The sequence below is a fragment of the Cheilinus undulatus genome, linkage group 16, assembly GCF_018320785.1.
Source record: "Cheilinus undulatus linkage group 16, ASM1832078v1, whole genome shotgun sequence".
NCBI classification, from domain to species: domain Eukaryota; kingdom Metazoa; phylum Chordata; class Actinopteri; order Labriformes; family Labridae; genus Cheilinus; species Cheilinus undulatus.
Window position 1 is genome coordinate 4,353,427 of NC_054880.1, and position 72,089 is coordinate 4,425,515.

The 72,089-nt window shown below is 39.2% G+C and overlaps 5 protein-coding genes across 5 annotated transcripts in view; 3 read left to right on the forward strand and 2 right to left on the reverse strand.

Moving 5' to 3' along the window:
- The window catches only part of LOC121523485 (fibrinogen-like protein 1), an 11,407-nt gene extending 5,141 nt beyond the window's left edge, over positions 1 to 6,266 (reverse strand). Inside the window, exon 1 of the mRNA XM_041808395.1 lies at positions 5,667 to 6,266. Coding sequence (XP_041664329.1) covers positions 5,667 to 6,266 — 600 coding nt within the window. The remainder of the gene's footprint in view (positions 1 to 5,666) is intronic.
- A 3,238-nt stretch (positions 6,267 to 9,504) lies between these two features.
- On the forward strand, positions 9,505 to 18,980 carry LOC121523839 (zinc finger and SCAN domain-containing protein 2-like). The gene is made up of 2 exons (XM_041808895.1): positions 9,505 to 9,963; positions 17,137 to 18,980. The coding sequence occupies exons 1-2, from the start codon at positions 9,771 to 9,773 to the stop codon at positions 18,243 to 18,245; spliced, it is 1,302 nt and encodes a 433-aa protein (XP_041664829.1). The 5' UTR covers positions 9,505 to 9,770; the 3' UTR covers positions 18,246 to 18,980.
- Positions 18,981 to 20,957: 1,977 nt separating this feature from the next.
- Positions 20,958 to 32,068, forward strand: LOC121523803 (zinc finger protein 502-like). Its single transcript, XM_041808855.1, has 2 exons — positions 20,958 to 21,420; positions 30,452 to 32,068. The coding sequence occupies exons 1-2, from the start codon at positions 21,228 to 21,230 to the stop codon at positions 31,777 to 31,779; spliced, it is 1,521 nt and encodes a 506-aa protein (XP_041664789.1). The 5' UTR covers positions 20,958 to 21,227; the 3' UTR covers positions 31,780 to 32,068.
- Positions 32,069 to 53,603: 21,535 nt separating this feature from the next.
- On the forward strand, positions 53,604 to 59,866 carry LOC121523815 (gastrula zinc finger protein XlCGF57.1-like). Its single transcript, XM_041808868.1, has 2 exons — positions 53,604 to 53,883; positions 57,920 to 59,866. The coding sequence occupies exons 1-2, from the start codon at positions 53,856 to 53,858 to the stop codon at positions 59,344 to 59,346; spliced, it is 1,455 nt and encodes a 484-aa protein (XP_041664802.1). The 5' UTR covers positions 53,604 to 53,855; the 3' UTR covers positions 59,347 to 59,866.
- Positions 59,867 to 64,859: 4,993 nt separating this feature from the next.
- LOC121523883 overlaps positions 64,860 to 72,089 on the reverse strand; it is a 9,788-nt gene continuing 2,558 nt past the window's right edge. The window contains exons 2-6 of the mRNA XM_041808944.1: positions 70,137 to 70,260; positions 69,805 to 69,997; positions 69,455 to 69,725; positions 67,607 to 67,693; positions 64,860 to 67,373 (exon numbers count right to left, since the gene is read on the reverse strand). Coding sequence (XP_041664878.1) covers positions 69,515 to 69,725; positions 69,805 to 69,997; positions 70,137 to 70,260 — 528 coding nt within the window. The 3' untranslated portion in view covers positions 64,860 to 67,373; positions 67,607 to 67,693; positions 69,455 to 69,514. The remainder of the gene's footprint in view (positions 67,374 to 67,606; positions 67,694 to 69,454; positions 69,726 to 69,804; positions 69,998 to 70,136; positions 70,261 to 72,089) is intronic.

Below are 72,089 nucleotides of genomic sequence, written 5' to 3' on the forward strand. Positions count from 1 at the left end.
GTGTGGTTGACCAGATCTTACTTAAATACAGTGTTTAACAAATGTATTAGACCAGCTGTCATCTCTGTCTCAGAGACCATCCAGCATCATGAAGTGCTTTAATGCGGACTCTTTCATTTTCAGTCAGCTCTCCACGTTTTACCATTTTGAACAGGAATGAGGAATTTCAAACTGAATTCACCCAAATTTGAGCCGGCTCACTGGGCTTCTCTGAAAAGTCAGAAATGAATCAAGCATAACATTCAACCACTAAAACTCATTTTTCTCTTCAGGAATGCCAGTAACTATAATTTGACATATTAATCAGAAATATTAATGTGCTTTACTATTTTTTCAGGTTTTTTGTAAATGAGTAAACTTTAAATTCATGGATAACAATAATAATTCTATTTTAGCATTAAAAATATCATTTGGGTTAAAGAGCTTCTACATATTGGTGTATTAACCATTGCAGAAACATCAGAATGATTTTGGTAATTACCAATGCTGTTAATTTAGGGCAGCTGTGGCATAAACCTGACTTTGGTTAGGGTTAGGGTGGGCTAATACATTTGTTAATGCTCAGAAGCACCCAAAAACCTGCACCTTGATCCCCTTTTCATCCAGTGATCCAGCCATGTCAATTTTTCATTTGCCATGAAACAGGAAGTAGTCTTATCATGTCTGTATTACATGGATGTACAGCCATGAATGTTTGCAGAAAAATATTTTATTGGGTAAACAACATCATAACAATCATTTTTCTGCTGCTGTACTTTGAAAATAAGCCCTCACACCACATTCAGCCTAGGAGTTTGACAATTGGACCACGCATTCAGCATGCCAGGACCTACAAAAAAGCCTCTTGGACCCATATTGCAAAATTAACAGTAAGTCGCAATCTTGAATATAAAAAAAAAAAAATACTTGTCAAAGTAGCCATTTCCAGGTTACTTCTGGGATCAACTCCTCCAAAGGTAATCGTCTGATTGACGTGAAAATTAATCGTCTGCTAAAAGAAGCTCTTGTGAAAAAAGGTTGTTAGCTTAGCCATCGTGGACTGCCAAACTCTGATGTCTTAAAATGGCACAGAAAATGACTTTCCCTGCAGGGACACTTCATAAGTGGACCTCCTCTATCTCAGAATTGGTGTGAAATATCCAAATTGTCCCATTGCTACTTTTGCAAGTTCACAGCTCTGACTCCAATTTGGAGCTATGTAGACCCATAATTCGCCATGAATCGAGAAGTAGGTTTTTTTTTTCTTCAGGAGCCACATGTCAACACAAAAACTGGTGGAAATAAGCCCAGTGGAAAACATACTGTATGTTTTATATGGATTTTGTCAGTGTGTGCAACTTTACGGCTCAGTGGCGCCCCCTACAATATATAAAAATATAATAAAATATAAAAAAATTCTGCCTGTTTGACACAGGAGTCTGAAGTCTGCCATTTTATATTTTCTGTAAAAAAATGTTAGAGTAGTTGTTTCTAATATATTTCTATGGTTGAGTCTAAAACTGTAAAATTTCATGTGAAGCCAAAAAAGACATGATTAAAAAAACAGCTCATCTATAAAACTTAGGAGGCGTGGCTCTGGTACCCCATCAAAGATTTATGTCTCGCCATGTAACAGGAAGTTACTGCTAATCAAACAAAAACAGCCTAAAACTTTACTTGTGTGACAGCGGATCATTTCAACACATATCTGTGTGCAAATATGAAATATCAGTCATAACGCCACCTATTGGTCAGACCCATGATGACCCGAATGACATGATTCAGCTGTTTTTTTCAGACATGTACGCTATGTTCAGAAAACATGACAGTTCAGAGTTGTTTCTATGACTGATGAATGTCACTGCTGGAGCTCAGTTTGGAGCTTTTACTAAACTGATTACTGAATAAAAACTTCAGATCACTCGACCTGCTCTGAGGTTTCCTTCACTGTCAGAATTTTTCCTGTCAGCAGATTTTTGGACCAGAACATTCTCTTAGGACTGTCTCACTTTAATCGTCTCACCCCCTAGGGGTGTCCTTAAATACGTCTGATCTACAAACTGAAACTAAGAATTTACAGGAAACTCTGCTCTGACGTACAAACTGACCCGATGTGATGTTTTGATAAACAGGAAGCGTCCCCTTTTTAAAAACAAACAGCGGCATGTCGTAATGTTGGTGACAGTTTTAAGTGGATTTGAAGCGAGGACGGCTCGGTGACGCTGCTCTCCAGAAATGAGCTCTGTGGGTCAGGTGGCTTCAGCCCAAAGGTTTGCTGCTAATCCCGTTAGCATTCAAGGTTAACGAGGACTTAGTGGGTGTGAAGACAGAGAGATAAAGAGGAACAGTGAGACAAAGACATACAGCTCCTATAAAAAGTATTGACCCCTTTTATTGATTTTATAGATCAATCACGGTCAATTTAATTTCACTTTTAAAAAAAACCTCTTCAGTGAAAACAGATTTCTACAAAGTGATGTCTATTAAATAAAAATCTGTAATGTAAAATTAGTGAGTGCATAAATATTCCCCCCTTTAAAGAGACTGACCTGATTCAACAGAGGTCCAGACAGTTTGTGCTGGCCTCACAGTGAAATGGGGATCAGTGATTGTAGTATAAAGACACCAGTGTCTCAAAGCTCCAATCCCTGGTTCATCAGTATTCCTGGCTACCATTACACCAAGAAGACAAAAGAACAATCCAAACAGCTCAGAGAAAAGGTTATCTAAAAGTCTAAGTCAGGGGATGGAGACAAAAACATCTCCAAGTCTCTGAACATCCCCCAGAGTTCAGTTAAATCCATCCTGAAGAAATGAAGGAATATGTCACATGTGTAAATCTGCCTAGATCAGACCGTCCTCACACACTGAGTGGGCGTGCAAGAAGGAGACTGGTGAGAGAGGACACCAAGACACCTATGACTACTCTGAAGGAGCTCCAAGCTTCAGCAGCTGAGATGGAGAGACTCTGCAGACAACAACTGTTGGCCGGGTTCTTCACCAGTCAGAGCTTTATGGGAGAGTGGCAAAGAGAAAGACACTGTTGAAAAAAACTCAGATTCAATCTGGACTAGAGTTCACCAGAAGGACTGTGGGAGACTCCATGGTCAAGAGGAAGAAAGTTCTTTGGTCTGATGAGACCAGAATGGAGCTTTGAGACCATCAGACAAGACGCCAAACACTGACATCACCACAAACACACCATCCCCACTGTGGAGCACGCTGGTGGCAGCATCATGCTGTGGGGATGCTTCTCAGCAGCGTCATGCTGTGGGGATGCTTCTCAGCAGCATCATGCTATGGGGATGCTTCTCAGCAGCGTCATGCTGTGGGGATGCTTCTCAGCAGCATCATGCTATGGGGATGCTTCTCAGCAGCGTCATGCTATGGGGATGTTTCTCAGCAGCATCATGCTGTGGGGATGCTTCTCAGCAGCGTCATGCTATGGGGATGCTTCTCAGCAGCGTCATGCTGTGGGGATGCTTCTCAGCAGCATCATGCTATGGGGATGCTTCTCAGCAGCGTCATGCTATGGGGATGTTTCTCAGCAGCATCATGCTGTGGGGATGCTTCTCAGCAGCGTCATGATATGGGGATGCTTCTCAGCAGCGTCATGCTGTGGGGATGCTTCTCAGCAGCGTCATGCTATGGGGATGCTTCTCAGCAGCATCATGCTATGGGGATGCTTCTCAGCAGCGTCATGCTGTGGGGATGCTTCTCAGCAGCATCATGCTATGGGGATGCTTCTCAGCAGCGTCATGCTGTGGGGATGCTTCTCAGCAGCATCAGGCTATGGGGATGCTTCTCAGCAGCATCATGCTATGGGGATGCTTCTCAGCAGCATCATGCTGTGGGGATGCTTCTCAGCAGCATCATGCTATGGGGATGCTTCTCAGCAGCGTCATGCTTTGGGGATGCTTCTCAGCAGCATCAGGCTATGGGGATGCTTCTCAGCAGCATCATGCTATGGGGATGCTTCTCAGCAGCGTCATGCTGCGGGGATGCTTCTCAGCAGCCGTTCCCAGAAGAGAGAACTTGGAGAAGATTTATTTTCCAGTCAGACAATGAGCCGAAGCATCCAGAGAAAGCTATGCAGAAATGGTTTAAAGAAAACAAGAGGAATGTTCTGGAGTGGATGAGTCCAAGCCCAGACCTCAGTCCATGAATAAATTAGTGTCTGGACTTGAAAAGGGCTGTTCATGCCAGATGAACCTGATGGAGCTTGAGCAGTTTAACACAGAAGAATGGAGTAAAATTGTAGAGTCCAGATGATTGAGCCTGACTGAGACCTATCCACACAGACAGATTTAGAAAAATCAATTAAAGGGTTAAACATCCAAGGGGGCAGAGATGTCAAAGGTATTCACATTCATTCTTCAAGTAGAAGTATAGATACTAGGGTTTAAAAGACTTCTGTAGAAGCTGAAGTATCAACTCAAGCTTTTTACTCAAGTAAAAGTGTAAAAGTACTGGTTTCAAAACTACTTAAAGTATAAAAGTAAAAGTAATGTAAGGGGGAAAAAATGCCTCTAAGGACAAAAGCTTAGGCCCACCACAGGGGCCAAATCCATTCTACCATTCCACCATTCCATTCAGTTATCCTTTCCATCCCATTCTACCATTCCATTCCATTCCATTCCATTCCATTCCATTCTACCATTCCATTCCATCCCATTCTACCATTCCATTCCATTCCATTCCATTCTATTCTACCATTCCATTCTATTCTACCATTGCATTCCATTCTACCATAGTGCATTACCCCACCTCCCCAAAAACATTGTTCTAAAGGCCATAATGACTATAATGTTTTATTAAAATGTTTATGTTGAAAAATTTGGGATGCACCTGTTTCAGCCGCATTTATGCCCATTGAAAATGAACACATTTTAGTACAGTGCAAATATATTCAAGAACCATATACAGTATGTGTACTACCAACCTCCTCACTGGTGATTGGTTGGGACATTTTGCTCCAGTTCTCTTGAGTCTCTGCCACGGACATCTTCATACTAGGCTACATACGCCTGCTATTTCCTTGCTGGAGTGTGACGTGATTTGTGTCATGTCTGAAGGTGCAATGGATCGCGTACAAACCAATAGGGTATCAGAATGGTATTCTGTTTATACTTCTCATCCAACCACAATCAAATTCACTCTATTCTGATGGCGTGATTTATCTGGATAGTTTTTTGGGTTTTTTTATTTGTGTTTTTTTTTTTTTAACAATGACAAGCCAGAATGAAAACAAGCTGAAATGAAATAGGAGTAATGAGGCTATTTTTAAAATGTAAGGAGTAGAAAGTACAGATCATAGTGTGAAAATGTAAGGAGTAGAAGTAAAAAGTCAGCTGAAAAATAATTACCCCAGTAAAGTATAGATACCCAAAATTTCTACTTAAGTAAGGTAACAAAGTATTTTTACTTAGTTACTTGACACCTCTGCAAGGGGGTGAATACTTTTATAGGCACTGTTACTGTTTTACTTTTTTTCTTGTAGATACAGCAATGCTTTTGCTCTTTTATTGGCTCTGTTTTCTCTTTTATCCAGTATCACTCCTACTTTCAGTCAAAACACACTCATAGGCTCATTTACTCTCCTGTTAAAAAGAAGAAAAGGGCTGTACATCACAACTGACACCACCAAAGACAGGTTTAAACCTGTGTAAACCATCACAGGAGTCTACCTGGGTCTCCAGGGCCTTGACTTGGTGCTGGTGATGCCTCAGCTCCTCCTGCAGCTCTGACATGGTCTCCTTCAGCTCGTCCAGCTGCTCCTTTCTCTTCTGGTTCTCGTGGAGCCAGTAGGAGATGTCGTCGGTGCAGCGGAACATGTCCGGGCAGCGTTTCTGAGACGTTCCCACTGACACGGGAGGCAGCATGGCCATGAGCCGACACTGGCCGTTAGCCATCAGCCGGCTGCTGTACTTGCCACACTCTTCCGACACGCCCTGGTTGATGTCATTGCTGCGCAGAGCCTCATGGTGAAGGTCATAGTGTGTCTCCCTCGCCGTGGAAGCAGGGTGCCAGTCAGCGTCCTCGTAGTTGTTCTTGTTGATGTCTGGGAGGTCCCAGTTCATACCGATGTTGGCGTCTGCTGCATCTCTGCTCAATTGTTCATTTATGTTTGATGAATCTGAGTCCGTTTCTGGGAGGACATTTGAGTGAACTTCTTCATCGTCATCGACGTCTGAGTGTTCGTCAGTGGGTGTAAGGTCAGCAGTGGCGGGCTGGAGCCAACTCCAGGTCAGCAAGAAGGAAGTCAGTAAAATAAAAGCCCACCTCATTCTGCCTGTGCACCGACTCTCTGCTTGTTTTTATCTGTTATCCATGCTGACTTTGAGTGAAGTCCTGATGGTCGACATCTCCACGTTCAGGGTCAGGCATCATGGCAGAAACATGTCCAAAGGTCGGTGAGGTCAACACCAACCTTAAAACTCCAAACCATCCCCAGCATGTTCCTGTGAAGATCCGCTCCAACAACCAGAGTTAGCTTTTCGGACCGGTTTACACGAGATCCACTAAAGTCTTGTTCCCCTTTAGTCCAGGAAATGTGGCAAATCCAGAGTCAAACCCAGACCAGATCCTGCCCAAACTGTGGTGGTTCCTGGAGCGTGTCATTGGAAGCAAATAGTGGAAGCGCTGGGAGAATTTCCAAACATCTGATCTGCAAATGTTAGGAAAATCACTTCTATATCAGATCTACTAAAACCATTCAGCGTCGTCCTACATCTACATCATCAATACCTGCTGAAAATACTTTAAGTGTACAGGAGTCACCCTAGTGCACCTTGCACAACTTCAACTCCAAAAAAGTTGGGGCACTGTGTAAAATGTAAACAGAAGTCAATGATTGTCAGATCTTATAAACCCATATTTGATTTACAGTAGAAAAGAAACAACATGTTAGACATTAAACTGAGACATTTTACTGTTTGTGAAAAATATTACCTCATTTTTTAATTTGATCACATCAACACATCTCAAAAAAGTAGGGACAGGGCAGCAAAAGGCTGGAAGAGTAAGTGGTACTAATGAAAACAGCTGGAGGAGCATTATGCAACTACTTTAGTTAATTACCAACAGGTCAGTCACATAACTGGGTATAAAAGGAGCGTTTTAGAGAGACAGAGTCTATCAGAAGTAAAGATGGGCAGAGGTTCACCAATCAGAGAAAAACTGAGTCTAAAAACTGTGGAATAATTTCAGAAAAATGTTCTTCAAAGTAAAATAGTGAAGACCTTGAATCTCCCCCCACTTACAATCCAAGGCACAAGGCTGAAGGGGCCCTCAGGGGCCCTCAGGGGCCACTGCATTAAAAACAGACATGATTCTGTAGTGAAATCACTGCATGGGCTCAGGAACATTCCAGAAATCATCGTCTGTCAACACAGTTGGCTGTGCCATCCACCAATGACAGTTAAAGCTGGATCATGGAGAGAAGAAGAACAGGATCCAGAACCACCGTGGTCCGTCTTCTCTGGACCAAAGCTCATTTAACATGGACTGAGGAAACATGGAAAACTGTTCTGTGGTCAGAGGAAACCTTGGACACCGTGTCCTTTGGACTACAGAGGAGAGGGAGCATCCAGCTTGTTCTCCTGGCTCAGGTCTAAAGCCTGCATCTCTGATGGTATGGGGCTGCATTAGTGCCTATGGCGTGGGCAGCTCTAACATCTGGAAAGGAACTATCAATGCTGGACAGCAGAGAGAGCTTTTAGAGACACATATGCTCCCATCCAGACAACGTCTCTGTCAGGACCATGCTAAACCACAGACCACATCCATCACAACAGCATGGCTTCACAGGAGAAGAGTCCGGGTCCTGAACTGGTCTGCCTGCAGTCCAGACCTTTCACCAATAGAAAACATCTGGAGCAAACAAGACCCAGGACTGTTGAGCAGCTAGAATCCTACATCAGACAAGAATGGGACAACATTCCTCTCCCATCAGCTGGTCTCTTCACTTCCCAGGTGTCTACAGACTGTTGTTAAAGGAAAGGAGATGCTACAAGTGGTAAAAATGGCCTTGTCCCCACTCTTTTGAGATGTGTTGCTGCCCTCAAAGGGGCCTGGCCAGGGACTACAGATGGAAATTAGCTAGCAAGCTAGATCTGGGACAAAGCATCTTTTCTCTTTTTGAGACTAATGCAATTTTGTACATTGTCCCTGACACAAATAAACTTAATAAACTAAAGTAAACTAAAGTTTCTGATGTAAACGCTCTCCTACCTGGTCAGTCGTGTCCCAGCATCCTCTCAGCTCTGAATCAGCTGAGTGGAAAAGTCTGAGGACAGCCAGGAGACTTTGTGTGTGTGCTCAGCACCGGCTATGACATCTTATCCTGATAATCCCCAAAGAGGATTGGCTGCCATTGGCTGGAAGGTAATAGATTAGATATAATAGGATCAGAGTAATGTCACTATAAGCAACAGTGAACGACACAAACGGCAGAGACAGAGAGCATATGAGACGGAGAAATCAAAGGTCCTAGATGTGGTTTCACATCACATCATTACTATATTCCCTCTGGAGCGCTCTGGGTCGACCCTGAGGTCCTTCACAGGCAAACATCCAAAGGAAGTCGCCCAGATGACTCCTGATCTGGCTGTTTTCCATGACAAGGAGACCCATCATTGTCCTAAGCTAAGGATGTCTGACTCCCACCACTAAATGTGAGCGCCTACTGCAGGAACATCTGCAGGATTTCAGGACCCCGTAAACAGATCTCACATGGGGCCTCAGCCAGCCCTGAGATATTATTATAAACAATCCTTCACTACACAGATGACAAATTAAAACCTTTAGACTAAGGTCATAAAACCTTTAAGTTAAATGTATAGAGTCATTATTGTTGCAGAACTCAAAAGCACGTAAATATTGAAGACCCTCTATGGGTGTCCCTGTCTAAGACAGACATGATCAAATGTCCTCAAGAGTGTCCCCTTTGAAGATAAACATAATTAAGTGCCCTCAATGGGTGTCCCTATGGAAGATAAACATGATAAAGTGCCCTTTATGGGTGTCCCAAATGGAAATTAAACATGATAAATTGCCCTCTATGGGTGTCCATATGGAAGATATACATGGTAAAGTGCAATTTATGGGTGTCCTGTTGGAAGATAAACATGATAACGTGCCCTCTATGGGTGTCCCTATGGAAGATGAACATGATAAAGTGCACTCTATGGGTGTCCCTTTTTGAAACTTGGTATGATAAATTGCTGTCTGGGTTGGACAATTTATGACAGAATTCATAGATAGACAGACAGATAGATAGATAGATAGATAGATAGATAGATAGATAGATAGACAGATGCCTATCTTACCACAAATGGAGGAAAACTTTGTGACCGCTGGATCCCTATTAGTGGGGATGCTGAACATCCACACTATTTTTTATATTGCCTCCTGGCCCTCGAGCATCCTGAGTTCACCACTGCCCTAACACAGGGGGCGGTGTTGCACCTTAGCGCTGTACCCCACCCGCAATGAAACGTAGAAGAAAATCCGGAAATAGTTGTATTTCAGGGTGGTAACGTTCTATGTCATCCTGCCTCGAAAATAGACCTCCAGACTGAACTAAAAAAGCCTTTTTACTCGGATTAACTTGTCATCGTAAACTGAAGACGTTAACTGGATTGTCTCTGTGCTGTTCTCTTTGTTTAAACTGCTCAACGTCTGAAGTGAAGACTGTCGTCATTCGAAGCTAACTCGGCTAGCGTTAGCTCTAGTTGGAGCAAACAGAAGAGCTTTAACGGACTGAAATAAACTTTGAAGATTTATTAAACATGTCTACCGTCCAAATTCTGAGATGTTTAGTGAACCAGAGGCTGACTGCTGCTGCTGAAGAGGTTTTTGAGATGTTTGAAAGAACGATAGCAGACTACGAGGAGAAACTGAGACGATCCAGAGAGGAGAACCATCGACAACAGAAACTACTGAGTGCTGTTTACAACCCTGAAATCCACCTGGACACAGCAGGTTAGTCCACTTTATTATTATTACAGTTTAAATCCACCTAGACACAGCAGGTTAGTCCACTTTATTATTATTACAGTTTAAATCCACCTGGACACAGCAGGTTAGTCCACTTTATTATTATTACAGTTTAAATCCACCTAGACACAGCAGGTTAGTCCACTTTATTATTATTACAGTTTAAATCCACCTGGACACAGCAGGTTAGTCCACTTTATTATTATTACAGTTTAAATCCACCTGGACACAGCAGGTTAGTCCACTTTATTATTATTACAGTTTAAATCCACCTAGACACAGCAGGTTAGTCCACTTTATTATTATTACAGTTTAAATCCACCTGGACACAGCAGGTTAGTCCACTTTACTATTATTACAGTTTAAATCCACCTAGACACAGCAGGTTAGTCCACTTTATTATTATTACAGTTTAAATCCACCTAGACACAGCAGGTTAGTCCACTTTATTATTATTACAGTTTAAATCCACCTGGACACAGCAGGTTAGTCCACTTTATTATTATTACAGTTTAAATCCACCTGGACACAGCAGGTTAGTCCACTTTATTATTATTACAGTTTAAATCCACCTAGACACAGCAGGTTAGTCCACTTTATTATTATTACAGTTTAAATCCACCTGGACACAGCAGGTTAGTCCACTTTATTATTATTACAGTTTAAATCCACCTGGACACAGCAGGTTAGTCCACTTTATTATTATTACAGTTTAAATCCACCTAGACACAGCAGGTTAGTCCACTTTATTTTTCTGAAACAGTTTAAATCCACCTAGACACAGCAGGTTAGTCCACTTTATTTTTCTGAAACAGTTTAAATCCTCCTCCCTTCTCTTCTTTCTTGGATTCTTTGTAATGGATGACTGTTTTCTTACTCATCCTCATAGGTCAGGCTGATGAGTCTTTGACCATAATAAACCTGTCCCTAAAATATGAAACAGATGTTGACATGGGGTTGATAATGTCTGAACCGCCCCACTTTGTCGGGCCTCCCTCTGACCTTGGACATACTTTCTCAGGCCATAAGACACCTCCTCTTCTACCTTTGATGTTACCCAGGCATAGCTGGTCAAACACTGCTACCATGTGGAGGTGGGCGGTTCCTCACATACTAAATACCTGAATGTTGAACTGATACTCTTTTAGAAATGCTTGTTAACATTTCTGTGATTTAGTGGAAATTCTGTTCTTTATTCTTCTACATATTTATGTGAGTACTCCCACATATTTATACATCTATATACACTCACCAGCCACTTTATGAGGCACAGTTTCCTAGTACCATGTTGGACCCACTTTTGCCTTCAGAACTGCCTTAAATCTTGGTGGCATAGTTTCAACAGGTGTTGGACACATTCCTCTGAGAATTTTGCCCATGATATCATGATATTACCACACTCCAAAGGTGCTCTACTAGACTGAGATCTGGCAGCTGTGGAAGCTGTTGGAGTACCGTGAACTGTGTCATGTTCAAGAAACCAGTTTGAGATGGTTTGAGCTCTGTGACATGGTGCATTATCCTGCTGGAACTATCCGTTAGAAGATGGTACACTGTGGTCATAAAGAGATGGACATGGTCAGCAACAATACTCAGGTAGGCTGTGGGGTTTAAACAAGGCTAAGTTGGTACCAAGGGGCCAAAGAGTGCCAAGAAAATCTCACCATTGCACCATCACCAGCCTGAACCGTTGATAAAAAACAGGATGGATCCATGGTTTCATGTTGTTTATGCCAGATTCTGACCCTACCATGTGAATGTCGCAGCTGAAATCCAGACTAATCACACCAGGCAACGTTTTTCTGATCTTCAGTCGCCCAGTACTGGTGAGCCGTGTGATTTATAGCCTCAGTTTCCTATTCTTAGCTGACAGGAGTGGTACCCTGTGTGTTCTTCTTCTGCTGTAGCCTGTCTGCTTCAAGGTTTCACGTGTTGTGTGTTCAGAGATGTATTCTGCAGACCTTGGTTGTAACAAACGGTTATCTGAGTTCCTGTTGCCTTTCTATCATCTCAAACCAGTCTGCCAGGTCACCTCTGACACCAACAAGGCATTTTTAGCCACACAGGTACAGAAAAATTTTGGTTCAGTACTTACCTTAGTTTTGAAGGCACAGTTCAGTACATTTTCAGTTCGAAAATTAGAGCAACAAATTTTATTTAATTAAATGTATTAAATTAAATAGGCTGAATAAATTACATTTAAATTTTGAATAATGCTGCAACCTCATTCCAAAAGGTCTTTAATGAATAAAAATATAATTAAATAGATACATTTTTGAATTACTAGGTTATTTTAATTGATATATAGAAACATTTATACCCATTCTTTAAACTAGGGATGGGCGTTTGGAAGAAACCTGCCAACTCGAGCATCGTTAATGTTAACGATCAATTAACTGATTAATCGTTATGTATGTATGAAAACATACATACATGGGCATATGTATAGCAGTGTTTCCGCTAGAATTTTTTTGTCCTCAGTCAAAATGACCGGCAGTCCTCGAGAATTCCTGTCATTTAGAACAACTATCAGACATTTGCTTTAATATTAATTTGCTGCAAAAACGCATAAATCTGATGTTCTGTGGTAAATTGATACATACAAGTCTGCACTAAACAGGAGAGAGGACACATTTTTATTTCCAGACCTGACCCAAAACCGAGACAGTAGAAACCAAGCCGACAGTAAACCTGAGTAATTATTACCCTGTTATTACAGACTGGTAGACAGGTACACATGATTAAAACCCTAGAAATGACTGCACACAGACTTTCTCTTATTCTTCTTTGTGTAAGTGGTTTCAAAATGAAAGCTGCGAGCTTTTTCTGACACACGCAGTCAGTCACACAACACACGCCCACGTTAAACTCATCAACAACAACAGTTAGCTTCACATAACCACTGTTAGCCTGTTAGCACATTGGCCGCTATCATAACTTTGCAGCTTACAACAGCCAAATACCATCCTCCAACGACAGCAACGAAGCATCCAAACATAACTCCCCAGTGCTCTGTTAACTGGACACTGCATTAGGACTCTACATTTCAGATGAAAAATGAGTCTTACCATCAGCTGCTAATATCAGTCCTCATGATGATATCACTGTAACCTCTGCTAAAGCTGGAAATCCAACCATCCTGGTTTATCTGGACTAGTCCCGAAAAGACAAACGCTCCACAGCAGATCCGGTCCAGTCCTCCTCTCGTTAACGGCTTATCCAAGACTACTTCTGCTAATTAGCCAGGACATCCCGAGCCTTAACAGCCAGCTACGTACAAGGAGGAGAGATGGAGCCTTCGTTATCAGCTCCAGCGGTCCATGTCGTTCTGCATGATGTGGTTCTGTGTTGACTACAGTCCAACTGTATCTGAGGATTGGTCATAGGTAGTTTATCGAAGTCCACTAATCTGCTCGGCGTAGGCCTCTCTCTCTGCTGCTGCATCAGTGTTTATGACGATAAGCTATAGTTCCCTTTGTTTCAGCCTCTTCATTACTTGCAGCAATGACATAAAATCCCTCCATACCGATGATGATATTAAGCCTTTGGTTAACTGGGAAAACTTCACTTAGATTAAAATTCTGCTTTCCGAGAATGCTCTGGTCAGACTTTTCCAGCACAGTCCCAGCAGTACTGCGCATGCTCAGAGAGAAGGCTTGGGTTTTACCTCATCGTGCATACATAATTAGCCATGTGCTTGCCGTCTGAGGAGATAAACAACCCCAGCACTGCAGGACAGTAAATGTAGTAAGATCAGGCTACTTTTAGTTTATATTAACGCATTCTTGCAACATATCTTCTAGGTTACGCAGAATATAATCTGCAAGCATTCAGTATTTACTTATCTGGTCAGTGGCATGTTTTCTGCCAGACATTTTGACTGGTTATATTTTTATCTGCCGGACTTCTGCCCTTTTTACCAGCAAATGCCAGCTAACGGAAACTTATATATACATGTTATATATATATATATATATATATATATATTAAAAAAAATATATATATATATGTGTGTGTGTGTGTATGTATATAACATTTCCCTATATAACAAAAACTGGTAACTAATGAGTGTGTTTCTCAATGATTCTCTAAACTGAAATAGTCCCACACCACACGTCGCTTCGCTCTCTTAATTATTCATTACGGCAAATTGATTACTTCTTCTGTTTGCCCTCTCCTTAAGTTAAATCGCCCCCGATGGGTAAGATGTCTCATTGCTTTTGTTAAAACCCACTCACAATGTCATGACGGTAGATATTGTTGTGCAGTGCAGAGTAAGATGTGTTTAGTCACTTTATTAAATACCAACATCAGATCGACTAAATTCCTCGTGATCTACCAAATTCTTAACGACCAATTAATCGATCATCGATTAATTTTTCCCATCCCTACTTTAAACACTAAAATTTCCCAGCCATCTTGAATGCATCATACAACTATGCGTTAGCTTATTAAGTATGCCAATTAGCATCTATCCTGCTGATTTCAACATGGACTTCAGCTCTTGATTACTTTTTTAATCAATGGGACCTACTACAAAGTTTAAGAGAACTTTTCACAGCCCGTCTAGGAGGATAAAGAGGTTAGAGCCATGAAATCTGAGGATAACTTTACCTATGACACAACTGCAGACATGAAGGAATCTCCTCTCCCCCTCCCCCGAGGCTGACAGTTGAAGGTACGTGTTTAAAAATAGTTTGATTCACAGAGACAGAGCGCCAGTGTTATAATGAAAAGATGTTAAATCATTGGAAATTCATAACTGGCTGGTGAGACATTTTGTTGTTCCTCCTCGTTAAAGTGGGGGTGTTATGCCTTTTTTCAAGGCTTTCCACCATCTATCTGATACCCACGTAGTAGCTTCACATGGAAAAAACCCTTATTTTAACCTCCGTCTGAAACGCTTCGTTTTCGCTGCTGTCTCTTTAACGCCCCCCCCACTCCACGGACCTGCTTTCCTCCGATTGGCCGATTTTCTGGAGGCTGGCTGGCAGCAGGACTCAATGTTTTGTGCCCGCCCCTTCCAATGTGGCTAATGTTGCTATGCTAATACTTGTAAACTTTGAATGAAACGGTCCGACTGAGTAAAATATGGCAAATTTATAGATATTTTGTGGGGGCGGTCTGTTCCGCCTTGCTGGCAGCACGGACGAACCACGAACCAGTCAGGAGATCCTTTTGCGATGACCTCATCAGTTCGCTCCATCGAAATCTCGTCTTGGGAGAATCTCGGAGAGATTTTCAATGAACCGTTTTCAGCAGTTTACACTCTAATTCCAAGATTTCTGCCACATACGTTTATGTTGGGGTTTGAAAATTTGCATATGTGGAGTATGGACACCCAACATTGTGACTTTATATTTATGTTTTAAAAACTGGAAAAGTTTAATACCCCCTCTTTAAAGTGACGTTCTTGTTTGAGTGGAGCCTTTCAATGCTCTGATTGGTCCGCTGGACGACGTGATGTCAGCGACACAGCAGCTGAATAATGTCAGTGTTACTCTTGTTGTCTTTGTCCTCTGTTGTATTTTACTGGGAAACAAAAAGTTCCTAACCAGGACACTTTAATCTGGGAATATTCAGGCTGTTGCTTTCATTGCTGTGGTTGTGTGGTTGCCAGGACAGTGTGACAGTGAGTTGTTCTGTGGTTTTCTGTCTGTATGTGAGCTTTGATCGACATGTTTTTGTTCGGCACACATCAACCGTACCGAGAGGCCCGTACCGAATTAGTATGGTACGAATACACATACCTTTACACCCCTAGTTCATGACCTCAGTTTCAAGCACACTTGGGTTATGGAGCTGGACCAGTGTTAACTTTGGCAACTCTTTTTAATTTTAGTCCATGTTCTAGTCTTTAAATGAAATGTCTTTTAGTTTTAGTCACATTTTAGTCATTTCTACCCTTTAAGTTTTAGTCTAGTTTTAGTCCATAAAAGTCCTCACATTTTAGTCTCTACTTTTAGTCCAAGCATTTATTCTCTTGCCTAAATCTGGTACCAAATCATGCTGATGTGTTCTATACACTGCCAAACCTGAGGTCCCTGCTTTCTACAGCTGAGAGGCAGAATAGATACAGATGTGTTGTTTTAGGCAGATTTACCCACAGTGGAGAAATATCACAGATTTTGAATGTCTGACGAAAACTACATTACATTTTAGTCTAGTTTTAGTCATCTTGACAGAAATTAAATGTAGTTTTTGTCAGTTTTAGTCATCTTGACAAAAATTAAATGTAGTTTTTGTCAGTTTTAGTCATCTTGACAAAAATTAAACTTAGTTTTTCTCAGTTTTAGTCATCACAGATCTATTTTTTTTAGTCTTAGTCTTGTTTTTGTCATGGAAAAAAGGCTGTGAACCAACATTTTTAGTCATAGTTTTAGTCGACGAAATTAACACTGAGCAGTACAATGATCCTGAACACACCAGCAAGTCCACCTCTGAATGGACTTAAAGCTAAATAAAGGTTCTGGAGTAGTCTAGTCAAAGTCTGGACTTGTATCTGACTGAGATGCTGTAGCTGTTCATGCTGGAAACCCCTCCAATGTGGCTGAATTTAACTATTCTGCACAGAAGAGTGGGACAACATTCCTCCACAGTGATGAGAGACTCACTGACACTGAGCGTTTTTGCGGATGGATCGGCCAGTTCTTAGGTTTAGGGGGCGATAACTTAGGTAGGTTTGGATGGATTTTTTTCCCTTAATAAGTGAAATCATCATTTAAGAACAGACTTTTGAACTTACTCAGGTTATCTTTGTTTAATGTTAACATGTTTTTGATGATCTGAAATATTTAAGTGCTGTTAGAGACTTGTTTAGGGCTACCTTGTTGGAAAACTCAGGAGGATACATAGCTGGGCAGGAACTGTCAACAGGTGTGCAGGATGAACCTTCAAAATAAGAGCGTAGCTCAAATGTGAAGGTGTAGATCTATGTTTTGACTTTTCCTCGATCGAATTGGATTATTGATCAGCTGTTGATTGTCAGTGTACACTGATAGATGGTTACATCCCCAATCAAAAGTTTGCATAATTTTCTCCTTCTTAGTTTTTTTCAAAGACATATGATATTAGTAAATTTTAGTAAATTTTAACCTTATAGATGACACCAAAATCAGTGATGATAGCAAATTGATGGTTTTCTTATTTTTTTCACAGAGGTTGAACAGCTGATGGTGAGAAAAGAAGAGGTTCTCCCTGAGCAGCAGGAGAGGAGCTCTAGTCTGATCCAGGAGATTACCGAGCCTCCACTCATTAAAGAGGAACAGGAAGACTTATGGAGAGGTCAGGACAGGGAGCAGCTTCAACAAGCAGAGGAGGAAGATAACCTGTTCACTCCTATCTCTGTGAAGAGTGAAGAAGAGGACGAAGAGGAACCTCAGTCCTCACAGAGTTGTCAAACTCAACCAGAAGAGAGCAGAGACACTGGGCTTCTTAAAACAGATGCTGGTGGAGAGGAGTGTGGAGAATCTGAAGCAGACAGAGACTTTATTCCAGACTGGTATTTTCTGCCAACTACTCCTGACAAGCCTTCACACCTTTTCAGACCTGACACTTACCAAAGTGGTGACTGGGGGGAGAGTGATGAGCCTCAGGAAGGACTAAACCCTCTGCAGAACAAAGGTGTAGCAGTAAATATTCCTGTGACATTTAACACTTTAAACACATCAGTTAGTTCCTCTGAATGTTCCCCAAATATTGGACAAAAGAAACAAAAGAGGAAGGAGAAAGGAGAGAAACCGTACAGTTGCTCAGTTTGTGGTAAAAGTTACCCAGGTAAGAATAATCTAAAAGAACACATGTTACGTCATGCAGCAGAGAAACCTTTTAGCTGCTCAGTTTGTAACAGAAGTTTTATCAAGAAAACAGAACTGGTGACTCATATGAGATCCCACACAGGAGAAAAACCTTACCAATGCTCAGTTTGTGGTAAAAGATTTACTCAGAGTGGATCTCTGACAACTCACTTTGTCATACACTCAGGAGTAAAACCGTTTAGTTGTTCTGTTTGTGGTAAAAGTTTTTCTCAACGGGGAGGTCTGAAGCAACACTCAGCTGTCCACACAACGGAGAAACTATTCAGCTGCTCATTTTGTGAGAACACTTTTCAGTCCAGAGCAGATTTTGTTAAACACATGAGGGCCCACGCAGTAGAGAAACCATTCAGCTGCTCAGTTTGTGGTAAAGGTTTCTATCAGTACTGCAATATGAAACAACATGAGGTTATGCACATCAGAGAAAGCGTACAGTTGGAGGGTTTGTCATAGCGAGTTCTCTCTGCTGTTGTTTTTCATGAACATAAATGTGTTGTTAGGAGCAGCCAAACATGAATGTCACCTGTAGAGCAGGCCAAGCCCAACCTGACTTTTTCCTGTAATAATTCATCTGGGTTTTTTTGGGCTCTTGTTTGTTTAACTAATTTCTCTTGATGTGTTAAACTCTTCATGTTATGTGATCAAACAATTTAAGTCTTCAAAGGCGGAGGTGGGGACTCGAGCTTTAGACTCTGACTTGAGTCAGACCTGATATTTGACTTGGACTCACACCTTACAGACCCCAGACTTGACTTGGACTTAAGGTTTGGGGCTTGTTCGTAGTTTTATTTCTGGTGCATTATGATAAGCTGAATGTCATTTCCTCCTTTCTCTCAGTACGCGGTCTGTCACAGGATGTCACGGTTGAAATGAAGGAGCGCTCAGATAGAGAAACTCAACCGTCTTAGAAAATGAAGAATAAGAAGTCACTCTCTGCTATAACTTTTCATTTAAAGTTGGTTAAAAAAGGATGCTGATGATTTCTTCTCATCAGTTTTCTAGGCTCTGTTGTTCAGTTAACAGATCAATAAGTGTCTGCTTATTCAGATCACAAGTGTCCAGTGTTGCTAGTCTTAGTCGTAGTTTCAGTTATTTGGGCTGTCTGCATTAATGCATTAGCCCTCAGGCCCTCCTTTAAAATAATCACACTCTCCCTCTTTAAGCCCTTTTAGGACATTGGATGTATTTAAAAGTATTAAAAATGAATGAAAAAACTTTTTAAAATTTTTAGTCCTTAACTCCAGTCCTCATCATGTATAAAAAATGTAAATTCATTTTCATAATTTTAACTTTCCACCAGACTCTGACATCCATAGAAAACAGCCAAAGTAGTTTTAGTTTAAATAATTCCACTGGCCTACAGTCACTGATATATCCCATCAGTTCAAACAAGGTCATTATCTCCCACAATGCCTCTCTGCAAACATTGAAAAATGGCCAAATTTGGCAGGATTTTTTTTGGTGTTCAAATATTTTTACCTCTGAATGACTGAATTACAGAGGAATGAACAGGATTTCTTATCTCTGTATTGCAGTGGCAGTAGAATAAAAATAAAAAAATAACAATAAAAATAAAAATCTGGGGTTTTAATCGTAGTCAAGGAGGCCTAAAAGGGCTTTAGGAGGGAGAGTGTGAGTTTAGTAGAAAATTCTGTCAACACAGTCAAAAATTCATAAAAAATGGACATCTTTGGCAATTTTCATGCTGTGATGATGATATTTGACAAAGTAAGAGCAAAAATACAATCACAAAGCCCTAAAAGGCTCTAGGAGGGCCTGGGGGTTAACCAAAAGTGTTTTTAATTTCCTTTAATGACGTCAAGCTCCTTTTTATTAATGAGATGCTTTAACCAAAATGGGAAGAATATCAGTAAATGTTTGTTGCTAAAGTGCTGAAACCAGTGGGAGAAACATGAGAGACAAGTTAAGGTTACTGACACTGGTTTAGGTTGATTTAAGCCATTGTTCTTATTTATTTATCCAAACATATAAGAGACTTGGACTGACTAGTGTCAAACTCTGACCAAAAGATGTCTTACACATTTTTACTCACATGCTATGTTTGTTGGAGATGCTGATTTCAAGTTTCACTTTGACATTTTAATTTTGTGGTTTGTTGCTTTCATGAATTATTTTTGTGGTACTACAATAAAAGTTTTTAAATCTGTGTATTGGTTTTTCTTTATCTGTTTTTCATCATCGTCAACTTAACATAAAATAGAAAGTGAGGTTATTTCAGTCACTGAGGATTAGATTGTTGTTGATGTTATGACATCTTAACAGAATTTTCCAAGGATCATACAAGAAAGAGACCAGAAACATTCAGGATGCCTAGAATGAGGTTGGAAAAGAATTCAGAGCTATCTTAAAAGATGAGCTCGGTCCAAAATGCAGTCAGTAATAAGAATGAAAGAAGAAGCAGAGGAGGATGTAGAAGCTGGCCAAGCAAACAAATGGAGGGAAGCTGGGAAAAGGCCAACCCTGAGATGGGCTGAAGGACCTGTAACAACACTCCCTACATCTACAGATAGAACTAACCGACTACTAACAGTAGCACTAATGATAACATGACATAATGACATTTGTTTTATTTTTTCATCGGACTTCATACATTATATTTTCAATCATTCATTTTCATTTGATTTGCTTTGATTTATTTATTCTATTTATTCTATATGTCTTTTTTAGTTGGTGTATATTTTATATTCTATATTATTTCAATTTATAAGATATTCCTTTATTAGTCCATCAAGAGGGAATCACAAATTTTATTTTACTTTATTTAATTTGATGTTTTTAATTCACTTTTTTACTCTTTATTATTTTACTTTTTATGTAATTTCATTTAATTTATTTCGTTTTATTTTTCAGTTTTATAATTTGACTTTATGTTATTATTTCGTTTGTTTTATTTATTGTATTTGATTCATTTTATTCTATTTAATGTTTATTCTACTACAATTTTACTTAATTATTTTACTCAACTATTTTGTTTGATTTGACCCATTTTTTTCGTGTTATTTTTTTCATGTATTTTTAAAATCTCATTCATTATGTAGTATTTATCAATCACAGTGCAGTGTCTCGGTCCGCACTCATGGGGGCGGTGTTGCACCTTAAAGATGGTCTTCAACCAAAATTAATCCTGTAGAAGAAATACCGGAAGCGGTTATATTTGTCAATGCTAACATGCTATCTCCTCTCTCCTCTTAAATATCCAACCATAATGACTGAGAAACTCTTTTTATTTGCACTAACTCTTCATCGTTAATTCACTAAACTCCAGTAGATCGCCTTATTTCCGTTGGTTTTCTTTAAAATAGCTCAACATTTCAAGTGAAACCTGACCTAATACGCTAAAGCGCTAGCATTAGCGAACAACGAAGCTTTAACGGACTGTTTCTGACATAAAAGTTTCACTGGGATTTATTAAACATGTCTACCGTCCAAATTCTGAGATGTTTAGTGAACCAGAGGCTGACTGCTGCTGCTGAAGAGGTTTTTGAAATGTTTGAAAGAACGATAGCAGACTACGAGGAGAAACTGAGACGATCCAGAGAGGAGAACCATCGACAACAGAAACTACTGAGTGCTGTTTACAACCCTGAAATCCACCTGGACACAGCAGGTTAGTCCACTTTATTATTATTACAGTTTAAATCCACCTGGACACAGCAGGTTAGTCCACTTTATTATTATTACAGTTTAAATCCACCTAGACACAGCAGGTTAGTCCACTTTATTATTATTACAGTTTAAATCCACCTGGACACAGCAGGTTAGTCCACTTTATTATTATTACAGTTTAAATCCACCTAGACACAGCAGGTTAGTCCACTTTATTATTATTACAGTTTAAATCCACCTGGACACAGCAGGTTAGTCCACTTTACTATTATTACAGTTTAAATCCACCTAGACACAGCAGGTTAGTCCACTTTATTATTATTACAGTTTAAATCCACCTGGACACAGCAGGTTAGTCCACTTTACTATTATTACAGTTTAAATCCACCTGGACACAGCAGGTTAGTCCACTTTATTATTATTACAGTTTAAATCCACCTGGACACAGCAGGTTAGTCCACTTTACTATTATTACAGTTTAAATCCACCTGGACGCAGCAGGTTAGTCCACTTTACTATTATTACAGTTTAAATCCACCTGGACACAGCAGGTTAGTCCACTTTACTATTATTACAGTTTAAATCCACCTAGACACAGCAGGTTAGTCCACTTTATTATTATTACAGTTTAAATCCACCTAGACACAGCAGGTTAGTCCACTTTATTGTTATTACAGTTTAAATCCACCTAGACACAGCAGGTTAGTCCACTTTATTATTATTACAGTTTAAATCCACCTAGACACAGCAGGTTAGTCCACTTTATTATTATTACAGTTTAAATCCACCTAGACACAGCAGGTTAGTCCACTTTATTATTATTACAGTTTAAATCCACCTAGACACAGCAGGTTAGTCCACTTTATTATTATTACAGTTTAAATCCACCTAGACACAGCAGGTTAGTCCACTTTATTATTATTACAGTTTAAATCCACCTAGACACAGCAGGTTAGTCCACTTTATTATTATTACAGTTTAAATCCACCTAGACACAGCAGGTTAGTCCACTTTATTATTATTACAGTTTAAATCCACCTGGACACAGCAGGTTAGTCCACTTTATTATTATTACAGTTTAAATCCACCTAGACACAGCAGGTTAGTCCACTTTATTATTATTACAGTTTAAATCCACCTAGACACAGCAGGTTAGTCCACTTTATTATTATTACAGTTTAAATCCACCTAGACACAGCAGGTTAGTCCACTTTACTATTATTACAGTTTAAATCCACCTGGACACAGCAGGTTAGTCCACTTTACTATTATTACAGTTTAAATCCACCTAGACACAGCAGGTTAGTCCACTTTACTATTATTACAGTTTAAATCCACCTGGACACAGCAGGTTAGTCCACTTTATTATTAGTTTAAATCCACCTGGACACAGCAGGTTAGTCCACTTTATTATTATTACAGTTTAAATCCACCTGGACACAGCAGGTTAGTCCACTTTACTATTATTACAGTTTAAATCCACCTGGACACAGCAGGTTAGTCCACTTTATTATTATTACAGTTTAAATCCACCTGGACACAGCAGGTTAGTCCACTTTACTATTATTACAGTTTAAATCCACCTGGACACAGCAGGTTAGTCCACTTTATTATTATTACAGTTTAAATCCACCTAGACACAGCAGGTTAGTCCACTTTACTATTATTACAGTTTAAATCCACCTGGACACAGCAGGTTAGTCCACTTTATTATTATTACAGTTTAAATCCACCTGGACACAGCAGGTTAGTCCACTTTACTATTATTACAGTTTAAATCCACCTGGACACAGCAGGTTAGTCCACTTTATTATTATTACAGTTTAAATCCACCTGGACACAGCAGGTTAGTCCACTTTATTATTATTACAGTTTAAATCCACCTGGACACAGCAGGTTAGTCCACTTTACTATTATTACAGTTTAAATCCACCTAGACACAGCAGGTTAGTCCACTTTACTATTATTACAGTTTAAATCCACCTGGACACAGCAGGTTAGTCCACTTTATTATTATTACAGTTTAAATCCACCTGGACACAGCAGGTTAGTCCACTTTATTATTATTACAGTTTAAATCCACCTGGACACAGCAGGTTAGTCCACTTTATTATTATTACAGTTTAAATCCACCTGGACACAGCAGGTTAGTCCACTTTATTATTATTACAGTTTAAATCCACCTGGACACAGCAGGTTAGTCCACTTTATTATTATTACAGTTTAAATCCACCTAGACACAGCAGGTTAGTCCACTTTACTATTATTGCAGTTTAAATCCACCTAGACACAGCAGGTTAGTCCACTTTATTATTATTGCAGTTTAAATCCACCTAGACACAGCAGGTTAGTCCACTTTATTATTATTACAGTTTAAATCCACCTAGACACAGCAGGTTAGTCCACTTTATTATTATTACAGTTTAAATCCACCTGGACACAGCAGGTTAGTCCACTTTATTATTATTACAGTTTAAATCCACCTGGACACAGCAGGTTAGTCCACTTTACTATTATTACAGTTTAAATCCACCTGGACACAGCAGGTTAGTCCACTTTATTATTATTACAGTTTAAATCCACCTGGACACAGCAGGTTAGTCCACTTTACTATTATTACAGTTTAAATCCACCTGGACACAGCAGGTTAGTCCACTTTATTATTATTACAGTTTAAATCCACCTGGACACAGCAGGTTAGTCCACTTTATTATTATTACAGTTTAAATCCACCTGGACACAGCAGGTTAGTCCACTTTATTATTATTACAGTTTAAATCCACCTAGACACAGCAGGTTAGTCCACTTTATTATTATTACAGTTTAAATCCACCTGGACACAGCAGGTTAGTCCACTATTATTACAGTTTAAATCCACCTGGACACAGCAGGTTAGTCCACTTTATTATTATTACAGTTTAAATCCACCTGGACACAGCAGGTTAGTCCACTTTACTATTATTACAGTTTAAATCCACCTGGACGCAGCAGGTTAGTCCACTTTACTATTATTACAGTTTAAATCCACCTGGACGCAGCAGGTTAGTCCACTTTACTATTATTACAGTTTAAATCCACCTGGACGCAGCAGGTTAGTCCACTTTACTATTATTACAGTTTAAATCCACCTGGACGCAGCAGGTTAGTCCACTTTATTATTATTACAGTTTAAATCCACCTGGACGCAGCAGGTTAGTCCACTTTACTATTATTACAGTTTAAATCCACCTGGACGCAGCAGGTTAGTCCACTTTACTATTATTACAGTTTAAATCCACCTGGACGCAGCAGGTTAGTCCACTTTACTATTATTACAGTTTAAATCCACCTGGACGCAGCAGGTTAGTCCACTTTACTATTATTACAGTTTAAATCCACCTGGACGCAGCAGGTTAGTCCACTTTACTATTATTACAGTTTAAATCCACCTAGACACAGCAGGTTAGTCCACTTTACTATAATTACAGTTTAAATCCACCTAGACACAGCAGGTTAGTCCACTTTACTATTATTACAGTTTAAATCCACCTAGACACAGCAGGTTAGTCCACTTTATTATTATTGCAGTTTAAATCCACCTAGACACAGCAGGTTAGTCCACTTTATTATTATTGCAGTTTAAATCCACCTAGACACAGCAGGTTAGTCCACTTTATTATTATTACAGTTTAAATCCACCTAGACACAGCAGGTTAGTCCACTTTATTATTATTACAGTTTAAATCCACCTGGACACAGCAGGTTAGTCCACTTTATTATTATTACAGTTTAAATCCACCTGGACACAGCAGGTTAGTCCACTTTACTATTATTACAGTTTAAATCCACCTGGACACAGCAGGTTAGTCCACTTTATTATTATTACAGTTTAAATCCACCTGGACACAGCAGGTTAGTCCACTTTATTATTATTACAGTTTAAATCCACCTGGACACAGCAGGTTAGTCCACTTTATTATTATTACAGTTTAAATCCACCTAGACACAGCAGGTTAGTCCACTTTATTATTATTACAGTTTAAATCCACCTGGACACAGCAGGTTAGTCCACTTTACTATTATTACAGTTTAAATCCACCTGGACACAGCAGGTTAGTCCACTTTATTATTATTACAGTTTAAATCCACCTGGACACAGCAGGTTAGTCCACTTTACTATTATTACAGTTTAAATCCACCTGGACACAGCAGGTTAGTCCACTTTATTATTATTACAGTTTAAATCCACCTCGACACAGCAGGTTAGTCCACTTTATTATTATTACAGTTTAAATCCACCTGGACACAGCAGGTTAGTCCACTTTATTATTATTACAGTTTAAATCCACCTGGACACAGCAGGTTAGTCCACTTTATTATTATTACAGTTTAAATCCACCTGGACACAGCAGGTTAGTCCACTTTACTATTATTACAGTTTAAATCCACCTGGACACAGCAGGTTAGTCCACTTTATTATTATTACAGTTTAAATCCACCTGGACACAGCAGGTTAGTCCACTTTACTATTATTACAGTTTAAATCCACCTAGACACAGCAGGTTAGTCCACTTTACTATTATTACAGTTTAAATCCACCTGGACACAGCAGGTTAGTCCACTTTACTATTATTACAGTTTAAATCCACCTGGACGCAGCAGGTTAGTCCACTTTACTATTATTACAGTTTAAATCCACCTGGACGCAGCAGGTTAGTCCACTTTACTATTATTACAGTTTAAATCCACCTAAACACAGCAGGTTAGTCCACTTTATTATTATTACAGTTTAAATCCACCTGGACACAGCAGGTTAGTCCACTTTATTATTATTACAGTTTAAATCCACCTGGACACAGCAGGTTAGTCCACTTTATTATTATTACAGTTTAAATCCACCTGGACACAGCAGGTTAGTCCACTTTATTATTATTACAGTTTAAATCCACCTAGACACAGCAGGTTAGTCCACTTTATTATAATTACAGTTTAAATCCACCTAGACACAGCAGGTTAGTCCACTTTATTATTATTACAGTTTAAATCCACCTGGACACAGCAGGTTCGTCCACTTTATTATAATTACAGTTTAAATCCACCTGGACACAGCAGGTTAGTCCACTTTATTATTATTACAGTTTAAATCCACCTGGACACAGCAGGTTCGTCCACTTTATTATTATTACAGTTTAAATCCGCCTAGACACAGCAGGTTAGTCCACTTTATTATAATTACAGTTTAAATCCACCTAGACACAGCAGGTTAGTCCACTTTACTATTATTACAGTTTAAATCCACCTGGACACAGCAGGTTCGTCCACTTTATTATTATTACAGTTTAAATCCGCCTAGACACAGCAGGTTAGTCCACTTTACTATTATTACAGTTTAAATCCACCTAGACACAGCAGGTTAGTCCACTTTATTATAATTACAGTTTAAATCCACCTGGACACAGCAGGTTAGTCCACTTTATTATTATTACAGTTTAAATCCACCTAGACACAGCAGGTTAGTCCACTTTATTATTATTACAGTTTAAATCCACCTAGACACAGCAGGTTAGTCCACTTTATTATAATTACAGTTTAAATCCACCTGGACACAGCAGGTTAGTCCACTTTATTATTATTACAGTTTAAATCCGCCTAGACACAGCAGGTTCGTCCACTTTATTATTATTACAGTTTAAATCCGCCTAGACACAGCAGGTTAGTCCACTTTACTATTATTACAGTTTAAATCCACCTGGACACAGCAGGTTAGTCCACTTTATTATTATTACAGTTTAAATCCACGTAGACACAGCAGGTTAGTCCACTTTATTATAATTACAGTTTAAATCCACCTGGACACAGCAGGTTAGTCCACTTTACTATTATTACAGTTTAAATCCACCTAGACACAGCAGGTTAGTCCACTTTATTATTATTACAGTTTAAATCCACGTAGACACAGCAGGTTAGTCCACTTTATTATTATTACAGTTTAAATCCACCTGGACACAGCAGGTTAGTCCACTTTATTATTATTACAGTTTAAATCCACCTGGACACAGCAGGTTAGTCCACTTTATTATTATTACAGTTTAAATCCACCTAGACACAGCAGGTTAGTCCACTTTATTATTATTACAGTTTAAATCCACCTGGACACAGCAGGTTAGTCCACTTTATTATTATTACAGTTTAAATCCACCTGGACACAGCAGGTTAGTCCACTTTATTATTATTACAGTTTAAATCCACCTGGACACAGCAGGTTAGTCCACTTTATTATTATTACAGTTTAAATCCACCTGGACACAGCAGGTTAGTCCACTTTATTATTATTACAGTTTAAATCCACCTGGACACAGCAGGTTAGTCCACTTTATTATTATTACAGTTTAAATCCACCTGGACACAGCAGGTTAGTCCACTTTATTATTATTACAGTTTAAATCCACCTGGACACAGCAGGTTAGTCCACTTTATTATTATTACAGTTTAAATCCACCTGGACACAGCAGGTTAGTCCACTTTACTATTATTACAGTTTAAATCCACCTGGACACAGCAGGTTAGTCCACTTTATTATTATTACAGTTTAAATCCACCTGGACACAGCAGGTTAGTCCACTTTACTATTATTACAGTTTAAATCCACCTGGACACAGCAGGTTAGTCCACTTTATTATTATTACAGTTTAAATCCACCTGGACACAGCAGGTTAGTCCACTTTATTATAATTACAGTTTAAATCCACGTAGACACAGCAGGTTAGTCCACTTTATTATTATTACAGTTTAAATCCACCTAGACACAGCAGGTTAGTCCACTTTATTATTATTACAGTTTAAATCCACCTGGACACAGCAGGTTAGTCCACTTTATTATTATTACAGTTTAAATCCACCTAGACACAGCAGGTTAGTCCACTTTATTATAATTACAGTTTAAATCCATTTCCAAAACCTTTATTTTGTAGTTTTTTAGCCAGTCAGAGGTGGACCTGCTGGTATGTTTCGGGTCGTTGTCCTGCTGTATACACACAAGAGCTCCTGATCTTGAGGTCATGAACTGATGGCCGGACGTTGGCCTTCAGGATTTTCTGGTAGACAGCAGAATTCATGGTTCCATCAATCACAGCACGTGGTCCAGGTCCTGACGCAGTAAAGCAGCCCCAGACCATCACACTGCCACCACCATGTTTGACTGTTGGCATGATGTTCTTTTTATCAAATGCTGTTTATTTTTACTCCTGATGTAACGGGACACACACCTTCCAGAAAGTTCTACTTTTGTCTGAAGGTTCACCACTGTTCCCAGTTTTCCCCATTTGTGGATAATGGCTCTGACCGTGGTTCTCTGGAGTCCCAAAGCCTTGGAAATGTCTTTGGAACCTTTTCCAGACTGATAGATTCCCGTCACTTTGGTTCTCATTTGTTCTTGAATGTCTTTGGATGGTGCCATGATGTGTTTCTTTCTGAGATCTTGTAGCTACTTCACTTTGTCTGACAGCTTCTATTTAAGGGATTTCTTCATTCAACAGATCTGGAGGTAATCAGGCCATGGAGTGGCCAGTGAGACTGAACTCAGCTTTCCAAGAACTGTTGTTAATCACAGTTAACTCATGATTTAACAAGGGGGGCGATTACTTTTTCACACAGGGACAAATAGGTTTGTGTTTTTCCCCCTTAATAAATAAAATTATGATTTAGAAACTGCTTTTTCTGTTTATATTTACTGTAAGGCTGGGCAATTAATCGAGATGTAGATTAAATCTCAATGTGGCCTTCTGCAATTTTCACATCGCAGAGGGTGAAATATTTCTTTGACCATAAATGTGTTTTGAAATACCAGTTTAATTCTTTTTTTTTTTTTTACACATAATGCAAACATTCAAGTGCTAATATTTTCTATAATAATTGACAAAAGTTTCTACTTTCCTTGTTTTTGTACGTTTTTGTCTTCTTCAAAATAAGAAATCCATAAAATCATCACTCCCTTCATTACAATTCATATCAAATTTGCAATATAGGACAAAATAATTGCAATAAGGTGAAATTTTAGGTGTTTTTGTTTTTACGGAAATTTTTAACATTAATTTTTAAATTTAAGAAGTTGATTTTTTTTTTTTGTTGTTGGGGGGTTGCTTTAATTTTTTTAAAAGTATTTTTTGAACATTGAGAAATTTATTTGAAATTTTTGGGGAATTGGATTTGGTGGGGTTTTTTTTTGGATGGTGGGTCAGGTTTTAAATTTTTAGTTATTTGTCTTAGAATTTTTGACATTTATTTATAGATTTGGGGAGATGTGATATAAATTTCTGGGGGGAATTAGCCTTTAGATAATTCTCATGAAAATTTGAGAAATTTATTTGTAAATTTTTAAGAAGTTGATTCGATTTTTTTTGCTTTCATTGTTTAAGTATTTTTAAGAAAATGTGAGGAATTTATTAGAATTTTTGTGGAATTTGATGTGATTTTTTTGGGTGGTGGGGCAGGTTTTTAATTTTTAATTATTTTCTTAGAATTTTTGAACATTTGTTTGTAGATTTTGGGAGATCTGATATAAATTTAATGGGTAAATAGCTTTGAGTGTTAAATTGCAATCGCAATGTTGGGTGAAAAAGTCGCAGTTAGATTATTTTCCCAAATCGTTCAGCTCTGATTTGTTGTATTGTATTTGTGTTTTGTATCTGAAACATTTATATGTGATCAATAGATTAATTCTGTTTCCTTGTTATTTGCAGCTTTTCTAGCTGTGATGTTGGACAGTATCACACTCTGGGTTGTGATGTTGAATACTGCTGTGATCATGTTTAACACTCCCTATAATGTTATATTGTTTGATTAAAGGCATCAAAAGATGAAGTGAATGGTGTATTGGTTGGATGAGTGACCGTGTTAACTGGTGACTGTTGGCTGAAGAAGTCTGTGGTTGTTTAGTTTTCTATTTAAAATATATGTTGTTTGTTATTTTGGCATTTTTAATGACAACAAAATGATTCATGCTGATAGGAAATGTAGACTTTTGATGAATTTGTTTGTTCCATCTCTGTCTGCAGATGTTGAACAGCTGATGGTGAGAAAAGAAGAGGTTCTCCCTGAGCAGCAGGAGAGGAGCTCTAGTCTGAACCAGGAGATTACTGAGCCTCCACTCATTAAAGAGGAACAGGAGGAACTGTGCATCAGTCAGGACAGAGGGCAGCTTTGTGGAGCAGAAGAAGATGAGATCAATGTGTTCACATTCACTCCTGCCTCTGTGAAGAGTGAAGAAGAGGATGGAGAGGAACCTCAGTCCACACATTCATATCACACCGACACAGAAGAGAGCAGAGACACAGAGAATGTGAAAACAGGAGTCAGTGGAGAGGACCGTGGAGGATCTGAAGCAGACAGGGGCTTTATTCCAGACTATTATTTACTGCCAGCTCCTCCTAACAAGACTTCACACCTTTTCAGACCTGATGCTTACCAAAGTGGTGATTGGGGGGAGAGTGATGAGCCTCAAGAGGGTTTAAACCCTTGGCAGAACAAAGACATTGCTGTGCATGCTGTGATATTCAACACTGAAAACACATCAGTTAGCTCCTCTGGATGTGCCCCACAAAAGAAACAACAACAGGAGGAGAAAGGAGAGAAACCATTTGGTTGCTCCGTTTGTGGCAAAAGTTACCCAAGCAAGAATAACCTAAAACAGCACATGTCACGTCATGCAACAGAGAAACCATTCAGCTGCTCAATCTGTGACAGAAGTTTCATCACAAAGGCAGAGATGGTGAACCACATGAGGTCACACACAGGAGAAAAACCTTTCCAATGTGTTTTTTGTGGTAAACATTTTCTGCATAAATATTATCTTTCGAGACATATGAGGATTCACTCAATGGAGAAACCATTCAACTGCACAGAGTGTGGTAAAAGTTTTCGCTCTAAATCGAATCTTTCTGATCACATGAGAATTCATGCAGGAGATAAACCGTACGGCTGCTCTGTGTGTGGTAAAATATTCAGACGAAATCGTACTCTTACAGACCATATGAGAATTCACACAGGAGAGAAACCCTACAGCTGCAGTGTCTGCGGTAAAAGATTTATCCAAAAAAGTGCTTTTACAGGTCACATGAGAGTTCACACAGGAGAGAAACCCTTCAGCTGCAATGTTTGTGAGTTAAGATTTACTCATCAGTTTCAGTTGAGAATTCACAAATGTGCTGGCAGGAAGGCTTCAGAGCCTCTTCAGCCCCAAACAGAGGACAACAGACAGGCAGAAACACACGGGGATGAGGGAGGGGACTGGAGAGGATCCGAACCTGACAGGAACTCTGATCCGGAGAGGAATTCACAACTGGAGACTGAGGTTAAGGCTGAAGCTACTGATGAGAATCACTGAGGCCCTCAGGTTGGGTTTTATTTTTAAACTCAGGGAATTTATGAATGTCCCTCATCGATATGAGATGTTAAACTGTTAAAAGATTGTGGTTATACATCCAGCTGGAATTTCCTCTCAAAGAAACATCAGAGCTCACACAGAGAGAAATGATGTTCGCATGAAATACTGTGTTAATGCTGAAGGTTTAGAGCACAGGTGTCAAACTCAAGGCCCGGGGGCCAAATCTGGCCCATGGAACAGTTAAATCCGGCCCTAAAGATGATCTGATATTTCTAACTGTCCCATCAGTCTGAGGTCTGCAGATTTCCTCAAGTACAAAAATGTGAACTTATCCTGATGGTTTAAGATATCCTTGTTAAGTCACAAAATCTTAAAAAATAAGGAGTAAAAATATCTAGATAAGCCAGGAATGTGGGGAAAAGAAATTAATTTGTGTTTTGATTTCACATTTTCAATTTAGCATCTCACAGTTAGGACTCAAACTTAGGATTTTGACTTTTAGTTTCATACTTTGAGCATTTCAGCTCATAATTTTGACTTCTTACATAATATTTTGAGCTTTAAGATTCATAATTCTACATTTTTAATTCATATTTGACATTTTTAACCAGTTATTTTGTATTTTATCTCATATTTTCAACTCCAAACTTTGACTTCATAACCCCATATTTTGACCTTTTAGACTCGCAATTTAAAATTTTGAATAATATTTCGACTTCTAATTTCATGGTTAAAAAATTTATTTCATATATTGACCTTTTAAACTCATTACTTTGACTTTCTCTCTAATATATTTGCCCTTAAAAACATTATTTTTCAGTTTCATGTTTTGACCTTTTTGAACTAATAAATGTACTTTTCTCAGATTGTGAGCCTTTAAACTGATCTTTTTAACTTTTTAAACATCAAAATCATTTATCACCAGTGCTAAGTTTTTTCTTTTTAATGTATTCTATTACTGGTGAAATGAGGCTGACAGTTTATGGCTAAAAAGGTGATGCTGTTAGACCCTCAGGCTAGACCTGAATCCAAAATCAGGCCCCTGCTGTGACTGAGTTTGACACTCCTGTTTTAGAAGAAATCCTATTGGTTGATTGTTTTCCTTAAGGCTTTTTATTTAGGCATTTGCTAACATTTTTGTTCCATATCACACATCTGTAATAATACTGTTGGGATCAGCATGTGTGTATTAGCTGATGTGGCTCGAGCTTCAGTCCAGTCCTGCATCAGAGAGGAGCTGGTTTTGGACGCGTGTCTGCTGGAAACATCCTGACCTCGCCACTGTGACATGTGACTATGCTGCCGCCCCATTCATTTACTCTTCATCTGCCAGAGAAGTGCCCCTAAAAACAGTGTAAGACAGTGGTTCTCAAGAGGTGGGTCGGGACACAAAAGTGCGTCACCGTAAAACATCAGTACGTCACTGCCTACGTAGGCGTTTACCCAAAAACGCCTGCGCCATTTGGAAGTCAGATCAGTAAGTCCAGTGAGAGGATTGATGTGGACAGAAATAGCTTCAGGAAGTTTTTCTATGTTTTAAAACTTGAATTTTATCTTGTTGATCACTGCGTTCCATGTGTGTTTCGTGAAAAGCTGCTGCATTTATTTGATGGGTGTCTCTGCTGCTGTGTCGATTTATTCTGCTGTGTCCATTTGTGATCATAAATGCTTTCACAAACACCAGTGTAGCTGTTGTTGATTCAAAGTCCAGCCACAAGGATTCTGTGTGGTACTGAGTTTATAGCTACATGTTAGAGTTGTTTTGTTTGTCCAAGCTGGCACCTTTCTGCTCTCTTTACTTCCCTCTCTCTAACTCTCCAGCAGTCACACATGGATACCCTCACAGAGGCATTTTCCTCATTTTAAACCAGGGGTTCTCTACGCAGGGGTCAGGTCCACACTGGGGGTCGTGAGAGACTGAGAGGGGGTCTCCAGATTCCTTAACAAAACTAAGAACATTTTTAAATGACACTGTTGCCACTTGACACTAATTTTGCCTAATTGTAACCCATTTTTATCACTTTTTCCCACCAATTTTGCCAATTTTAACACATTTTTGCAACTTAAAACCCATTTTTTGTCAATTTTAAACCCTTTCCACCATTTTTTCTGCCTGTTTTTGCCACTTCTAAACCAAATCATGCAGATCTATGCCTATTGTTGGATCTGTTGACCCATTATTGCAACTTTTAACCCCTTTAACCACTTTTCAAGTCACATTCCAAAATGTGAAATGTGTGTTTATGACTTTTTCTGCCTCGGCTAACCCTTTTTTGCCAGTTTATGTCAATTTTTATCCAATTTCACCAAATTTCCACCTATTTTTGCCACTTTAATGCCATTTCAGCCACTTTGGAATCCAGTTTTACCACTTAATTTGCCCATTTTGCCGTTTTTTTGTTATTTTTTTCCACTTTTATCTAGTTTTTGGCATTTCGAACCCTTTTCCTCTACTTTTAATATCTGATTTCACCACCTTTCCCACCGTTTTTGCCATCATTAATCCATTTTAGCTATTTTTAATATATTTTAGCTGTTTTTAACAAAAGGATTTACAATTTTAAGAGTGGCGCCTACAACACAAATGCATGTGTTTCTTTGATAAGAGTTGTTATTATTCAGGTTAAATAAAAAAATACCACAGCGTAACTTTACCTTAGACCATGATTTTGGTGGCCCCCAGTTTGGCAGGGCCCCAGAAAGCTCTCCCATTTCCCCCCTAATGGACGGCCCTGTCTCCACATGACTACTCTAGAATGTTCCTGGCTGTTCAGCCTCCTTCAGGTACAGTGGGGGTCCCCGGCCTCTGGCACCTTTATTTTGGGGGTCGCGGACTAAAAAGGTTGCGAAACACTGCTTTAGAGGACTATCACATTACAGACTGAATGTGGAAGTCCAGCTAAGCTCTGCTCCAAAAACTCTTTTTTTAATTGTAGTTAAGTTTTATATCAATAATGTGACTTTCATTAATCCCCATTGATGCTGATGTGTTGAATAAATTTTAATTGAGATTATAGAACGTGTTCATCATAAGAACTGTGATGGTCAGTGTTCGATCACACCCTCCACTTATTAAATACAAATATTTATGAAAAATGAATTGTTTTAGTGTGGAAAAGTTTAACTGAGAGGGATTTTTGCTTTAGTAATTATTGTGTTAATGATGATGAATATTCTGACATTAATCTAAAACAGTGGTTCCCAACCTGGGGTCCGGGCACCCCTAGGGGGGGCGTGGGAGCCTGCCGGCTCTGACCTTGTCAAAATTAGATGAACACACTGCACTGATCTGAAATAATCACATCAAATCCCAATAGCATTGGTGTAAATTTGTCTTATAATAAATTTATTGTATCATAATGTCAGTGATAAAGTCTGTTGTGTACTTCATGTGGGTAGATCTGAGTATATCTAGAACATTTCTGAGGCCTATGACGGGTAAATAAATGTGCTTTACCTCACTTTATCAGTTCTGTCTTATTAATTCTATTCTATTCTCTCTCTCTCTCTCTCTCTCTCTCTCGCTCTCTCGCTCTCTCTCGTGGAGAGAGAATGGAAAAAGGAAACCAAGGGCAGGCACTGATTCTCTCTCATCCCAAAATTAGAGCAGCCAGTAATTGTCTAGGAACCCTGAAAGACTGCTAGAAATGTGCAGATCCAGACTTGAACGCTATAAACTAAACTGTTTGTGCTGGCCTTTGAGAGTGTGTCCACCCTGAAACACTAAACCACTCTTCTTGAATGTGTTATTTATAACACAGAAAGGAGGGATATTTAAGGCTCTGGCTAAATAAGAATTAATTTCATCTTTCTTTTAAATCCATCTTTGGTTTCCATGACAACCACGAGCAGTCTGAGAGTTCCTGTATGATTCAGGACTGGGTGTGAGGACATGAAACGTGATTGCAGCTTTTAGCTTGTCCAGTGGGGGGCAGTCATGCGCAAAGAAGCGTCGAAACTGCCTAAAACAGAAGAAGAAGAACTGGTCTAGCCCCCTCCTATCCTAGACCAGAGCCTTTTGTTCTCTGATGCGGACTTTCTCCGGTCATCTGGACTGTATCAAAAATGTATGGACACATAAATCTGACCTGTGGAGGGCAGCACTACACTGTGTAGAGTAGAGCCTGCCGGGATTTCAGAAGAAGAAGAAGAAGAAGGACGGCCTTTTGTCCCCCTCTCTGACTCCTGATGTGTGGGTGAATGTCTGGAGGCTTTCTGGATCTGTAGAGGCTGCTGCACTCAGGTGGGTTTCTCTTCTTCTGGAATCTTCTTTGCTGTAAATGTTGGAGCGAGCCTGTAGCTGACCTTCACATCCACACAGTGTTAGCCTCAGCTGGCTGCTATGGTGATGATGAACGTCCTCCACACTAACCATCTCCATACAGCAAACACATGCTCTCAGATCACTGAAGAAATAAACGTTTTTATTCAGAGAGAACAGGAAAAGGAAACACATAGTGACAGTCATGGATTAAAGTACTGGCACCCCTGGGATTTTTCCAGAAAATACACCATTTCTAACAGACATTTTTGCAAATACAAATGTTTTTGGTATACATGTTTATTCTCTCCATGTGCATTAGAACAACACAGAAAACAGAAGAAATAAAGACAAAACTGACATGATTTTACACAAAACCAAAAAAATGGGCCAATCCCTAACCCTAACCCATTTCTTGCGATAAAAAGATTAAAACATTACAACCATGATTTTTAACAGGTAAAGAACTAAAATCATGGGGTTAAAAGGTCAAAATATGACAAAGAATTTAAAACCATGAGTTTTAAAGGTCAACAGATGAGAGTAAAAAAACATTTGAATGGAAAAGGTCAATATTTGGGGTTAAAAATTCAATTCAATTCAACTTTATTTATATAACACATTTAAAACAACCATGGTTGACCAAAGTGCTTCACAGTATAAAAGCAAAACATAAAACAAGAATACACATCAATTAATTAGTAAAATTAATAAAAAATAGAACATTATACAGTAATAGTAAAAGTTACAGTAATATCTAAAATCTAAAATCTGTTGGGATAAAATAATCTCATCCTGAATTGAAAGCCAACAAGAAAAGATGAGTTTTTAACAATGATTTAAAATGTTCTACAGTTTGAGCAGATCTCACATTAAGAATATTTAAAATAATTAAAAAAGAATAATTAAAAAATATATTTAGGCGTTGAAAAGGTCAACATTGGAGAAAAATCTCATCAACAGTTTAGAAGGTGAAAATGTGAAAAAAAATTTTAAAAAGAGTTTTTAGTGTCACAATATAAGATAAAATGAAAAATGAGGCCCAAAAATAAGGTTATAAAGGTCCAAAGATGGATAAAAATTTAAGATTTTAAATCAAAAAGGTTATTTTTTGGGATTCAAACTCAAAGTTAGGAGTTAAAAATGTCAGAATGTAAGCTAAACTTCTAATTCATGAGTTTAAAACATCAAAATAGGACTTAAAAAATAAAATCCTGAATCTGAAAACTTTTGATTTCTTTTCCCACATTCCTGACGTTTTATCAGATTATTTTAACTCTTTACTCTTTCTAATTCTTATGGCTTAAAAATGATATTTTCAATCATAAAGGTTAAGTTTACATTTTTGTACTGGAGGAAATGTGCAGACCTCATACTGGTGGGCCAAAAAATATGATAGGATCTGGTGGGCCAGGTAGAAGTATGCCACGGGCCGGATTTGGCCCCTGGGCCTTGAGTTTGACACCCCTGAACTAGATAATTAAAAAAATGATCACTGATTGCTGTAAATGTGGACTTCTTGAGGATAATCTTTCCAAACTCCTCCACATTTGTTTGATATAAACTAATTCTCCCTTAATGTGTTCCTCTGTGTTTTAGTTGGTCCTGAGGAGATTCCACATCTTCAGTGAGTAAAGAAGAGGACCCTCCAGAGCAGCAGGACAGGAGCTCCAGTCTGAACCCTCACTGAGCCTCTCTACATTACACTGTGTTCCACATTATTATGCAAATATGATCCCAACCGACCAAACATTTCAGTTTTAGTTCTTCTATCAGAGTTTTCCCTTGTGCTGCCTCTTCTGTCCGTGTCCATCGCTGACATCAGTCTCAGACAGGTGTGGTATTTAGATTAGCAGGTAAGCCTTACTAAAGGGAAACTCCTTCAGGAGGTTGTTCCACATAATTTCATGAAATATGGGGAAAGGGAAAGATCTTTCTGAAGATGAAAAGCATGAAATACTGCAGTATCTCGGGAAAGGTATGAAAACGCTGGATATTTCCAGGAAAATGAACAGAGATCATCGTACTGTGAAAAGATTTGTGTGTGAATCAGAGAAAAGACAGGCTCGTTCAGATAAAGGCGTGTTACGGAAAGTTTCTGTCTGCCAAATCAATCGTATTAAGGAAGAAGTGAAAAATCCACTGATGAGTAGCAGACAGATTTTTGAAGCTGCTGGTGCCTCTGGAGTCCCAAAAACTTCTCGATGCAGGATCCTCCACAGGCTTGCTGACATGCAAGAACCAGTATTTCAGCCCCCCTTAACCAGTGACCCCGAGGAGAAAGCATTGCAGTGGGCTCAGAAATATATGAAGACTGAATGTCAAACTGTTTTACTGACTGATGAATGCCAGGCTACACCGGATGGTCCAGGACAAGACGAGGTTAAAACCTAGTACATGGCTGACCAGGATGCCAAAGGCCTGACTGAAATGTGTGTTCTGTGATTTTGTTATTATTGTTATTTATTATTATTTTAGCCAGATTTACTGTAACTGGTTACTTAGATTTATATAGCCACATTTTCTCCTCTCTCTCTCTGTGAGTGGAGACTAAGGCCCCGTCCACACGGAGATGAATTCAGGAGTATTCTCAAAAGTTTCATCCACACAGAAATGGTTTTTCGGGTGACTGTAAATGATAATTTTTGAAAACGGGTCACAGAGTGCATAAATCTGTAAATGACCACCATTGGACGGCTATCCACATCTTTCTTGAAACGATTACGTCACACACAGCGTAGCTCTCGTAAGGCGCCTGCGCGGGTCCGACCAAAACAACAATGGCGGGGTACAGGGTTGTGTTCGTGCTGCAGAAGCTACTGAGCTTGTTATGGCTTTAACAGCAACATCTGTTGCTCCTTTACCACCACCGCGAAACACACACACCAGATGTTCTTAAATCCAACACGGAGAACAACCAGAAGGGCAACTAGAAGAAAGTTTTAGTCAGTTTTCTGTGATGTTCTTCTTCTCTTTTGGTGCATTTCCGTGGCAGCAATACAGCGCCACCTACAGGCTTGGCATTACAGCGTTTTCAGTCATTTCAGAGGTTCTATGCTGACGTGGATATTTCCTGAAACGATCCTGTCTTTACGGAAAACTTTTTTAAAACTAAACGGCAACATATTGTTTTCGTCTCCATGTGGATGAGGCCTATGGCCTGAGCAACGTCATCCCGCCTCCCCTCCTACTTTTCTTTTATCAACTCTGATTGGTTAAAAGTCGTAGACAGAAACAAATGCACCGACACAGACACATCGATTCAGCCACAGCCTTTGAGAACCATGAGGAGAAAATATCCTCCCTTTAATCTGCTCTTTAGTGTGGAGAGGGGACACTTCATTACAAGAAACGTGCAAAAACCTCTTTAATGCACAGGACAAGTTTTCAGTGTAGTAAACTGCAGTGTTCCTACGACGACATCCAAGCTAACGGCTACCATGATCAGAGAGTCATGCCGACACAGACGGGGAGTAGAGAGAAAACATCTTTTCTGTCATGAAAAGCTGCCAGTGTTACTCTCAGCACTTGTTTTGATAAAGACAGGCCCAGTTCAGACAAAACTGCCACTGCAGCTCAGTCCCAGCTAATCACTCCACTAGCAGGCCTTGTATATGTATCAGTGTTAATTTTGGCAGCTATTTTTAATTTTAGTCTCAGTCTTTTGATGAAATGTCTTTTAGTTTTAGTCTCATTTTAGTCATTTCTACCCTTTTTAGTTTTAGTTTTAGTCTATGAAGTCCTCACATTTTAGTCTTTACTTTTAGACCAAGCATTTATTCTCTTGTCTAAATCTGGTACCAAATCATGGTAGTGTGTTCTCTGTCAAACCTGGGGTCCCTGCTTTCTACAGCTGAGAGGCAGAATAGATACAGATGCATTTTTTTTTTCACAGATTCACCCACAGTGGAGAAATATCACAGATTTTGAATGTCCAATAAAAATGTCCGATAAAACTACATTACATTTTGGTCTAGTTTTAGTCATCTTGACAAAAACTAAACTTAGTTTTTGTCAGTTTTAGTCACCACAGATCTATTTTTTGTTATTTTTAGTCTAGTTTTTGTCATGGAAAAAAGGCTTTCGATGAACATTTTTAGTCAGAGTTCTAGTCGACGAAATTAACACTGATATAAAAATCACTTACTCATGCTGAAGCAGGTCAGCATAAGAGCGACAACAGCGTTATCTGTTGCTGAAAGTTTTCCATGTTGCTCTCAGTGCTTACAGTAATGAAGAAATGCTGGGCATTTCTGACAAAAGTGCAGCTCTGGCTAAGTCTGAGCTAATCGTTCCACTAACAGCTATTGTTTACAAGCATTCACACAACAACAGGTAACCCTTTCCCCCTTAACTATCACATAGTCATGCTGAAGCAGGTCAGCAGAAGAGCAAAATCTTTCCCAACACGAAAGCTTCCAGGGTTGTTTTTATTCTGTATTTCATACAGAGACGTGGCCCAACAGACACAATGTTAAAGCTATATCTGAGGTATTTATCACAGTGGAGGCAGCCATTACTGACAGCTTTCAGTACAAACAAACACAGCTCTGTATGATATGACCCTGAAAGTAGCATCACTCACTCAGACACAGACAGAGCCATCTGTTAGAGTTCTGGATCATTGATGAATGGCCACCAAGTCCCAACAAAGTCACCAAGGAGATGGTGGTTTTCTGTTTTCAACCATTTAGAAATGATTGAGTGGTTTGAAACTCTGTTTTGCATAATAATTTGGAACACAGTGTAAAGAGGAACCAGAGGAACTGTGGAGCAGTCAGGAGAAAAAGCTTCAAGGGCAAGAAGAGCCTGAGAAGAAGTTCCCTTTTGCAGCTGATGAAGGAGCAGAAGCATCCAGGAGCTTTGATCAAAAAGGATAAACCACCAGAGACTGTGGTCAAGACTGAAGACTCCTCTGACTGTGAGACTGACGACAGCACTGATTGGAAGGAGATGAGCGAAGACCAGTAGGCCAAGATTTAGCTGCAAATGCCACTTGAGAATTCACACAGGAGAGAGACTCTTCAGCTGCTCTGAGTTTGGGAAATGATTTAACAACAAGGTGCTCTTACATGTCATATGGGGGTTCACACAGGAGAGAGACTCTTCAGCTGCTCCTGCATGGAGCAGCTTCAGCTGCATGGTCTCATGCAGACCATGAAGAAAATCATGGGTGTCAAAAGCACCCATCTCTCCAAACACTGTCAGAGCAGTCTGTTGTTAGGACCAGACCATAGTATCAGATCTGACTCACATTCTCCACTCTGAGTTTCAGCTCTTCTCCTCAGGAGGAAGATTTAAAGTCCCTCAGACCAGACTGAACTGTTACAAACACTCATTTGTGCCTATGTCAGTTAAACTCCTGAAGAACAGGTGATGTTAGATGTGCTGAGAGGTTGTTCAAACACCAGTATGCCACTGTGCCAGATGTTTGTTCTTCTGTAGATGTGGAAAATTGTGGATGGATGTGCTGCTGCTACAGGATGTGATGTTATATGTTCTGTTTGATCTCTATGTATGTGTTTATTGATTTTGTAATTGTGAGACAGTCTGGGACAAATTTCCCTATGGGGACATGAAAGTCTATCTTATTTATCTTATCTGTTGCTAATGAGGACCCTAGGAAGAGTAGTTGTTCCTGTAGTGGTGGCTAATGGGGTCCACATAGATCAATAAGTCCAGTAAGAGGATTGATGAGGACAGAAATAGCTTCAGGGAGTTTTTGTGTTTTGAAACTTGTGTCGATTTATTCTGCTGTGTCCATTTATGCTCACAAATGCTTTCACCTACACAAACACAGATGGAGCTGCTGTTGATTCAAAGTCCAGCCACAAGGTTTCTGTGTGGTAATGAGTTTGTAGCTACATGTTAGAGTTGTTTTGTTTGTCCAGGCTGGCACCTTTCTGCTCTCTTTCTCCTTCTCTCTCTCTAACTCTCCTACTGTCACACATCGATGCCCTCACAGAAGCATTTTCCATCATTTCTATCACATCACAGACAGAATGTGGGAGTCCAGCTGAGCCTTGCTCCAAAAGCTCTTTTTTAATTGTAGTAAAGTTTTATAACAATAATGTGATTTTCATTGATTCCCATTGATGCTGATTTGTTGAATAAATTAGAAGTTGAAGAGAAACTGTCTGAGATTATAGAACGTGTTCATTGTAAGAACTGTGATGGTCAGTGTTCGATCACACCTTCCACTTATAAAAAACAAATATTTATCAAAAATGAATTGTTTTAGCAACGAAAAGGGTTTTATATGTGTAAAATTAAGCTGATGTTTTACTTTACTATTATTCGTTTACTTTAAGATGACATAGTTGAATGTACACGGGTGATCATGTGTGTATGTGCTTCACATATATCCAAAAAGACGCCAGAGCGGAAGTCGATGGGTACATGATAGAGAAATCAGAGTTTAATGGCTATCCTCTTTCTTTATCCTCTGACAGCTTCATTTTCATTTAATTCGTTTATATGAGAAGGGAATTTACATTTGCACCAATCATTCTCACTCTGACACTGTTCTTTTATTTTGAAAGGCACTGAAGTTTACAGGAAGTGATGCTATTTTAACATGCCACAGGATTATACTGGAGAATAAGAGGAACTGTGTTTTTAATAGAATGATATAATATCGTTCACCTGTCGATGGCAGCAACACGCCAAGATGCGTCCAAACTGCCGGAAATTGTAAAAGAAGAAGAAGAAGAAGAAGAAGAAGAAGAAGAAGAAGGAGAAGAAGAAGAAGAAGAAGAAGAAGAAGGAGAAGAAGGAGAAGAAGAAGAAGAAGAAGAAGTGGTGTTTTCGTTTCCGGGTCTTGAAGCCTCTCAGCCACAGAGCACAGTTAGCATGTTTAGCTAATGTAGCGTCCTGTTAGAGCAGAATAGTCCTCACAACCGGATCCAGTCTGACTTCATATTTCCTTCTTTAAATCCTGGATGTGTGGAAAATGTCCGCGGGGTTTCAGGATCTTTCAGGTTTGTTTCTCTGTCTTCTTCTGGAAACTGCTTTACGGTGAATGTAGCCCGGAGCTAACATGTAGCTAACGTTTCCATGCTCAGACTGCAGTTACATGAACCAGGCTAACTGTTAGGAAGATTTTTAGTCCAATGATCATTAAAAATGATCACTGATTGCTGTAAATGTGGACTTCTTGAGGATAATCTTTCCAAACTCCTCCACATTTGTTTGATATAAACTAATTCTCCCTTAATGTGTTCCTCTGTGTTTTAGTTGGTCCTGAGGAGATTCCACATCTTCAGTGAGTAAAGAAGAGGACCCTCCAGAGCAGCAGGACAGGAGCTCCAGTCTGAACCCTCACTGAGCCTCTCTACATTACACCGTGTTCCACATTATTATGCAAATATGATCCCAACCGACCAAACATTTCAGTTTTAGTTCTTCTATCAGAGTTTTCCCTTGTGCTGCCTCTTCTGTCCGTGTCCATCGCTGACATCAGTCTCAGACAGGTGTGGTATTTAGATTAGCAGGTAAGCCTTACTAAAGGGAAACTCCTTCAGGAGGTTGTTCCACATAATTTCATGAAATATGGGGAAAGGGAAAGATCTTTCTGAAGATGAAAAGCATGAAATACTGCAGTATCTCGGAAAGGTATGAAAACGCTGGATATTTCCAGGAAAATGAACAGAGATCATCGTACTGTGAAAAGATTTGTGTGTGAATCAGAGAAAAGACAGGCTCGTTCAGATAAAGGCGTGTTACGGAAAGTTTCTGTCTGCCAAATCAATCGAATTAAGGAGGAAATGAAAAATCCACTGATGAGTAGCAGACAGATTTTTGAAGCTGCTGGCGCCTCTGGAGTCCCAACAACCTCTCGATGGAGGATCCTCCAGAGGCTTACTGGTGAGCAAGAACCAGTATTTCAGCCCCCCTTAACCAGTGACCCTGAGGAGAAAGCATTGCAGTGGGCTCAGAAATATATGAAGACTGAATGTCAAACTGTTTTACTGACTGATGAATGCCAGGCTACACCGGATGGTCCAGGACAAGACGAGGTTAAAACCTAGTACATGGCTGACCAGGATGCCAAAGGCCTGACTGAAATGTGTGTTCTGTGATTTTGTTATTATTGTTATTTATTATTATTTTAGCCAGATTTACTGTAACTGGTTACTTAGATTTATATAGCCACATTTTCTCCTCTCTCTCTCTATGGCCTGAGCAACGTCATCCCGCCTCCCCTCCTACTTTTCTTTTATCAACTCTGATTGGTTAAAAGTCGTAGACAGAAACAAATGCACCGACACAGACACATCGATTCAGCCACAGCCTTTGAGAACCATGAGGAGAAAATATCCTCCCTTTAATCTGCTCTTTAGTGTGGAGAGGGGACACTTCATTACAAGAAACGTGCAAAAACCTCTTTAATGCACAGGACAAGTTTTCAGTGTAGTAAACTGCAGTGTTCCTACGACGACATCCAAGCTAACGGCTACCATGATCAGAGAGTCATGCCGACACAGACGGGGAGTAGAGAGAAAACATCTTTTCTGTCATGAAAAGCTGCCAGTGTTACTCTCAGCACTTGTTTTGATAAAGACAGGCCCAGTTCAGACAAAACTGCCACTGCAGCTCAGTCCCAGCTAATCACTCCACTAGCAGGCCTTGTATATGTATCAGTGTTAATTTTGGCAGCTATTTTTAATTTTAGTCTCAGTCTTTTGATGAAATGTCTTTTAGTTTTAGTCTCATTTTAGTCATTTCTACCCTTTTTAGTTTTAGTTTTAGTCTATGAAGTCCTCACATTTTAGTCTTTACTTTTAGACCAAGCATTTATTCTCTTGTCTAAATCTGGTACCAAATCATGGTAGTGTGTTCTCTGTCAAACCTGGGGTCCCTGCTTTCTACAGCTGAGAGGCAGAATAGATACAGATGCATTTTTTTCACAGATTCACCCACAGTGGAGAAATATCACAGATTTTGAATGTCCAATAAAAATGTCCGATAAAACTACATTACATTTTGGTCTAGTTTTAGTCATCTTGACAAAAACTAAACTTAGTTTTTGTCAGTTTTAGTCACCACAGATCTATTTTTTGTTATTTTTAGTCTAGTTTTTGTCATGGAAAAAAGGCTTTCGATGAACATTTTTAGTCAGAGTTCTAGTCGACGAAATTAACACTGATATAAAAATCACTTACTCATGCTGAAGCAGGTCAGCATAAGAGCGACAACAGCGTTATCTGTTGCTGAAAGTTTTCCATGTTGCTCTCAGTGCTTACAGTAATGAAGAAATGCTGGGCATTTCTGACAAAAGTGCAGCTCTGGCTAAGTCTGAGCTAATCGTTCCACTAACAGCTATTGTTTACAAGCATTCACACAACAACAGGTAACCCTTTCCCCCTTAACTATCACATAGTCATGCTGAAGCAGGTCAGCAGAAGAGCAAAATCTTTCCCAACACGAAAGCTTCCAGGGTTGTTTTTATTCTGTATTTCATACAGAGACGTGGCCCAACAGACACAATGTTAAAGCTATATCTGAGGTATTTATCACAGTGGAGGCAGCCATTACTGACAGCTTTCAGTACAAACAAACACAGCTCTGTATGATATGACCCTGAAAGTAGCATCACTCACTCAGACACAGACAGAGCCATCTGTTAGAGTTCTGGATCATTGATGAATGGCCACCAAGTCCCAACAAAGTCACCAAGGAGATGGTGGTTTTCTGTTTTCAACCATTTAGAAATGATTGAGTGGTTTGAAACTCTGTTTTGCATAATAATTTGGAACACAGTGTAAAGAGGAACCAGAGGAACTGTGGAGCAGTCAGGAGAAAAAGCTTCAAGGGCAAGAAGAGCCTGAGAAGAAGTTCCCTTTGCAGCTGATGAAGGAGCAGAAGCATCCAGGAGCTTTGATCAAAAAGGATAAACCACCAGAGACTGTGGTCAAGACTGAAGACTCCTCTGACTGTGAGACTGACGACAGCACTGATTGGAAGGAGATGAGCGAAGACCAGTAGGCCAAGATTTAGCTGCAAATGCCACTTGAGAATTCACACAGGAGAGAGACTCTTCAGCTGCTCTGAGTTTGGGAAATGATTTAACAACAAGGTGCTCTTACATGTCATATGGGGGTTCACACAGGAGAGAGACTCTTCAGCTGCTCCTGCATGGAGCAGCTTCAGCTGCATGGTCTCATGCAGACCATGAAGAAAATCATGGGTGTCAAAAGCACCCATCTCTCCAAACACTGTCAGAGCAGTCTGTTGTTAGGACCAGACCATAGTATCAGATCTGACTCACATTCTCCACTCTGAGTTTCAGCTCTTCTCCTCAGGAGGAAGATTTAAAGTCCCTCAGACCAGACTGAACTGTTACAAACACTCATTTGTGCCTATGTCAGTTAAACTCCTGAAGAACAGGTGATGTTAGATGTGCTGAGAGGTTGTTCAAACACCAGTATGCCACTGTGCCAGATGTTTGTTCTTCTGTAGATGTGGAAAATTGTGGATGGATGTGCTGCTGCTACAGGATGTGATGTTATATGTTCTGTTTGATCTCTATGTATGTGTTTATTGATTTTGTAATTGTGAGACAGTCTGGGACAAATTTCCCTATGGGGACATGAAAGTCTATCTTATTTATCTTATCTGTTGCTAATGAGGACCCTAGGAAGAGTAGTTGTTCCTGTAGTGGTGGCTAATGGGGGTCCACATAGATCAATAAGTCCAGTAAGAGGATTGATGAGGACAGAAATAGCTTCAGGGAGTTTTTGTGTTTTGAAACTTGTGTCGATTTATTCTGCTGTGTCCATTTATGCTCACAAATGCTTTCACCTACACAAACACAGATGGAGCTGCTGTTGATTCAAAGTCCAGCCACAAGGTTTCTGTGTGGTAATGAGTTTGTAGCTACATGTTAGAGTTGTTTTGTTTGTCCAGGCTGGCACCTTTCTGCTCTCTTTCTCCTTCTCTCTCTCTAACTCTCCTACTGTCACACATCGATGCCCTCACAGAAGCATTTTCCATCATTTCTATCACATCACAGACAGAATGTGGGAGTCCAGCTGAGCCTTGCTCCAAAAGCTCTTTTTTAATTGTAGTAAAGTTTTATAACAATAATGTGATTTTCATTGATTCCCATTGATGCTGATTTGTTGAATAAATTAGAAGTTGAAGAGAAACTGTCTGAGATTATAGAACGTGTTCATTGTAAGAACTGTGATGGTCAGTGTTCGATCACACCTTCCACTTATAAAAAACAAATATTTATCAAAAATGAATTGTTTTAGCAACGAAAAGGGTTTTATATGTGTAAAATTAAGCTGATGTTTTACTTTACTATTATTCGTTTACTTTAAGATGACATAGTTGAATGTACACGGGTGATCATGTGTGTATGTGCTTCACATATATCCAAAAAGACGCCAGAGCGGAAGTCGATGGGTACATGATAGAGAAATCAGAGTTTAATGGCTATCCTCTTTCTTTATCCTCTGACAGCTTCATTTTCATTTAATTCGTTTATATGAGAAGGGAATTTACATTTGCACCAATCATTCTCACTCTGACACTGTTCTTTTATTTTGAAAGGCACTGAAGTTTACAGGAAGTGATGCTATTTTAACATGCCACAGGATTATACTGGAGAATAAGAGGAACTGTGTTTTTAATAGAATGATATAATATCGTTCACCTGTCGATGGCAGCAACACGCCAAGATGCGTCCAAACTGCCGGAAATTGTAAAAGAAGAAGAAGAAGAAGAAGAAGAAGAAGAAGAAGAAGAAGAAGAAGAAGAAGAAGGAGAAGAAGGAGAAGAAGAAGGAGAAGAAGGAGAAGAAGAAGAAGAAGAAGAAGAAGAAGTGGTGTTTTCGTTTCCGGGTCTTGAAGCCTCTCAGCCACAGAGCACAGTTAGCATGTTTAGCTAATGTAGCGTCCTGTTAGAGCAGAATAGTCCTCACAACCGGATCCAGTCTGACTTCATATTTCCTTCTTTAAATCCTGGATGTGTGGAAAATGTCCGCGGGGTTTCAGGATCTTTCAGGTTTGTTTCTCTGTCTTCTTCTGGAAACTGCTTTACGGTGAATGTAGCCCGGAGCTAACATGTAGCTAACGTTTCCATGCTCAGACTGCAGTTACATGAACCAGGCTAACTGTTAGGAAGATTTTTAGTCCAATGATCATTAAAAATGATCACTGATTGCTGTAAATGTGGACTTCTTGAGGATAATCTTTCCAAACTCCTCCACATTTGTTTGATATAAACTAATTCTCCCTTAATGTGTTCCTCTGTGTTTTAGTTGGTCCTGAGGAGATTCCACATCTTCAGTGAGTAAAGAAGAGGACCCTCCAGAGCAGCAGGACAGGAGCTCCAGTCTGAACCCTCACTGAGCCTCTCTACATTACACCGTGTTCCACATTATTATGCAAATATGATCCCAACCGACCAAACATTTCAGTTTTAGTTCTTCTATCAGAGTTTTCCCTTGTGCTGCCTCTTCTGTCCGTGTCCATCGCTGACATCAGTCTCAGACAGGTGTGGTATTTAGATTAGCAGGTAAGCCTTACTAAAGGGAAACTCCTTCAGGAGGTTGTTCCACATAATTTCATGAAATATGGGGAAAGGGAAAGATCTTTCTGAAGATGAAAAGCATGAAATACTGCAGTATCTCGGGAAAGGTATGAAAACGCTGGATATTTCCAGGAAAATGAACAGAGATCATCGTACTGTGAAAAGATTTGTGTGTGAATCAGAGAAAAGACAGGCTCGTTCAGATAAAGGCGTGTTACGGAAAGTTTCTGTCTGCCAAATCAATCGAATTAAGGAGGAAATGAAAAATCCACTGATGAGTAGCAGACAGATTTTTGAAGCTGCTGGCGCCTCTGGAGTCCCAACAACCTCTCGATGGAGGATCCTCCAGAGGCTTACTGGTGAGCAAGAACCAGTATTTCAGCCCCCCTTAACCAGTGACCCTGAGGAGAAAGCATTGCAGTGGGCTCAGAAATATATGAAGACTGAATGTCAAACTGTTTTACTGACTGATGAATGCCAGGCTACACCGGATGGTCCAGGACAAGACGAGGTTAAAACCTAGTACATGGCTGACCAGGATGCCAAAGGCCTGACTGAAATGTGTGTTCTGTGATTTTGTTATTATAGTTATTTATTATTATTTTAGCCAGATTTACTGTAACTGGTTACTTAGATTTATATAGCCACATTTTCTCCTCTCTCTCTCTGTGAGAGAGGCCCAAGCAACTCCACCCCCACCCCCCCCCCTTTTCTTTTATCGACTCTGATTGGTTAAAAGTCGTAGACAGAAACAAATGCACCGACACATTGATTCAGCCAAAGTTCTTGAGAACAGAAAGGAGAAAATATCCTCCCTTTAATCTGCTCTTTTGTGCAGGGATGGGACACACGTAAAACCTCTTTTCTGCACAGGACAAGCTTTCAGTGTGGCCCTCTGTTCTGGACCACTGTTCTTTAACAAGAAATGTGGTCCAGTTCAGAGTAAACTGCAGCGCTCCTACAGTGACATCCAAGCTAACAGCTACCATGATCAGAAAGTCATGCCGACACAGACGGGGAGTAGAGAGAAAACATCTTTTCTGTCACAGAAAGCTGCCAGTGTTGCTCTCTGCGCTTATTTTAATAAACGCACGTCCAGTTCAGACAAAACCGCCACTGTGGCTCAGACCGAGCTAATCACTCCACTAGCAGGCCTTGTATAAAATCAGTCACAACAGGTAACCCTTTCCCCCTTAACTATCACATAGTCATGCTGAAGCAGGTCAGCAGAAGAGCAAAATCTTTCCCAACACGAAAGCTTCCAGGGTTGTTTTTATTCTGTATTTCATACAGAGACGTGGCCCAACAGACACAATGTTAAAGCTATATCTGAGGTATTTATCACAGTGGAGGCAGCCATTACTGACAGCTTTCAGTACAAACAAACACAGCTCTGTATGATATGACCCTGAAAGTAGCATCACTCACTCAGACACAGACAGAGCCATCTGTTAGAGTTCTGGATCATTGATGAATGGCCACCAAGTCCCAACAAAGTCACCAAGGAGATGGTGGTTTTCTGTTTTCAACCATTTAGAAATGATTGAGTGGTTTGAAACTCTGTTTTGCATAATAATTTGGAACACAGTGTAAAGAGGAACCAGAGGAACTGTGGAGCAGTCAGGAGAAAAAGCTTCAAGGGCAAGAAGAGCCTGAGAAGAAGTTCCCTTTTGCAGCTGATGAAGGAGCAGAAGCATCCAGGAGCTTTGATCAAAAAGGATAAACCACCAGAGACTGTGGTCAAGACTGAAGACTCCTCTGACTGTGAGACTGACGACAGCACTGATTGGAAGGAGATGAGCGAAGACCAGTAGGCCAAGATTTAGCTGCAAATGCCACTTGAGAATTCACACAGGAGAGAGACTCTTCAGCTGCTCTGAGTTTGGGAAATGATTTAACAACAAGGTGCTCTTACATGTCATATGGGGGTTCACACAGGAGAGAGACTCTTCAGCTGCTCCTGCATGGAGCAGCTTCAGCTGCATGGTCTCATGCAGACCATGAAGAAAATCATGGGTGTCAAAAGCACCCATCTCTCCAAACACTGTCAGAGCAGTCTGTTGTTAGGACCAGACCATAGTATCAGATCTGACTCACATTCTCCACTCTGAGTTTCAGCTCTTCTCCTCAGGAGGAAGATTTAAAGTCCCTCAGACCAGACTGAACTGTTACAAACACTCATTTGTGCCTATGTCAGTTAAACTCCTGAAGAACAGGTGATGTTAGATGTGCTGAGAGGTTGTTCAAACACCAGTATGCCACTGTGCCAGATGTTTGTTCTTCTGTAGATGTGGAAAATTGTGGATGGATGTGCTGCTGCTACAGGATGTGATGTTATATGTTCTGTTTGATCTCTATGTATGTGTTTATTGATTTTGTAATTGTGAGACAGTCTGGGACAAATTTCCCTATGGGGACATGAAAGTCTATCTTATTTATCTTATCTGTTGCTAATGAGGACCCTAGGAAGAGTAGTTGTTCCTGTAGTGGTGGCTAATGGGGGTCCACATAGATCAATAAGTCCAGTAAGAGGATTGATGAGGACAGAAATAGCTTCAGGGAGTTTTTGTGTTTTGAAACTTGTGTCGATTTATTCTGCTGTGTCCATTTATGCTCACAAATGCTTTCACCTACACAAACACAGATGGAGCTGCTGTTGATTCAAAGTCCAGCCACAAGGTTTCTGTGTGGTAATGAGTTTGTAGCTACATGTTAGAGTTGTTTTGTTTGTCCAGGCTGGCACCTTTCTGCTCTCTTTCTCCTTCTCTCTCTCTAACTCTCCTACTGTCACACATCGATGCCCTCACAGAAGCATTTTCCATCATTTCTATCACATCACAGACAGAATGTGGGAGTCCAGCTGAGCCTTGCTCCAAAAGCTCTTTTTTAATTGTAGTAAAGTTTTATAACAATAATGTGATTTCATTGATTCCCATTGATGCTGATTTGTTGAATAAATTAGAAGTTGAAGAGAAACTGTCTGAGATTATAGAACGTGTTCATTGTAAGAACTGTGATGGTCAGTGTTCGATCACACCTTCCACTTATAAAAAACAAATATTTATCAAAAATGAATTGTTTTAGCAACGAAACGTTTAACCCTGACAGTGTTAATTTTGTCAACGACAACTCTGACTAAAAATGTTTGTCAACAGCATTTTTTCCTTGACAAAAACTAGACTGAGACTAACAAAAATAGATCTGTGATGACTGAAACTAGACTGAGACTAACAAATATAGATCTGTGATGACTAAAACTAGACTAAGACTAACAAAAATAGATCTGTGATGACTGAAACTAGACTCAGACTAACAAATATAGATCTGTGATGACTAAAACTAGACTGAGACTAACAAAAATAGATCTGTGATGACTAAAACTAGATTAAGACTAACAAAAATAGATCTGTGATGACTAAAACTAGACTCAGACTAACAAATATAGATCTGTGATGACTAAAACTAGACTAAGACTAACAAAAATAGAAGTGATGACTAAAACTAGACTAAGACTAACAAAAATAGATCTGTGATGACTAAAACTAGACTAAGACTAACAAAAATAGAAGTGATGACTAAAACTAGACTAAGACTAACAAAAATAGATCTGTGATGACTAAAACTAGACTAAGACTAACAAAAATAGAAGTGATGACTAAAACTAGACTGAGACTAACAAAAATAGATCTGTGATGACTAAAACTAGACTGAGACTAACAAAAATAGATCTGTGATGACTAAAACTAGACTGAGACTAACAAAAATAGATCTGTGATGACTAAAACTAGACTAAGACTAACAAAAATAGAAGTGATGACTAAAACTAGACTAAGACTAACAAAAATAGATCTGTGATGACTAAAACTAGACTAAGACTAACAAAAATAGATCTGTGATGACTGAAACTAGACTGAGACTAACAAAAATAGACCTGTGATGACTAAAACTAGACTAAGACTAACAAAAATAGAAGTGATGACTAAAACTAGACTAAGACTAACAAAAATAGAAGTGATGACTAAAACTAGACTAAGACTAACAAAAATAGATCTGTGATGACTGAAACTAGACTGAGACTAACAAAAATAGACCTGTGATGACTAAAACTAGACTAAGACTAACAAAAATAGAAGTGATGACTAAAACTAGACTAAGACTAACAAAAATAGATCTGTGATGACTAAAACTAGACTAAGACTAACAAAAATAGAAGTGATGACTAAAACTAGACTAAGACTAACAAAAATAGAAGTGATGACTAAAACTAGACTAAGACTAACAAAAATAGATCTGTGATGACTAAAACTAGACTGAGACTAACAAAAATAGATCTGTGATGACTAGAACTAGACTGAGACTAACAAAAATAGAAGTGATGACTAAAACTAGACTAAAACTAACAAAAATAGATCTGTGATGACTAGAACTAGACTGAGACTAACAAAAATAGATCTGTGATGACTAAAACTAGACTAAAACTAACAAAAATAGATCTGTGATGACTAGAACTAGACTGAGACTAACAAAAATAGAAGTGATGACTAAAACTAGACTAAAACTAACAAAAATAGATCTGTGATGACTAGAACTAGACTGAGACTAACAAAAATAGATCTGTGATGACTAAAACTAGACTAAAACTAACAAAAATAGATCTGTGATGACTGAAACTAGACTGAGACTAACAAAAATAGACCTGTGATGACTAAAACTAGACTAAAACTAACAAAAATAGATCTGTGATGACTAGAACTAGACTGAGACTAACAAAAATAGATCTGTGATGACCCTAACCCTACCCTCAGACAGGCGTGTAAGGGGGTTTTCTGGGTAAAATTCAGCTGAATTTTTACTTTATTGTTACTCATTTACTTTAAGATGACATAGTTGAATGTACACGGGTGAGTCACGTTGGCATGTGCTTCACATATATATAAAAAAGATGCCAGAGTGGAAGTCAATGGGCTAGAAAAATCAGAGTTTAATGGAATTCCTCTTTTTATCCTCTGACAGCTTCATTTACATTTAACTCATTTATATGAGGAGGGAATTTAAGTTTGCACCAATCATTCTCACTCTGACACTGTTCTTTTATTTTGAAGGCACTGAAGTTTACAGGAAGTGGTGTTTTCGTTTCCGGGTCTTGAAGCCTCTCAGCCACAGAGCACAGTTAGCATGTTTAGCTAATGTAGCGTCCTGTTAGAGCAGAATAGTCCTCACAACCGGATCCAGTCTGACTTCATATTTCCTTCTTTAAATCCTGGATGTGTGGAAAATGTCCGCGGGGTTTCAGGATCTTTCAGGTTTGTTTCTCTGTCTTCTTCTGGAAACTGCTTTACGGTGAATGTAGCCCGGAGCTAACATGTAGCTAACGTTTCCATGCTCAGACTGCAGTTACATGAACCAGGCTAACTGTTAGGAAGATTTTAATTCAGAGAAACATCCGGATGAAGTAAAAAGCGTTTATCTTTGATTTGACTTCGCTAAAGACAGCAGCTCCTCCAGGAAGTCCTCTTTACGGAAGCGGGTTAGGGACATTTTTGATGAAGAAGTAATTTTGGGCAAGTCGAAATGAGAATAAAGTGGAAACTTGTTTTTATTAACAGCGGATCATCTGTGTGTTTATGTGGCAAAGAGAGAATCTCTCCCTTGTTAAATCCGATAATGAGGTGTAATTTCACACATTCTTTAATATGAGCCATAAGGCATCCTGTAGAGACAGGTATTCTCTGTTGTTGTCTTAAATATACACCAACAGGAGCACAGCAGCGCTCGTGCCTCTCTTCCTCTCCATCTGATCACCTGTAGAGACGCACAGGTGACAGGCTTAACCTTGGTGATGGGAGAGTGAAGGGAGATAGATCACTGGTTTATGATCATTGACTGCTGCTAGTGACAAAATGTTGAAAAAGACACAAAAGGAAGACTTTGTCACGTTGTCAGTTGGAAACTCCAGTTAATAGTACTGTTAAATAGAAATCAAAATGTGTTTTCATTGCTGCTTTCATGCAGCGCCTCCATTCAGATGTCAGTAGAGTTGTTTATACTGATGATGTCTATGCCACCACAACAAACACTGATCAATAAACCAGTGATCAATCTCTCTTCGCTCTCCCATTACCGAGGTTATCACATGTGTCTCTACAGGTGATAACAAAGAGATTCTCTCTTTGCCACATAAACACACGGCGTCGATGATCCGCTGTCAGTAAAAACAAGTTTTGACTTTATTCTTGTCATTTCAACTTTAATCTCGAAATTGTGTTTCAACATTTTTATCAAAATTTGGACCTTTTTTTTGAAACTTCTACTTTCCTCTCGTCATTCGACTTTAATCTCGACTTGCCCAAAATTATTGTCTCCATCGAAAATGGCCCTGATCCTCTTCCGTACCTCTTAATATGAAGGAAGTAGTAGACAGTAGTAAAAGCTCCACCACATCTGTGTTAACAGGGCTGATTTCAACTCCTGAAGAAACTGGGACACCAAGTTCCTCTTCAGTGTTTAAGTTTTCCTGTAAAACACACCGAAACACTGAACTAGGTGAAAACATGCAAAAAGTGTTTTTTTTTTTTTTGAATAATTAAGTGAAACTAAGAGAAGTTTTAAGCAGTGAAAATATTTTGGAGTAGACTCAACTTGAAATATACTCCACGATACCCATTAGAGAAAACTGAACAGTTTTTCTCATATATTCCTGTTGGGTTAACTTTACGTTTTTAAGTGAAACTATACTCTGGAAACTTCCACAGACCTAGACATTTCTACTCAAAACAACATGTTCCAGTATTTTCCATAAAGCTACCTGTTCTTCATCCGTTGTAATTTTCTCTTGTGTCTTTTAAAACATCAATCTTGAACATTTATACCACTGAGAGCTGCACGCTGAACCAGGAGGTCCTCTTCATCATGTTTAGTAGACTATCCATGGGTCTGGTCTAACTGAGTCAGTAACTCCACTCATGGTGCAAAGGTGTTTAATGTCCAAAGACATTATAGAAAAACTGAGTTAAAATGACAAAAATAAACTTAAAGTGAATCAGTAGTATTTGCTTTAAATTAAGCAGGGTTCTAATCATTCAGAAAAATCAAGCTACCACTACCACAGCTGTTTTAGGGTTTTTAGTTGACACAGCTAAATAAAAAAAAAACAGTTCAGTCCTACGATGAAGGACTGAAAGGTGCATTTTGAGCCAGGATGTGCTCTTCCACAGACTACAGTACATCATCAAAGCTGTGTTAAAACTGATCTACAAAGGTGGGACTCTATAGCTGAGTCAGTAACTCCCATGTCTTATTAGACACTAAAGTGTCTAATGTCCAAATGCATTCTGGGAATACACTACAGATTAAGGGTGATTTTCAAATCATTTGAGTACAATGATAGAACATATTTGAAGTAATGAGTCCTGTTTACGTAAAACTAAAATTGTGTTTTATTTACTGAGAGAAACAGAGTTGGAGTAGCTGTTTTGGATTTTTAAGTTAACACATGGAGGCAGCCATTGATGATGGTGTGAAAACAATAAAGACTAGTTTATTAGAGGCTGTTAGAAAAGATTAGAACAAATAGAGTCAGATCCACTTTTCTGCATCACCGCCTTTTTAGATCCCTGGTACAAAGACGGCTTTTTAGATTAGGATGTTAAACAAATACAGGCGCAGCTTGACACAGGCTTTGCTGCAGTTATTTTTCAAAAAAAAAAACATAATCCCTCTTTGGCACATCAGTTAAAAACAGAGTTGTACCGTAGAATTCTTTGGTTGAATTTGCCCCCTTTTAAGTGGTAAAGTATGGATCCCAACATGACATGGTCAAAAAAAAAACAAAACGGAAATTGTGGCCACAATATAGCTATGATATGCACACAAAATACTAATTTGTTGCGACTAAGTAGGTATAATGTGCGCAAGAAATGCTAATTAATAATATTAACCCTTTACCTACTGAGCCGGCGCTGTGTTTTATATGTCCAGAGTATTATTACTGTTACTCTGTCAAAGTTTGTCTGATCAAAACAATTCCAAATGGTGTTGGAAAGCTGAGAATTGTGGGTATGCACACATATATGGTTCATTACGGTACTCACAACCATATGACGTGGGCATTCATAGCAAAACACAAGAAGTATCGCGACTCAAAAAATGACTGCTGATTGTTCTAAACATGTATAGGTTCACATTTCAAATGTCAAATCAAAACTTCATGAGCAATAACAAAACTTCTTCTCATAAAAGCCATGAAAAACAAATCCGTTTTTGTGTTTTTCTTCTTTTAAACTGCTGACAATTCCATATAATGTGCAATAATCATTAACCAGATGTTGAAAAGTCAAGTTCAAGTACTCCTGGGAAAAGGGACCAAAGCTCTCAGACTTAGGGCATTTACTGACTATTTTACAGCCAGAATAACAAAATATGTCCAAATCGCCATTTTTAGCCTCAGTAGATAAAGGGTTAATACCATTCCTGGACAGCTAGGTAAGCAAATCGAGTGCACCTTCCTATCCCGGCATTCAAGTCATACCTCCACCGGTAAAGCAACCTGGCTCTCAATCTTCTGCACACATTATAGCTATGTTGTGGCCACAATTTAATTTATTTTTGACCATGTCATGTCTGGGGCTCCGCAGTAAAGAATAGGATTCTAGTGTTGCTTACCAATAAAATGTACATTGGCCCCTGGTTTTAAAAGTTAAATCACAAAAATCAAACAAGTAATAATATTAGTGAAAGAACATCAGCATCAGCCCTGATTTTCACAGGCGGTGCTTCAGTAGTTGAAATGTTGTGAATCTAAAGGAATGATTTATGTTGTAATGTTAACTCACTGACAGAGAAGCTTTTAAGTTTGGGGGAAAATGGCTTGAAAATGTTTTCCAATCTAAAATTGAGGAGGTGTGTGTTGATTAAACTGAGTTTCATGCTTGAATTATACATCACATCTCATTTATTTTTAAGTCAAAGATCTTTGGTTCCACAGTTAAGATCTGGGATTGTTCCTTAAGCTGTTGAGTCATTTTTTATTTGTCTCTCTTCTCCTCTTCTGTTACGTGACAATAAAAGAACCACTGTGCTCTCTGATCCTGGTTAGGTTCAGTTCCTGTTGTCATATAAGCCATTACCCTTACCATTTATTTAGAGCAGGAGTTTATGTTAACTAAATCTATATTGGGCTTTTGTTTAGATTTGATTAGATTTATGAAATTAAATCCACCATCTTTTAAGGGGAATTAGATTCATGGGGGGAACTTTAAAAGCCAATGATGTCAAGCACTCTTCTTCAAAGTTTACTTAAGATGAAATAAATTTCCCTTAATGTGCGCTTTTCTGTTTAAGTTCTTCCAGAGGAGTTCAAGCAGATTAAAGAAGAACCAGATGAGCTGTGGAGCAATCAGGAGGAAGAGCAGCTTCAAGGAACAGAGGAGGCTGATATCATCAAGTTCACGTTTTATCCTGTCGAAGTGAAGAGTGAAGATGACGAAGAGAGACCTCAGTCCTCACAGCTTCATGAGAGACAAGCTGGATTCAAGGGAGAGGACTGTGTAGGAGCAGAAATAGACAGGATATCTGACCCAGAGGGAGACTTCCAGCTAGAGACTGAGGTCAAGACTGAAGACTCCTCTGAACCGGAGACTGATGACAGCGCTGATTGGAAGGAGACTAACGAGTACAGTTTGCTGGAAAACACTGTAAATAAGAGAAGGAAGTTACATGACTGCTCTGAGTGTGGTAAAGAGTTTGACCGAAAAGGTCACCTGATGATACACATAAGGACTCACACAGGAGAGAAACCTTTTGGCTGCTCTGAGTGTGGCAAAAGATTTATCCAAAAGGGGTGTCTTAACAGGCATATGATAATTCACACAGGAGAGAAACCCTACAGCTGCTCTGTTTGTGGCAAAATATTTAACAATCAAAGTACTGTGACAAGACACATGGTCATCCATACTAAGGAAAAACCCTTTACCTGCCCTGAATGTGGTAAAAAGTTCAGCCTCAAAGGTCTACTTACACAACATATGAGAAGTCACACAGGAGAAAAACCCTTCAGCTGCCCTCATTGTGATAAAAGATTTAAACAACAAGGCCATCTCACAGATCACATCAGAACTCACACAGGAGAGAAACCCTTTCTCTGCTCAGAGTGTGGCAAAAGATTTAACTATCAAAGAAGTTTGGTCACACATATGGTCGTTCACACTGGGGAGAAAGTGTGTTCCTGTTGTGAGTGTGGTAAAGAATTTAGCCATAAAGTTAGCCTGAACAAACACATGATGATTCACAAAGGAGAGAAACCCTTCAGCTGCTCTGAGTGTGGCAGAAGATTCAATCGGAAAGGTAATCTGAATCAACATTTGATGATTCATAAGGAAGAGAAACCCTTCAGCTGCTCTGAATGTGGGGAAAGATTTTATCGGCCAGATTTTCTGACACAGCATATGAGAGTCCATACAGGAGAGAAACCGTTCAGCTGCTCTGAGTGTAATGAAAGGTTTAAATCCAAGTCTCATCTGAAAGCTCATATCGCCCATCATGCTGGAGAAAAACCATTTAGCTGCAAAATCTGTGATAAAAGATTTGCTTGGCGTTCTCAGATGAGACTTCACAAATGTGTTGGCGGTAAGGCTTTGGAGCCTCTTCATGTCAAAACTGAGGAAGAAAAAGAGGAAATAGGAGCAGATGGAGAGGACTCGGGGGGGGCAGAGCCAGACAGGAATGCCACTGTTTTCCCCACCAGCCCAGTGAACCTTCCCCCACAGTAATTCAGTTATCGTATATGCAGTATGTTATTGATGAGCTATTGTTTTATTCCAACAGAGCAAAACATGTTTTATGTGTTTCACTGTCCTTTTTTTTAGATTATTATGTTTCCAGGTGCCAGTATGGTTTCTAGAGTGACTGGATACCAGCCTACATTAATCAGATAGATTTGCTTCAAGCCCACCACACAGACACAGCACTCTGATGCTAAACAAAGGGCATAAATAAACACGATTTTCCAGTGTTGACATTTTTGCTTGATTGGTGTTCTTTAATATTCTATTATTTTGAATAGTGTATGTTTGATTTTTGTGAGCTGTAAGTCTTAATCATCAAGATTAAGGGCGTGAGGCTTTTTGGTAAAGACCAGAGAAGAGAAAAACTTTCTGATAATACAGTAGGGTTTGGCTGAAATCAGTTAAAGGTTATGGACTCTCAGTGTCTAGGGACATGAAATTGCATGACAGCATTTTTTTCTTTTGTACTAAACTTTATTTCAGGGGAAGGTAAATGAGGTAAATGTGTTATTTCATACTTCAATAAAAAAATCAGATGGATATTGTTGGGTTTGAGAGATAATGCCTAAATCTTCTGCAGCAGGAACACTGATGGATGTTTGTCTCCTACTAGTGACCGAATAAGATTAACATATTAATTCAAATACATTAATATGAATAATAATATTATTATTTGATCCTGATCAAATTGATTATCTACCACTGATCACATAATCCATCTTACTCTCATCCTGATCAGTCACAGTAAAACTGGATTAGATCAGCTGGATCCAGATAAAGAGATCTAAAGATGAACAGATCCAGATTATCAGAGCTTTAGAGCCCACTCACACCCAAGAAACAACAACGTGACAGAGAATGTTTGACCTCCAGAGCCCCGTTTGACTGGTGTGAGAGCTTCGTACCCTCTGTAGGTCCTGGTGGAGGTAAGCTTTAGTACAGTAATGTTGCTCATGCACGAGCTCGAGTATTCAACATGGACCAGCAGACTCATGAGCATGTCGTCCCTGAGCACAGTGACCCCCTGTATGTACATCATCACGAGTTTGAAATTTTAAACAAATTATATTAATTAATATGAATTGAATTTATAATGTGTGGGTTTGAAATGGACACCATACATGATTGGCAATTAAAAAAATTATACATTATTATTTTCTAATTTTTTGAAAATTTACAGTCAACATGAGACTGATGAGAAATATCAAACCCTGGTTAATTTTTGAGGAATGCAAGGCAGCCAGTTAAATTGCATTCAACAGCTCTGTTTTAATGTAAAAAGACCCCACAAAAATGAAATAATTTCAAAAAACTACATGCGAATTGGATTTCATTTTAACACTGTTATTGCAGCCATGGATATATGCCAAAGATCAGGAATTTAACCATTTGAATGCCAGTTAAATTAAATACAAGCATATCAGGTTTCCTTTAAAAGGGGTTAATGGATATGTCAATGATGATGATCTTAATGGGATGATTTTTTTCCACACTGGAAGTCTAAGAACAATGTTACACTCAACCTCCTGGTGTCCAAAAATGGCCACCATACATAATTAGTGATATCAATAGTGTACATTATTATTTTCCCACACTGTTTTGTAATACTTTTTTCGATCAACACGAGACCTGATGAAAAATATAAAAATTCTGACAGATTTTCGGGGATTTTCCCCTTTAAATGACATTTTAATTGCTTAAAACTTCTGTAAGGAAACACAAGGCCTTTTGTTGCATATTTTAATGGTATATAGTTTAATTATGTCAAGTGGATTTGTATAAATTGTATTTGTAAAACTAGATCAAAATTGCAATTTCAGCTGAAATTGCATGGGGATGCTGAGAGCTTAATTGTGGAAGAACTGCTGAAAATAGCCAAAAGCACAAAAATAGCTGAAAATAGCATAAAATGGCATAAAAGTAGCTGAAAATGGCATTCAATAGCTCAAAAAAGGATAAAATAGCTGAAAGTAGCCTAACAAAAAGCTGCAAATAGCCTTAAAATAGCATAAAAATAGCTGATTTTGGCCTAAAAGTAGCTGAAAATTGCATTCAATGGCTGAAAAAGCATTGAAATAGCTGAAAATAGCATGAAAATAGCTCGATTTAAAAAACTATATAAGGTAGAAATTAGAAAAGCCAAAGCAGTTGAATGATGGAGGAGGAGATAGCTGGCGTGGAAGAAGAATAAAAAACAAAATGGCTGACACGAATATCAATAGTGTGGATGCTCAGCATCGCCACTAATTAGAAACCTGTAAAGTGAAATCTATACTCCGGTCCGGTAGGTGGCGGTCATCACCTCTGAGCAATGGTTGCAGCATGCCATAAAAACCACAGAAGAAGAAGCAGCGCTACCTGCTGTGCTAACGTGAACTCTCTTCTTACCAGCATTCATCTAAAGTGAACTGAAAAACGCGTGTTTGTTCGTTTGGATTGACTTGTTAACGTTCCGTTTAGTTATATATTTAAATATTCCTGCTCTGTCAGCATTGTTTTACATGGTTAAAGGTCTGAACTACAGCGGAGCTAACGGAGCTAGCTTCACGGCCAGAACAGTTTTAACGGAAGTTCCTGAGAGTTAGTGAAGAAGTTTAAAGTCCAGATGCTGGGACCTTTGGAGAACCAGAGACCTGCTGCTGCTGCTGAGCAGATATTTGAGCTGTCTGAATCAACGATAGCAGAGTACGAGGAGGAAAGAAGGAGAACCAACAGAGAAAGACCACCATAAAAACTACAGGACGCTGGTCTGGACCCGGAAGTCTGTTCACACAGAGGTTAGTTCTGATTAACTCTCATATTAATCAGGGGCCCGAATCTGGATTTAGGTCCAACCTGAGGGCCTTAGAGGGTCGAGACTTAACTAAAAACTAACAACGTGTTTTCACAAATAATGAATTATAGGGAAAATTAACCAGAGATGATAAAAGATTTTAAGATTTCTAAAAAAAAGTCAGAATGATTAAAAATCACAATCAAAATCTGAGATAAAAAGCCAACTTAATAAGTCCTAAAGGTCAATATATAAAATTAAAAGTGAAAATAAAGTTTTAAAAGGCAAATATGTGAGATAGAGTTAAAATCATGAGTTTAAAGTTCAAGATATGAGATGTAAAAAATTCAGGAGTTTAAAAGGTCAAAATAGAAGATAAAATTATAAACTGTGAGTCTAAAAGGTCAAAATATGAGATCAAATTTTCGATCAGGAGTTTAAAAAGTGAAAACATGGGATTAAAGGTCAAAGTTAGAAGTTTAAAAGGTCACAATTATGAATTTAAAAGGTCAAAATATGAAATAAAAAGTCAAAATCCTAAGTTTAGGTCATAATCTTGGGATGCAAAATGAAAATATGAAATGAAAACACAAATTTCTTTCCCTCATTTTTGACTAATTCTACTCTACTTTTTCAGATTTTTACAATTTAACTTTTTTTTTTTTAAATCTTCAAGGTTAAATTTACGTTTTTATACTGAAGGAAATCTGCAGACCTTATTCTGGTGAGCCACTTCTAATTAAAATATGAAATGATCTTGTGGGCCGGGTAAAACTACACTGCGGGCCGCGTTTGGCCCCCGGGCCTTGAGTTTGACACCCATGATGTAGATCTTTTAAGGAACCAAAACCCATCAACTGTCTGAATGAATATTAGACAAACATTAAATGTTTTAACCTATAGAGGGTGTAGCAGTTTTTGTCTGTTTTGGTCTTTTTAAGTGATTATTATTCTGACTGTGTTAATGCTAACATTAATGTTTTTTTTTTTATTAGAATTTTTAAACTTTACTATCAGAGCCTGTAACAGGTCAACAATTCTGTAGACCAGAGATCATCAACTCCATTTTCACTAGGTCCAGTTTTTTTCTGACACTGTGGAGGACGGACATTGGAATATGCCACTGATCATCAACTGGCGGCCCGGGGGCCACATCAGGTCCCCCAGAGCTTGCCACCCGGCCCTGAAAGATCATTAAATTCAGAAAAGGAGGAAAAGTAGATGTTAAGAGTATCCTTTTGCTTTAAATGTCTGCAGCTGTTAAATCTGTCCCACAAACAATTAACATTGAACTAGTTTTAGAATGAATGAACATTTGATCTGTTTTTACAGAAATTTACTCTCAAAATTAGTTGATGTTAAAAAATGGTTAAGGTTGGCAGAAGTGTTGCAAAAACTGACAGAAAAAGTTGTAAAAAAAAATAGGTTAAAATGTGTCAAAAATTGGTTACAAATGACAAAAGATAGTGCAAGAAAGTAAAGAAAATGGGTTAAAAAGTGGCAAAAATAGAAGAAAAGTGAAAAAATTGATAATAGAGTGGCATAAAGGGGATAAAACAAGCAGAAAAAGTGGTTTAAAGGGGGTTCGAATCTTTCACTAGTTGGGTTAATGAGACAAACGGGCAGAAAGTATCAACAAAGGGTTAAAAGTGGGAATAATGCTTTTAAAGTTTCAAAAATTGTTGTAAATATGTAATAAAAAGGGGTTAAAAGGTGGCAAAAATAGAAGAAAAGTGGCAAAAATGGATAAAAGAGTGGCACAAAGTGGATAAAACATGCAGGAAAGGTTGTTTATAAGGGGTTAAAATCATGCAAAAATTGGGTTAAAGAGGTAAAAAGTATCAAAAAGGGGTTAAAGTGGGAAAAATGGGTTAATATTGGTCCAAAATGACAATTAGGGAGAGCCATTCGCTTGGATTTTTAGGGGTCCGGCCAATCCTGTTGTCAGGCCTGCTGCATGATAGATAATAGGGATAGGTCTCACTGGTAATGACTAAAAATGTCCTGTAGTTTCAAGGAAAATACAACAACTACTGCAATAATATTTCAATCAGACCAAAATGTTAGTTTAATTTTTGTGTATTTGGAAATCTGGCCCCCAGAGTTTTTGTTGACTAAATCTGGCCCTTGTCCAAATGTTCTTGATGACCCCTGGAATACGCTGAAATGAAATCTGTATTTCTCTCTAAAATGTCCTTTAAAAATATTATTTCCTCCCAAAATTAATGGATCTTAAAGCCTTAAACAGTGACTTATCAGCTTTACTGCAGCCAGCCACAAGAGGGCGATGGAGATATTTCAACTGCATATTTCTGGAGCCCTCTTGATGTTTATCACTGAGTCTGATGGTAATATGCTGTGATTGGTCAGAAGCACGCTGTGTTGTGATTGGTCAGAAGCACGCTGTGTTGTGATTGGTCAAAAGCATGCTGTGTTGTGATTGGTCAGAAGCACGCTGTGTTGTGATTGGTCAAAAGCATGCTGTGTTGTGATTGGTCAGAAGCACGCTGTGTTGTGATTGGTCAAAAGCAGGCTGTGTTGTGATTGGTCAAAAGCAGGCTGTGTTGTGATTGGTCAGAAGCACGCTGTGTTGTGATTGGTCAAAAGCAGGCTGTGTTGTGATTGGTCAAAAGCACGCTGTGTTGTGATTGGTCAGAAGCACGCTGTGTTGTGATTGGTCAGAAGCACGCTGTGTTGTGATTGGTCAAAAGCACGCTGTGTTGTGATTGGTCAGAAGCACGCTGTGTTGTGATTGGTCAGAAGCACACTGTGTTGTGATTGGTCAGAAGCACACTGTGTTGTGATTGGTCAGAAGCACACTGTGTTGCACATGCAGCAAACAGATCTGTGAAGATTCTCAGAGGAGGGAAACTGCACTGACAAAGAGCCTTATTTGGAAATTCATTGCAAAAAGACAGTAATAATTGTTGTTTTTTTAATTATGCCAAATTACAGAAATGTGAGTGTGCTTCTCGTCTGATTAGCTAGGTTGAAGATTTTCTTTAGAATTCAAGGAAAAAAAAGTGAAAGTATAGCATGCCATATTTTTCCTTCTCAGATTTCTGACTTTAATAATCCTCTGGGGCTCAGATGGGAAGTTGTGGGGGGTCCGATGTGGCCCCAGGCCTCCTGGTGATTATCACTGCTGTAGCCTTATTGTACCCACTCAGGCTGTGGAGGGCCAAAAATGTCTTACTTAAAACCAGTAAAACATGCATTTGTGATTTAGATTTAATTCTGGAGTCAAGGCTTCAAATTTGCAGTTTTTCCTGTGAGTCATCAACTGTTAGACATTTCAGCAGGAGGGGCAATTCGTGCTTTTTCCTGCACTGTTATAATTAAATATACACAGTTTATATATAAATTCATAAAAAACTGCTACTCATTAACATATACAAGGCTGTGATGATCACTTTCAAAGAAATCTAAATTTTACGTTGCAAATGAAAATATTTATTTTTCTGTTTTATGACTTTACAAACATCGGGGGTTTTTACCCCAAACTTGTCATTTAAAGGGTAAAATTCATAAAAATGAATTATTTCTTGATATTTCTGAGCAGGTATGTTCTTTATAAACAAACAAAAAAAAAATGCAAAAAGTGGATTTTTAAAAATATATTTTTTTAGTAAACACATGGACAAAATAGCTGGCACCCTTCTGTTAAAGACAGGAAACCACTGAAATAACTAAACTGGCAAAAGTAATAATAAATGATAATTAACTAAAGTAAATCCGACATTGCTTTTTAATTATGGTTCAACAGAATCATTAAAAAAACTAATAAAACAGGCCTGGACTAAAATCATTGCAGCCTTAACTAGGGCTGGGTGACTATGGCAAAAAGCAAAATCATGATTAAATGAACTTTTTACCTTGATTACGATAGATGTACAATTATCCCACACCCGACTCATTTAGCTGTAAATATTTGTATAACTTTAAAACAAATAACTGAAAGGAACATGCAGATTAAAAATGTATGGTTATTTATTGAAATCAAAACATATATCAGCTGAAATGATACTTTTTTAAAAGTCACATTCTCCTAGAAAAGTAGACAATAGTTCTTGCTAACAAAATAAATTATTTTTATAGTGTTGTATAAAGAGTAGAAAATAACTGCTCATGCTGTGAGTTTTAGCAGGCTGAATGGGACGGTGTCATGTGACTTCTCCTTTGGGGTTCTGGCAGGCTACATGCCATGTGACACCTGGCGGCCTATCACATGACTGCACAGCCAGTGGTGTGTTTCTAAGAGGATTGTGCATTAGTGGAGAGAGAATTACAAGGAAAAAGCTGAAATAATTGACAGGGCAGGTTAGTTAGAGGCTCCAAATGTTGGTTTTGATTATATTTCTATTAATTGCCCAGCTCTTAATTACTCTTAACCTCATATTTTGTTGACAACCTTTTGAGGCAGTCACTGCAGTCAAGTGATTTTTCTCAGTGGGACTTCTGCACCTGTCCCAGGTATTTTGGTAGCTACAGTCTCCTTTTCTTTGGATGCTTCATTTTTGTGAACACAGAGCTGATGTGACTGTCCAAAAGCTCCAGTTTCCTCTCGTTTGTCCGTACGATATTCTCCCAGAAACTTTGTTGCTCATAAATCTACGTTTTTGTTTTAGTCTAAAAAAAAATGCTATGCAATCTTCCTTACATCAGGATGCATATTAAAGTTTTCCATCAGTAGATGTTGTGCATATTAAGCATGAATTCCATCAATCCAGTAAAGCATTAATGAACATTCAGTAATGCACTTAGAATCAGCGGTAATAATATCAAAACAAAATAAGAATTAAAATTACTGCTGTTCAGAAAACTTAATATACACAAAACTGAACAAATATTGATTCAACAAATCTAACAAAAATGTGAAAAACACTTTAGAAAAATGTTTATAAGTCTAAGTGTCCTGTCCAGTTCTTTCAGTCACTACAGGTATCGAGCCTTCAGGAGCTTCGTGAGCTGGTGCCAGGGGTTCCTTGGGAGCAAAAAGCGGGCTGTCGTCGCTTCCTGTGTGGTCCTACTCATTAGCAGAGAGTCTGGATGCCCAAGACCACTACACAGGTTTCAGACCGCCCCTTGATTGAACCGTGATATATAGCTGGCTACGACTTCCTCTTTGTCAGGCCGCACAGGTCCTCAGGGATGGGGAAGGCCAAAACAGCACCTGTGTTTGCTGCTGGGTCCACAAAAACATTTCTGAATAAAAGATCCACAATGTTGGCCACATATCCTGTTTGAAGACAGAAAAAAGATTTAACTTTTTTGCTTTGTTGTTGAGAAAACGACTGAAAGTGTGGTCCTAAATACCCTCTAACGTTTCACACTTTTATCCAACTTATTTTTTTAAAAGGTGGATTTACACACAATACTTCACACAATATGTACAGAGTTTTTTGTTCCTTTTTTTTTGTAAATAAAAGAATTCAGCAATACTGAATGTCGGCTCAGTCTTTACTGGCTTACCTCTGCAGTCTCCCCTCAGTGCTGGTGGAAAGTGGACCCTCTGTTGTTGAGGCATTTTCATTGTAGTGTACGGCAGCCTGGTAGAGTCTGGGAGTACAGAAAATTAAAAATAGAAAGGTGTTGGTAAAATCTTAGAAACCCAGGACACTTCGGCAAGGCTGCACATAGGGGGGGTTAAAGGGGAGGGCTTCTGGGTAAGGCGGCAAAAATGGGCGAAAAGCATGAAAAAGTAGCACATTTTGACAAGATGGGGTACAAATGGGCAAAACCAGCAAAAGTTGGCAAAACCTTCAGAAAAAGGTCTTGCAGAATTGGGCGGGGTTAGGGGGCTAAAAGTACCAAATATGGGCAAAAAGTGGCAAAATTGGGGAAAAAAAACAAAACAGGATGAGTGGCAAAAAGTGGGCAAAAGATGTGGCAATAGGTTGAAAAAAAAAGGGGTGATATAAGTAATACCAACATAGGAAGCAAATAAAAGTTTGACACACTTCTTAGCTCCAACATGAGGGAAACTGTTAGCCGGGATGCTAGCAACATTGCTACTGATCCAACAGGTACGCATTGATATCATCAGTAAATTTCAACTGAGGGCCCACTCTCTGGGTTTATCAGGGCCCAGCCAAATCTGTGGGTGGGTCTATTCTTCCCAGCTGGTCACTAACGAGCCACAACTGGTCACTATTGAGCCACGACTGGTCACTAAAGAGCCACGACTGGTCTCTATAGAGCCACGACTGGTCACTAAAGAGCCACGACTGGTCACTAAAGAGCCACGACTGCTCACTATAGAGCCACGACTGGTCACTAAAGAGCCACGACTGGTCACTAAAGAGCCACGACTGGTCTCTATAGAGCCACGACTGGTCACTAAAGAGCCACGACTGGTCACTATAGAGCCACGACTGGTCACTAAAGAGCCACGACTGGTCTCTATAGAGCCACGACTGGTCACTAAAGAGCCACGACTGGTCTCTATAGAGCCACGACTGGTCACTAAAGAGCCACGACTGGTCTCTATAGAGCCACGACTGGTCACTATAGAGCCACGACTGGTCTCTATAGAGCCACGACTGGTCACTAAAGAGCCACGACTGCTCACTATAGAGCCACGACTGCTCACTATAGAGCCACGACTGCTCACTAAAGAGCCACGACTGGTCACTATCGAGCCACGACTGGTCACTATAGAGCCACGACTGGTCACTAAAGAGCCACGACTGGTCACTATAGAGCCACGACTGCTCACTATAGAGCCACGACTGCTCACTAAAGAGCCACGACTGGTCACTAAAGAGCCACGACTGCTCACTATAGAGCCACGACTGGTCACTATAGAGCCACGACTGGTCACTAAAGAGCCACGACTGGTCTCTATAGAGCCACGACTGGTCTCTATAGAGCCACGACTGGTCACTAAAGAGCCACGACTGGTCTCTAAAGAGCCACGACTGGTCTCTAAAGAGCCACGACTGGTCACTATAGAGCCACGACTGGTCACTATAGAGCCACGACTGGTCACTAAAGAGCCACGACTGGTCACTAAAGAGCCACGGCTGGTCACTTAAGAGCCACGCCTGGTCACTATCGAGCCACGCCTGGTCACTATAGAGCCACGCCTGGTCACTATAGAGCCACGCCTGGTCACTATAGAGCCACGCCTGGTCACTATAGAGCCACGTAGAGCTGGAGAGCCACAGGTTGAGTATCACTGCTATAGAAAGAAAAGTGAAATCAGAAACTTTTGTACCCTGTAAAATTTTAATACTGGTTGTGGGGCAACAGTTTTTTTTTTTTTAACTTTCTACAATCTCTCTGTCGAATGTGAACTAGTCTGTAAATTATAAATACCTGTCAGCCCTCCTGTCACCCCCAGTATCACGTTGCTCTCCTCACTGCACCGCTGCAGCGTCACACCCCGTAATGTTGTTCAGTGATGAAGGACAGCTGGCTCCTCGCAGGTTCACATCGGGGGCATCGCTGTTCCACATGTAAGAACTGTCCCAGCCTCCGGGTCTGCACGTCACACTGCTGCGTGCAGACCGGGCACACTGCAAACACCTCCACTATGCAGTTCTCGTACACGATGTATTTCTTGTGGTTCGGAGTAGCTGCCTCCTCTCTGTTTAAAAGAATACATAAATGTGTTTAACACAGCTGGAGCAGTCTTCAGAAGAGCATGACACATTTGCATAACTTACCTCACTTCTGACTCTCTCAGAGCTGGGACTGAGTTTTCAGGGTCATAGGTAGCATACAGCTCTTCTGAAGCAGCCTCTGAAGAGCTGCCCTCTAATGGATCCCACTCCTCCTTGATGTCCAGGCGAGCTATCTTTGCTGGTCTCAGTGACGCCGAGGAGAAAAAGAGAGAATCTGAAGAGGTGGTAGACACACCTGCAATGATGTTTCATATAAAAAAGGGAAAATAAACAAGCGATGTGACACTAGATTGAAAGAAAGTACTGTTTAAATTCTATAACAGCTGAATGATTGTGAACTTTATCACAAGTTGAGGCATCAAATGTTTGCAGACCTGTGCTCCTGACGTGAGGCTGAAGAGTCTTCATGGACAGCTGTGTGCCAACGGTGCGTAACTTTGAGGGGTCGGTCTGGCATGCAACATCGCTTCTTTTGGAAAACTGTATCGCTGTGCTGACCTGTAAGCAGAAAACAGACGTCTCATTTTTGTAGTCCTGGCAGGAGCTACAAGTACTTCACAAATGATCAGAACAAATGCATTCGCTTCTAAAAGGATGTGGCTTACAAGACTTTTTCACTTATAGTGTAAACTCTGATGTGATATTACAAAAACCTGTAAATAAAATAAAGTTATAAACTCCAGATGAAAATAATTGCCTGTTCTATTCCTCTCACAGTTGTTGAAACTACCGCTGCAGTTCTTCTCTGTAGATGTTCAACAGAAGTGTTACAGGCGCTAGCTTGAACAGCCAGCATGTTTTAATGTGCCTGCATACTTTACAGAAGCCCCCACTCCCACTGTGGGGTTAGCATTGTAATGCATGGCCCAGTCGTTAGAAGAAAACTAGGACACTTGGGGAAGGAGCAGTGGCATCTAAAAAAAAAAACCCTAATTTGTAGAAATACAATGTTGTTTAACAGCGCACATAAACAAGCTCAAACACCTACAGTATGCTCAACACTTCATAGCCTGGTCTAACTTAGCCTAATTAGCTGGATCTTTGAGAGCTGGTCTGCAATTTTCTGGCAGTTCCATTTCCTGGTTGAAACCAGCCTCAGAAATCATTTGACAGAAAACTAGAAAACAACTGAAAAATGTTATTAAAAGTTATATTTTTTTGTCATTCCCATATTTAATGTGAAAAAATGTACCAAAGAAAAGATTTTTGTCGACTATTCTAAAAAATTGCATATGTAATGCATACCATCTCTGCAGCAAAAAAAAAAAAAAAAAAAATTAAACTGGTATTTTGACCAGTGATATTTGACATGTGGCTCTTTTATGTCTTAATTTGAAATATTTTTCCCCAGAAAACCTGAAAAAGGGACCTCTGAATTTATCCTTTGCTTGTTTGTTAACTAAAATTTTTGTCTGTATATTTCCATTGCCCTTATTTGCAATTTTTTTGCACCTTTTTTCATTTTCTTTGCCACTTTTAATCAGTTTTTATAACTACAAGCCCATTTATGCCATGTTTTTTCCACTTTTTGCCCATTTTTGTTGCTTTTTGTCACGTCTCACCCATTTAAGCTGCCTTTTTTAAAGTAAAGTCGTACTTTATTCATCCCTGAAAGGGAAATTCACAGTTTACACTCTGTTGTTGTTTTTACAAATTCAAATTCATTTGCCATTGAATACCACTTTTTTATTAGCATTTTGCCAGTTGTAACTATTTTGTGCCACTTTTCACTCATTTTGCCACCTTTTGACCAATTTTGCCAAAGTAAACTTATTTTTTATTTCCACTATAACCCGTTTTTGCCACTTTTCACCACTTACAATGTGGCTCTTGCAAAGGCATATGTAATGCATAACATCTGTGCTGCAAAAAGCTTTAAAGTGGTATTTTGACACAAATTTAAGATTAAATAAATATTGCACCTTCTGCGATTTGAAAATCACAACAGACCCTACTGTGATTTCATCTAGTTTTCCATGAATTGCCCAGCCCTATTACTGATAAGGTGTGTTACACTAATAATGGTATCCTCTGTGCTACGCCCTTGTCTGTATGCACAAAAGGGGAGCTACTTCTGATCTGAGCATGTTTACCACGGTTTTTCAAAGCATTTCATCATCACTGATGTTAAGGTCACAGGTGTAAAGTCAGTATCATCAGATGGAAAAGATGTTTTGGGAACACATATAATAACTGATTTCTTTCCAGAGGGCGGGGGCAGTATGACTGGCTAAAGACTGCTGAAAAATAAGACGTTTCAAACCTTGAGAAAAATTCATTCAGTCTGCCTGCTCTATCCTGTTCATCCATACAGACAATATGCTTCC

Coding starts and splice junctions, on each gene's coding strand:
- LOC121523839 (XM_041808895.1), top strand. CDS start 9,771: ATGTCTACCGTCCAAATTCTGAGATGTTTAGTGAACCAGAGGCTGACT. Junction 9,964..17,136: donor AATCCACCTGGACACAGCAG/GTTAGTCCACTT, acceptor TTTTTTTCACAG/AGGTTGAACAGCTGATGGTG.
- LOC121523803 (XM_041808855.1), top strand. CDS start 21,228: ATGTCTACCGTCCAAATTCTGAGATGTTTAGTGAACCAGAGGCTGACT. Junction 21,421..30,451: donor AATCCACCTGGACACAGCAG/GTTAGTCCACTT, acceptor CTCTGTCTGCAG/ATGTTGAACAGCTGATGGTG.
- LOC121523815 (XM_041808868.1), top strand. CDS start 53,856: ATGTCCGCGGGGTTTCAGGATCTTTCAG. Junction 53,884..57,919: donor GGGGTTTCAGGATCTTTCAG/GTTTGTTTCTCT, acceptor TTTCTGTTTAAG/TTCTTCCAGAGGAGTTCAAG.